At 39.0% G+C, this 62992-nt stretch overlaps 1 protein-coding gene and 2 pseudogenes across 1 annotated transcript; all 3 read right to left on the bottom strand.

Annotated features, from left to right (window-relative positions):
* Positions 1–13891: 13891 nt before the first annotated feature.
* On the bottom strand, positions 13892–15986 carry LOC121459108 (annotated as a pseudogene).
* Positions 15987–35170: 19184 nt separating this feature from the next.
* LOC121458683 lies at positions 35171–37412 on the bottom strand (annotated as a pseudogene).
* Positions 37413–42535: 5123 nt separating this feature from the next.
* Positions 42536–47954, bottom strand: LOC121458708 (zinc finger protein 431-like). The gene is made up of 3 exons (XM_041668018.1): positions 47921–47954; positions 47663–47723; positions 42536–43313 (listed from the first exon to the last, which is right to left on the bottom strand). The coding sequence occupies exons 1-3, from the start codon at positions 47952–47954 to the stop codon at positions 42536–42538; spliced, it is 873 nt and encodes a 290-aa protein (XP_041523952.1).
* Positions 47955–62992: the final 15038 nt, after the last annotated feature.

Genomic DNA, 62992 nt, shown 5'->3' with positions numbered 1-62992 from the left:
TGGTTTGAGTGGTTGATCTAAGTTCTTTACCACAACCTTGATGACCCAGAAGAAATAAAAGAGTGGTAGCATGGAAAACTAACTTAGGCTTTCTTTCTTTCTTTTTTTTTGACATTTTTTATTTTATTTTTCATTTTTTTTTAATTTTTCCATTCCAAAATTTCCACCTACCCCCTCCCCGTACTTCCTGACCTATCCTCCTCCCTCCCCCTCCAGTCCCAGGATACCCCATCTTGTTGGAAGTCCAAGGCCCTCCCCCATCCATCCAGTCCCATGGACGCAAGCATCCAAATAGACCAGAATCCCAAAAAGCCAGTTCATCCAGCAGACACAAGTCCCAGTGACATTATCAATGGCTTCTCCGCCAGCCCTCACCATCACTCATGCCCAGAGATTTCAGCCTGACCATAGCCTCATTCAGTCCCAGTCCAGATGGAATTGGTGAGCTCCCATTAGATCAGGGACATTGTCTCTGTGAGTGGACCAACCCCTCTCTGCCCTGACCTTCTTGCTCATCCTCTGCTTCCCTCAGCCCCTCAACTGGACCCTGGGAGCTCACTCCAGTGCTCCAATGTGGGTCCCTTTCTCCAACCCCAGATGAAGCAACCATGGAAAGATGCGAGATACCTGTCAGTGTGACCATGGGACAAGGCAGGGGAGGATGTGGAGAAAGGGGATCACTTGTCCATTGTTGGTGGGAGTGTGGGCATGTGCAGCCACTTTGGAAATTAGTTGGCAGTTTCTCAGGGGATTGGGGGTCAGTCTGCCTCAATACCACTCTTGGGAATGTACCCAGAAGATGCCCAGTCATATTACAGAGGTATTTGTTCAACAATGATCATAGTGGCATTGTTTGTGATAACCAAAACCTGAAAACAACCTAGATTCCCTTTAATGGAAGGAAGGATAAAGAAGGTGTGGAACATATACACATTAGTGTAGTACTTATCAGTGGTAATAAAAACAATGACATCTTGAATTTTGCATCCAAATGGATGGAAATAGAAAACATTATTCTGAGTGAGATAACCCAGACCCAAAAGATGAATATGGTATGTACTCACATATTAGGAGATTCTTGCCATAAACAAAGGACATTAAGCCTATAGTTTGCAAGCCTAGAGAAGCCTAATAACAAGGTGAACCCAAAGAAAACCATAAATAGATCCTCTTGGAAGTTGGAATGAAACAATATTGTCAGGCAAAATTGGAAGCATGGTGGTGGGGTTCTGGGAAGGGGAAAGAGAAAGAAGGGAGAAAGGAAAGACTGGAAAGATCTTTGAGGGAGTGGGGAAGTAGAGATGGAGGAAGGGCAGATATAGGAGCAGGGAAGAAGATATTTGTAGAACGAGCTTCGGGTTGTGTTCCTGCAGCCTGGCTCCTGGCCACCTGGCTAGCATATGCCCTGAAATAATAACACAGAAGTTGTATTCTTTTAAACATTGCCTGGCCCATTAGCTCTAGCCTCCTACTGGCTAATTCTCATATCCTGTTTTAACCCATATCTAGTAATCTCTGTAGACCATGAGGTTTGGCTAACCAGGAAGATTCTAGCCTAAGTCCATCATGGGCTGGAGCTTCATTGCGTCTGACCTGGACAGGAGAGGCATGGCATCTGCCTCACTTTCCCCCAGCATTCTGTTCAGTCTACTCCACCTACCTAATTTTCTGACCTATCAGGGCCAAGGCCGTTTCTTTATTAACCAATGACAGCAGAAGGCCCACCTACATCATTTCCCCTTTTTCTGTTTAAGCAAAAAAGAAAGACTTTAACATAGCAAAATTACATATAACAAAGCAGTTACAAAGCAAGAATTAAAGTGACAATATTTACATCTACTTTATCTTTTATCACAACTAAGGAAAACTATAACTATCTATATATTATTTAACTCCATCAAAGACTCCAGAAGGATATAATATTACCTAAGCAAACAAGAAATAAGCAACTTCCAAACTCTAGAAATGACAGAGACATCTCACTGCCTGGACAGTCGCCCAAAGTTCTTTTGGACCATTGGGGCATCCATCTTTGGCCTTTAGGCCCATAGTATCCAGAGACATCTCCATGAATCAAAATATTTTAAGAGTTCAGTCACTAACTTCTGTGTCCTGCAGAATGTCTCACAGACTCTTTCATGAATCAGGAACCCCAAAAAACCATCTCACCTTTAGGCAAGTTCAGCTGTCCTCTCTCTGAGGGTTCTGTGTCCAGTTCATGCAACAGTCCAGGCAAGAGCATTTTCTTGCCCAAATGGCTGTCAAACTCCATAAGGAGCCTCTTTGATGCCCATCTTCCTCTTGAAGTAAATTGGTGCTGCCATTTTCATTGTCATGAAAAGCCCTAAGTTATTAAAACATTAAATATCATATTCTGTAGTCTTTAAAAGATATGAAGAATTTCTATCTAAAATATATCTATGTACATCTAGAAAATCTAACATGACTACAAACTTGACTATTATAGATGACTATCCATTAACAACCTATATAGATTACATTTTCACATGAACTACACAATCACAATACCTCAGTCAAAGGTCACAAATACATATACATATAACAAGATTGACCTAAAATTTAAATCACTAAAGTCAAATCCATACCAATGCAAATTATTCATATCTCTATCATATCTCTCTTTAAATGTAAAATGAACATTTATAAGCAATATCTGGGAATATGGGCACTGTTATTTCATTCCAAACTGCTTCATGCTGAATGGGGGCACTCTTAATCAGGTCTTTTAAGGTGTAACCTGTGTGCCAGGTTCATCTCAGTCAGCAGTTGAGTGAAGTAATTTTTTGAGGGTTTTCACAGCAACCTTTCAGGAGGGCATAGTCTATCATACCATATTGGGATAGAAGCAATCTGCAGGGTCTCATCCTCTGTGAAAACAAAAGAAGAATCTTTTTTCCAAAGCATCATATCCTTAGATCCAAATTCTGAAGTCAAGGTATTTTCAAAATATGTATGTTGGATTAGTTCAGCAGGATTCATAAACAAATATCTTTTAGCATCTGTTGCTCCATCCTCAGCATTCAAACAATTCAATGAGAGCATAATAGCATACAGTATTAAGATAATATGTGTATTTTCCATCTTTGTGTGGCTTTATTTTTAACCTCTATTTCATTTATTTTTACTTTTTGAGACAGGTTCTTTGTAAATCTTTGTCCTGGAATAACTCTGTAGACCAGGCTGTCCTTGAACTCTCAGAGATCTGTCTGTCTCTGCCTCCCAGGCATTGGGATTAAAGGTGTGTGTTACCACACCTTGAAGTCATAGAGGTCAATCTACTTCTGCCTCACAAGTGTTGGGATTAAAGGTGTGTACTACCACACCCAAGTACTCTTTTTCTTTTTACTTTAAGAACTTTAACTTTTAGCTGGCATATATTTTTAGCACACTGTAAATCATCTAGAGGTTTTCTTTGTCTTTGAATCTCTCTTTACTGTATATCTGTCTTTTTCTGACTACATGAGTCCTTAAGGAGAGGGTTAAAGCCATGGCTTTGCCGCCTAGATTCAGCCCATTCCTTAGCATTCCAGCATCATTTCAGTGGTACCGGCTGTAGCCGTGTTTACCGCTACAACTCTATGGCGTTTCAATGTCCCTGCCAGCAAGCAAGCTGCAGCATTCTGCTCACAGATCACACTCAGTCAGAATGTCTGTCTTACAGAGTCAGAGTCTGTCCTGGCAGCACGGCTCAGGAAGCTGGCATTTTAAAACAACTCAGCTTTTTTTCATGCTATGGCTGAAAACCGAAAAGCATGTATTCAACTTTTCATCAACACCATTTAAGTGTTTCGTGGCAGAACCTTTAAAAGAAGCTGCAGGGTTTTGCAGCTAAGACTGAGTCAGGAAGCCTCTCTTAGATGAGAGTGCTTGCTTGCTTCTAGGAAGCAGAACGGACCCAAGAAATTGCTGCCAGCAAGAAAACATGCTTTACTCTATTCTTCTCCAAGCTTTCTCAGGCTTTCTGTGGATGCAGTTATCCACGTGGGTGCCATTTGTAGAAAGAGCTTCAGGCTGCATTCCTGGTTCTTTATTAACCAATGAAAGTAGAAGGCCCACCTACATCAGATATCTATATTAAGGGAGCCATTTTAGGGTTGCCAAGAGACTTGGCACTTGAGGGGATCCCTGGTGTCTATGGAGATGTCCCCAGCTAGGTCCTTGGACAGCAGAGGAGAGAGTGTCTGAACTGGCCTTGCCCCACTAACACACGGATGATTATCTCGAATATCACCATAGAATCTTCGCCCGGTGATGGATGGAGATAGAGACAGAGATGCTCATCAGAGCAACGGACTGAGCTCCCAAGGTCCAATTGAAGAGCAGAAGGAGGGAGATGAGCAAGAAAATCTGGACCGTGAGGGTTTTGTCCACCACCAAGACAGTGTGCCTGTTCTAATGGGAACTCACCAAATCCAGCTGGACTGAAACTGAATGAGTCTGCAATAAAACTGGACTCTCTGTGGCTGACAATGGGTGTTGACTACGACCAATTGATAAAGGCACTGGGACTTGTTCCTACTGCATGTACTGGCTATTTAGGACCCTAGTCTATTTGGATGCAAAGCTTCCTAGTCCTTGGACTTCCCACAGATCAGGCTTCCTTGCTCTCTCTTAAGGAAAGAGAGGGAGGGAGGAGGGGGAGTGGGTAAGCGGGAGGGGAATGGGAGGAGGGGAGGAAGTGTAAATCTTTGAATGGAAAAAATTTTAAAAAGGTGTCAAACATGTACACATTGGAGTGCTGCTCGGTGGTAAAAAATGGTGGCTTCTTGAATTTTGTATGCATGGATGGAAATGGAGGACACTGTCCTGAGTGTGATAACCCAGACCCAGAGAGATGAATATGGTATGTACTCACTCATTGGTGGATTCTAGCCATAAACAGAGGACATTGCACCTATAGTTCAGGAGCCTGGAGAGGCTGGATAATGAGGTAAACCCAAAGAAAGACAGATATAGATCCTCCTGGAAATTGGAAGCAGACAAGACTGTCAGGCAGGGGTTGGGAGCATGGGGGTGGGGAGGGGAGAAGAGAGGGAGAGAGGGAGAGGATGGGAGAATTGGGGAGAGCTTGGGAGGGTGGACAAGGAGGAGGGGTGGATATGGGAGCAGGGAAGAAGATATCTTGATTTTGGGATCAGTTTTGGGATTGGCAGGAGACTTGGCTATGGAGAGGATTCCAGGTGTTCATGGGGATGTTCCCAGCTGGGTCCTTCGGCTGTGGAGGAGAGAGAGCCTGGACTGGCTTTCTTCTTAAAGAATTTCAGAGCCCAAGTCTCCCCGAAATGAGGGAAAGTGCAAAAAGTAATCAGAATACACACTAACAGTAAAGTTTTTAAAAGTTGATTAACCATTTAATCAAAGCAATTGGTTACAGTTGGTGCCTAGAAGCTCACACACCAGGTGTTACCGTGCTGGAGTTCATTTCTCTTGAAAAGAGAGAATCATAACTTGCAGGCATGAAGCCTGCCTTGTAGGAATGTTATCATATTCTCTATCCCAGGTGCCTGAAAAACATTCAGTTGGGAGCTCTAAGCAGTGATGACTCAAGATGACATCCAGGTTGTGAGGACTTCCAGAGACATAAAACTGAAGTCAGTATAGGGTTAAGGTGATCAGGCATTGACAAAGTGGTGTGGAATTTGAGTGAACTGATAGGAACGGAGGTTTGTGAAAGTACGAGGATCAAATGCCATAGTGTTGGTGGGTGGGCTATAGAGTTAACCAGACTAGCTTTACTATAAAATATTCAGCTTTAATAAGGGGGAAAAGGGAAGCTTACAAAGCCAGAGTTCCAGCAAAGCACAGGAAACCAGAGGAGGCAGGGAGCACACCTGCAAGTTTTAAAAGTAAATATTAGCCTAAGGGGAACACGTCCTACAAACAAGGTGATTGGTTGGGCTTCCTCTTCATCTCCCCCTTTTTTCTAAATAAGACAGAACCAAACCAAATAAAATTATATACAATAGGAACAAATAATAAATATAAAATTACAAATAACAAACAATATTAAGCAAGAAATATGTAACAAAAGTTTTACTAAACATTCTCTTTCAAGGAGTCTAAATAATGTAGAGAGTAACTCCAATTATCTAATCTTCAACTCCATCAAAGATCTGAGAAGGGAAGTAATATTACTTAAGCAACCAGGAAGTACAAACGAGAAACTTCCAAAATGTGCAATAAATGACAGAGACAACTGACTACCTGGGCAGTCTCTTTTGCAATGTTGAGTCAACCAACTTTGGCTAAGGCCTAACATAACTGACATACCATTATCAAAGGCAAGGGACTTTTTTAGAACTATCCTACCCTGTCTTGGCAAGATAAGACAATCCTGTTTTATCTATGGATAGTCTGTATCTTTCTCATTAGTCAAAGTATGGGCTTTTCTTTACCCAAAGTCCATTTTGCCCAAGAAGACAAGCTTCCAGTAGAGTGTCTGGTGCTCCATGTTCTCTCGGGAATAGAGCGGTGTTGCCAGGAGTGATTGTATCTGGTTGGCATGGAATTCTAGGTTAAATTAAAGGCCATTTTCTACAGCTCTTTGAAGAGGTCGAAGAATATACTATCTATACTAAATATAATCTCTATGTATCTATCTATAAAACCTGATTATCCTAAATATAAAGATGCCAAACATATATGCCTGTTGATTTATAATTCTCAATACCTATCTAACTTGAGGACTAAGAGAATAAACAACTGTGCAATATATGAGGACAATGATCTCCAAATGTAAACAATGTCATTATTCTGTTCTTTATTCTGTTTCTATAAAAACTTCAAAAACCGCATTCTTCCTGGAAGAAGGAATGTAGTGAAACCTGTAACTGGGCCATTGATCATTTCCATTTTGTTTAGAAATGTAAACCATCAGTTGTCCTTTCCATGGTTGGAGTAGTGTTTCTATATTGACTTGATCATCGACTTGACCTACTGAATACCTGATCTCTTTCTGTACTTGAGTTGTTCTCATGGGTACTTTTGTCACATGTACTGGAAACCAATCACCACAGCTGTTTATTTTATATTTACCCATTATCCAGCTATTGAATGTTAACTATTTATTGTATGTTTATCTCAATTTTTTATGTGTTGAAAATTTTTCACACCTACACACAAAAGAAAGAAATGAAAGAGAGGAAGGAATAAAGAAAGAAAGAAAGAAAGACAGACAGACAGACAGACAGACAGACAGACAGAATTGGCAAAACTGAAGGCAAACTAGGCAACTGTTGAACAGTGGATAGGTAAGGAGAACTTCTCATGTTGCCCTTTAATGCAGCCCTTAATTATATGACCAGGAAGAAGACACAGCATGATTCAGTTGAAATCCTGTGAGTACTGTATACTGTCTGTTCTCCAAAACTCAGCAGTCAATGTTAGTATACTTAGCAAACAAAATGTGACCTTATTTACACACTGAAGTTATATCTATTTCTTCTTTCTGCATTTCTGTTATGGTTGCTAAGCAGCTTGAAATGTGACTGTGATTTCTCTTCTACTTGTGCCTGTTTTCTACTGTTGTTATTTCAACCACAATGTCCAGAGCAGCTTGAGGAGGAAAGGGCTTGTTTGTCTTACATTTTCCTGTCACATCCCAATATTGAGGAAATCACAGCAGGAACTAAAGCAGAGGAATGCTGCTTAATGGCATGCTCCTTGTGTCTTGCTTAGCCTAGCCAGGGGTTTCAACATGCTCAGTCTGGGTGCTTCCACTTAAATTATTAATTCATAAAATACCCTTACAGGCCAGATCTGATGGAGCCTTTTCTCTGTTGAGATTCACTTTTTCCAGATGTCAGTAAATTATATCACACAAGTGAAAAATGAAATGACATATTATTGGGCAGAACCACACCTCACACCTAGTATCCCAAGCTGTATTTTGTTCTGGAGAAATCAAAGATAAATCCAACAAAGTCACTGAAGTCAGAAAGCTGAAAATGCAGGAACAAGTCAAGGTGGATAAATACAGTTCATTTCTGCTGCTGTGAATCACATTGACTGCCTTGTTGAGAATAAGGTTTGATGTCTTCGGTCAGGCATAGGGATTTTCTTGGAAAACACTTTTTTTTTTTATTTTTCGAGACAGGGTTTCTCCGTAGCTTTTGGTTCCTGTCCTGGAACTAGCTCTTGTAGACCAGGCTGGCCTTGAACTCACAGAGATCCGCCTGCCTCTGCCTCCCTAGTGCTGGGATTAAAGGCGAGCGCCACCACCGCCTGGCTATGGAAAACACTTTGAAACATAAGTATGTTTGAACTTGCAAGCATGATAGAGTACACACTGTTTAAGAATCAGAGGTCACTAAGTATCTTACAAAGGAGTGACTATCCTCATGAAGGTAGACTGATCCCCTCCAAAGTACCACTGGTGCAGCTACTAAGAAACCTTAAGGTAGAGAAAAGCCAACACTCTCAATTTTGCCTACTGCCTAAGTGATCTGAAGCCTATTCTACACCCTATACTGAGCAACATGATTTTCTTTTCTATTGCTTATGGTAAGGTCAGGGAATTTCTTGGAATCCAAGTCACATATTGTTGGGAGGAACAATGATTGCACTCAGGTGAGAGCTTGGGTCTTAGCAGGATGTCTGTATAATTACAAAGATCATCAAAACAATGACCAATTAGCACAGTCTAATTGACCTTCTTGGATGTTGATCCTGGAACTCAGCATGAAATTCCATAGCAACAGAACTCTTCCAGGGACAGTACTCAGAGAAAATAATATGGCCTTCCTGTTGAACCTTTGGAGCTGGAGCTGTGGGAACTGAGAAGTATGAGCAGAAGACCCTTAAAACTTTGGTTTATGTACTTAGAGATCCCCAAAGGCCTCAGACCACAGGAAGCCTTGGCTAAAGCACAAGTCATGGATTGAAAACTGAGAGGTACAGTATGGATTGCAGATTGCCCAAGGATTCTGAGTCTCTTCCCATAACACATGAATATGAAGCTGGGAACTCACATCATGCTATGTAAGAAAATAGAATTGGGGCTTGGGGGATCTAAAACCTAGTGAATTCATGAGGTATTTTAAATTTCTTGATGGTAAAAGCAAGGAGAAGTCAACTATACTACTTCTGTTCCTGTCTTTACCAGCAGCAAGGAAAAAGATTAGAGACAATCTAATGATAGAATATAGAAAAATAATGATGAAAACCAATAAAGTCATAATATGATTCTTTTGAAAAGAGTAATCATATTGTAAATCTTTAGAAAACAAGACTCATTATTAGAACCAGAAAAGATATGGGAGACAACACTCCCAAATTTATACAATAAAATATGACATGCATAAAGAGACAAATCTCACCTGAATTCACTTGTGTGAAACTACCAGGGTTTCTCTGTGGTTTTGGAGCCTGTTTTGGAACTAGCTCTTATAGACCAGGCTGGTCTCGAACTCACAGAGATCCACCTGCCTCTGCCTCCCAAGTGCTGGGATTAAAGGCATGCACCACCACCGCCTGGCTAACTTCACTTGTATATTGTGTTTAAAGAGTTCCCTTAGAAGTTGGGGGTATCATTATGGTTACTCAAAGCTTGGGAAAGGTGATGAGAAAGGTGGATGGAAGGTGGCTATAAGTAATATATTTTGAAAGAGAAAGATGCCACAATTCATGGGTAAATGTAGGGTTAGAGGAATGGCTCCACAGTTCAGAGCACTGGCTGCTCTAGCAGGTGATCCAGGTTCAATTCCTAGCACACACATGGAAACTCACCACTGTTTGTAATACTGGTCTTGGGGAACTCACTGCTCTCTTTTGGCCAGCAAAGTTACCAGGCTTGTACTTGGTAATTACTTGTAAGCAAAATACCCTTATGCATAAAATAAATTATTTAAAAAAAGAAAAGTGTAAAAATAGTAGTTATAATGATCTATTACCCCAAATATGTGAAGGAATGTGTTTTATAAGTAGTTTAATTTAACATTTTACAACGTATTTGTATAGTGTATATATTATATACATCACATTATATAAGATTAAAACATGCTGCTATGTATTTAAGGTATAGTCTAAAAATTTAGGCAACTCAGACAAATGGAACATTTTCTATAAAAATTATTAAAGCAATAAAAAATTTCTCAAACTTAGGCCTCAGCACAAATCTGCAATATCTGCTAATCTGGGAGGCAGGAGAATTCTAACTTAAACACCTTCCCAGAATACAGAGTGAGTATAAGGCAATCTTGAATGAATCAGAGCCTTTATCCAACCAAAAGTGGAAAATAAGGCTTGACATATAGATCAATAGGAATGTTCTTACCTAGTAACGATGAGAACTCAGCTTCAGTTCTCACTCCAAGAAAGAAAAGGGGAAAAGGTCTGTGGACATGGCTTGATGGGTCAAAGCACTTGTCAAATAAGTATAGTGTCCATAACAGTGAGTTATCAAAACCCAAACAAAAAAACTGACTGTACTTCTCATGTCTATAACCCCAAATTTGTGTCTGCCCAGGGAGTTAGGGAATGGACACGGGAGGATCCTGAGAGGTAGTCAGCCAGGATGTTTGGGATAAGTAACAGAGGAACACAGCTAAGAGGCCACATCTCAAACCAGGAGGAAGCTAAAGATCCACATCTAAGCTTGTCCTTTGACCTCCACACATGTGTCAAGGTGCATGTAGAGTGAAATGACCAGTAAAAAAATCCTATTATGACCCCAAAATAAGAATTAGTGAAAGAAACCAACCTTGGCCCTGGAACCAGAGAAATCCAACCTTGCCCACTAGAACCAGTGAAAGAAGCCCATTCTAGCTTTGAACAGAGTCAATAAAAGGAAGGCACCCCGACTCTAGACACAGTGCCAGTGAAATAAACTCACCGTGACACTGAAACCATAACCAGTGAAAAAACACACCCTATCTCTGAGTCCTGATTCAGTGAAATAAACTAACCCTATTCCTGAAACCAAAACCAGTGAAAAAAAGTATACCCTAACCCTGAAACCAGAACTAAGCAAACACATCCTGAGCCAAAGAATACACTGGAATTAGAACAAAATAAGACTCTGACCAACTGAACATAAAACTAAACACTCCCATAGCAGAGAAACCATCAATAACTGAGCATAAAACCAGCTAATCACTGAGTATAAAGTCTATCCAATCTGAGCTTGTCTAAGATCAAGGAGATTGAAACCTGAACACTTCCCTTCCTGAAAATCTTCCTGGAGAAACTCTACCCTTAAGTATCCCTAGAAAAGTTTCTGTGTCTGCTTAGTTCAGAGTTTCCCTTCCACACTCTTGTAGAGTCACTCAAATTTCTGGCTTCCTCTGCTAATGAATCTTGAAATCATTTAGGTGAAGATTTTCTATTGCTGGCACAGATCAGAATCTCTGCTTGGCAGCTCCTTCAGGGGAACATAGCTGAAGAAATAACTTTTTTTCTATGACCACAGTGGATTGCTACATTTCTTCAGGGAATTCTCTTAGCAGAGGGAAGCAGAAGTAACAACTTGGGCAGTAGCTGAGAGGAAAAGGTGCTTCTGATGTGAGTCTCCATTGGGAGCAAAGTAGTGATCAGCTGTCTCGAAGAGAAGAGCAGGTTTGCCATATTTTTTGGGAGACCATCCTACACTGGATCCCAGCTGCAGTTATAGCCTGACATCCTGACAACAGGACAGCTTTTTCCATACATTTGTAGGTAAACAGGATACTTTCCCTTCACAGTTGTAGGTATAGCCTCACTTCCCAATAAATCAGGATACCTTTCTCCTCACAGCTGTAGGCATACACAGGATATTTCCCTCCACAGCTGTTCATATTTCCTGCCTTTCTTACAAGTCAAGATACCTTTCTTCTTATAGCTGGATGTACCCAGAACACCTTCCCTTACTGCTGTAGGTACAGCATGAGTGGATGAGATGTTAAGATACTTTAGTTCCATGTCTATAACACTTGTAGGCATATCTGGACTTCCCAACAAGTTAGGATAACTTTTTCTCCAGAGTTATAACACTTTCAGGGATAACCTGACGTCCTGACAAGTTAGGACACTTTTCTTCTGGAGCTGTAACACTTGAAGTGCACACACACCAGCGTTCATACACATTTAATCACACCCATGTTTATGCATGTATGCATGCATGTTACACACACCCAAACTCACCCACCCAGAAGAAATAGAAATTCTGAGTAGACTTTGTTCTGATTAATTGTCCATTAGCTTGGCACAAGCTAGAGTTGTCTTGGTAGAGAAACCTAATTGAGAAAGCACCTCCATCAGATAGACTGAAGACAATTCTGTAGGGCATTTTCTTGATTAATGATGCATATGGAAGGGCCCAGGCCATTGTGGGTGGTTTCATTCTGGGTCTGGTGTCCCTGGGTGCTGTAAGAAATCAGATTGAACAAGCCCTGAGAAGCAAGCCAGTAAGCAGCACCCTACCATGGGACCTGCGTCAGTTCCTGCTTCGAGAACATGGAATAAGTTGTTTCTTCCCCATGTGCTTTGTTGGCATGTTGTTTCCTCAAAGCAGTTGGGAGCAAACTATCCTCAATAAACTTATCCTCAATAAAAAGGTTGAATTGGCAATAATAAAAAGCATAAGCCCAGTTACTTTTCTGGTCAATTTACCCAGCATTTAAAGAAACAATACCAATTGCTCATAAACTGCTCAAAATATTAAAAAGAAAGATGCGAAGGAACCTTTAAAGACATCTTTATGAATTTCAAGGAACCAAAAATCTTACACACAGCTACTGAGTTCGAAAATTAGGCAGCTGCTTTGAAATGGAGCCTAGTAGCTCTTCAATACATGAACCAGAGAGAAATATCTAACAGTATTGAAAAGGAGAAGAGTAGTTATCTTTGTGCAGAGTGGAAGCAACTGTGAGCATCTCACCACAATTTTCCAGAATTTTCTACAGACTTTTTGTAGGGGAGACTTAGCCAATCACTTTACTTGGGGGCAGGGTCCCCCAAGGATATTTTTTACTTATAAAGATTGCCTGCATGCTCCCAGCCGCCCCCTCTGCTTTCCTGTTCTCCGCGGGAACCTGTGGTTCTGTAAGTCTATTTCCCCATTAAAGCTGTATATATTTTTACAATCTGTCTGCATTCATTTACACCATTACAACTTTTCATGGGAGAGATAATTTATAAAATAAGATTAGGACAGAAGCTAATGCAATATTTGATGATTTGCCCTTTTGCCCTCCCACTGATTAAGCTATGATAATTTTCTATAATCCAATATTTCTTTTAAAATGTTTTTTCATATCTGTTGAAAACCACCATTGAATGCCACAGAAATTTATTTAAACATTGTTTTCAAATTGCACATCAAATTTTCATTATTTTTTGTAATGTGGATTAACATATATTGTGCTGTAAGTAAAATTTGTACATATTAATCATTGAATTAACGATATCTTTTTTCTATGTCTCTCTGTGTGTGTGTGTGCATATGTGCATGCATGCACGCATGTGGATGTGTGCATGTGTGAATGTATTTCATGTATTCCAGGCTGATCTCAACCTTACTTTGTGCTTGTGGAGTTTCTTTAACTTCTAATCTCTTCATCTCTGTCTCCTAAGTATGAGAATTATAGTTATGCACCACGATGCTATACATGTGCCCTTCATTTTTTCCTAAACTAGATTCCTAGTGATGGCAGAGAAGGATGAAAAGATCTGACATTTAAGGTCGTCTGTTCATTTCGCAATTACTGTTTAAGAAGTTTATATTGATTTATTACCCCTTCCACTTCTTTTTTTTTTTTTTTGCTTCAGCTGCTGTTTATTGACACTCAGGTGGGCACTATAGCAACAGGCCTGGAGATGCTGCACAGTAGAACGGAGGTGGAGAGTGCAGGGTGTGACCGCAGTGACAGCTGAGAAGTGCACAACGAGCAGTGGGGGAGGCCAAAGCTGTTGGGGAAGCAAGTCCGGCCTGGGGGCCAGAGGTTATTATCTACACAGGAACCTGGGCCCCACGCCCTAAGCCCCTACTCTTGCTGTCTCCTGACTCCAGGCCAGGGCTGGGAGTTCTCTGGACAACTTTCTACAGGAGCAAAGTACACAAGAGATGTTGCTGCCCCTTTGTGATAAAGCCAGAGGGTTTCCAATTCTGCATTCCTCTGTCACCCCTGGTTTGGGTAGGGCCATATGATAGACAGACAGCTGGGCTCTATTCCATGTTTCAGCAACAGTAATTTTCCGGGGTGTCCCAGCCCACCAGCGCCACACTCTGGCCCAGAGTGAGCACTACAAGCGTTACTGGCCTAATGGATGGGATGGGGGAGGGGATGGGACAGGGGCTAGAAGAGGGGCTCCAGAGGGCCATCAAGGCACAGGCACTACACGCATGGTGTTGGTGAAGCCAGAGCCAGGGCACCACCCAGTCAGCACAATGACCACATCTCCCTTCTTGAAGAAGCCTCGGGCCTTGCCAACATTCATGGCCAAATTCACACGGAGGTCTACATCCTCAGCCCAGGCGTCCTGCACTGCATCCTTACACAGCACAGGGAAGATGCCTCGGTACAAATGGGCCTGGCGAGCTGTCTGGGGATTGCGCGTCACAGCAATGATGGGCGCACGCGGGCGGTACCTGGCCACCTGGTGAGCACTCCTGCCAGACTTGGTGAGCACGATAATGGCCCCACTGCAGCACTTGAAAGAGGCCTCCACAGCACCCACGGCAGCAGCTTCTGTGGGGTCGCTGGTGATAGGCGCCAGACGGCGGAGTTCCTCGAATAACTGCAGGTGGTAGATGGCAGCCTCTGCCTCACGGGCAATCAGGTGCTGCATGCGAACGGCTTCCAGAGGGTAGTCCCCTTTGGCGGTCTCTCCAGACAGCATGATGCAGTCTGCTCCATCTAGGACTGCATTGGCCACATCACTGCCCTCAGCACGGGTGGGGCGGGGCCTCTTGATCATGCTCTCCAGCATCTGTGTGGCGCAGATGACTGGCTTCCCAGCTCGGTTGCATCATCCAATCATCACCTTCTGAGCCAGGAAGACCTTCTCTGCAGGAATCTCAATGCCCAAATCGCCACGAGCCACCATGATCCCATCACTGGCCTCCAAAATCTCATCAAACCTGCGGACGCCTTCGTGGTTCTCGATTTTGCTGATGATCTTGATGTTCTTGCCCTTCTCTCCCAGGACCTTCCTAACCTCGTGCACATCAGCTGCCTTGCGGATGAAAGACGCAAACACCATGTCTACATCCTGCTCCACCCCAAACTTCAGGTCCTGGATGTCCTTTTCTGACACAGCAGGGAGGTCCACAGCGGCTCCGGGGAGGTTCACCCCCTTCTTGCTGCCCAAGGAACCACCATTCTCCACCTCTGTTATCAGGAAGTCAGCGCCTTTCTCCTTCACCTGCAGTGAAATGAGCCCATCGTCTACGTAGATCTTGCTGCCCACTTCCACCACCTTACAGATGTTCTTATAGTCCAGCCACAGGGTGTTCTCGTCACACTTTTCCATGTAGGCATTGTCCAGGGTGATCTTCAGGGTAGCTCCCTTCTTCAGCTCCACTTCTGCAGTGCCGCTCCCTTTGATGATCTCAGGCCCCTTTGTGTCCAGAGCCACGGCAACAGGCCGGTATAGAATGGGATCAGAGGCGAAGCTTTCTGTGGCTGCACGCACGTTCTTGATAGTTTCCGCATGGTACTCATGAGTTCCATGAGAGAAATTGAGACGAGCCACATTCATTCCCGACTTGATCATCTCCTTCAGCATCTCCACAGACCGGGAAGCAGGACCAATGGTACAAATGATGCCAGTGTTGCGGGCCGTGATGGGTGCGGAGTCAATGTCCAGGCGGCACATATGTTCCAAGAAGGTGTCAGCCATGGCCGCATGCAGCTGCTGGGTTTGAATGAAGGCAGTCCCTGCTTCGCTGTGTGGCTTCGGCATGGTTCCTGAGGTCCTCGGGCGTACTCCGAATCCTGCAACGATACCCAAGACGGACGACGGAAGGGTCGAGACGAGTCTCTGCTGTGCCCCCCTTCCACTTCTTAGTTAACAATAAGCACATGATCAAGAAAAGCCGATTCACTAAGTGTGTAAGGGAAGATGGTATCTTGTAAGAGACTGAATAAAAAGTAGCATAGCCACACTGCTGCCCCTAATCGTGCATGCTCAGAAGATATCTATGAGCAGTGGTATCTTCCCCTTGGGACTCTGTGTGTATCAACTACAGTGGGGGAGATTCAGTCCAGCATTGCTACCAATCCCTTGGGGAGATCTCTACTTAGGAACCACCACTTGGGTAAAATCAAATCCTTGGCTATACAAGAGAAAACCATTTTCACCAAAATTCAAAAAGACATAGAGGGAAAAAGTATGTATAACTAAGATAGATACAACATAGAGAGAGATACTGTGCTTAGGTGTCCTTACAATAGATGCTTAAATATTTGTCAGATAGCTCAATGGATGTAATTCATAGTTGGGTATAGTGGTATATGCCTTTAATCCCCGAAGTTTGAGGCATCTGTCTCTGGTGGCAGCTACATGGTTTCTCCTCTGACTCTGTCTACTCTTTCTATATATCAATTCATTAACTAATAAAAGCAACTGTATATTGAGGGACTTCCCATACCACAAAGGCAGGCTGACACTTGTCTACATAGTGAGTTCCAGACAAGCAATGGGCTACAAAAGTCCTTGTCTTAAAAAATAAAAAAATAATGTAATGTAATTTATAAAACTTAAAGATTTAGTACAAATTGAAAGCAGAAGTATACAAATTTAAAAATTACTTATTTATGCCTACACACACACACACACACACACACATATATATATATATATGTGTGTGTGTGTGTGTGTGTATATATGCACATCATATTTCTGCAGAGTCTGTGGAGGCCAAAGAGGGCAGTGGGTCACCTGGATCTATGTTGTGATCTGCTATGTGGGTGTGAATCCTCTGCAGAACAGTAAGTGCTCTTAACTGCTGAGTCATCCTTCCAGGTTTTATTCCTCATCGTCAGGTATTTCCTTTTTAAATGAAATTGTAAGGTGTATTAATTAGATTTAGAGATGATTATGGTATGCTAACACAGTAAAATGCAAGACATAGACATTCTGGCCCTAATTAAAGAGAGTTGTTGATTGTTTTGTAGTTAGGTTTTTATACATTTATTTTTATTCTGGCAACAAGGTTTCTCTGTGTAACCACTCTGGCTGTCCTGAATCTTTCTTTGTAGACCAGTCTGGTCTCAATCTCATTGAGATCTTTGTGCCTCTCCCTCCTGAATACAGGGATTGGAGGCATACAACCCCATTGCCCATCTTGAGTTCTTGATCATTTTGAACATTCTCTTTGAGATATCTTTAGAATGATACATACTGCCTCTGCAGAAAATCCGTGTTTTATCACTTGTGTCAAATTTTCTTGACTCTTAGTGAGGAAAATATACCAACTAGACCCCAAGGAGAGCAGCTTCTATCCCTTGCCCTGCTCCTTTATTTCCTTGCTATTTCTAGCCTGCCTCACTGAGTCCCAGTGGACAGAGGCCAACACAAAAGGGCAGACAGAGTGCTTTTGAGGGGCTGTGGTGGCCTGGAGTCAGCTAGCAGGAGGGCCACACAGATGTTTTGCATTCAATACACTGACTGTACCTCAAGCAGCTTCTGTCCCAAACAGCAATTGCAACTCCACACTTATCAGCAGCAGTTTATGCTATGGGATACAGTGAGGAAGGAATTTTGTTCCCTCAGACACTGGCCTCAGACTCACAGAGATATGAGATAGGGGATCCCAACAAGACACTAAGTAAATCTATATCTAAATCTCTTATCCTTCTATTGAACTCAGGATTTAAATGTTGAGGGAAATTCCTGCTGGCTCAGAAAGGTTGAATAAGAAGTTCCTAATGTGTCCTTGTTGTTGGCATTTATGAAAAATGGAGTGTCTTTCTACACGGTCCCCACTTAAAAACTCTCACTAGACTTAGTTTCTCCCTACAGCTTCCTGTCAGATGGTTGCTGATGTTGCCTGTTAACCACAGGTTAATTTTATTTAATCATAAAATGTAAAACATGCTTGCATCATTAAAAAGGCAGCAAAAAGTGTAGTGCACCTTTACACAGTGAAAATAATTTTCTACAACAGTAGACCACTATTGGACATGGGACCACTATTGCTGGTGGGAATGCAATCTTGTGCAACCACTGTGGAAGTCAGTGTTTCGGTTTCTCAGGAAATTCGGGATCAACCTACCCCTGGACCCAGCAATACCACTCTTGGGAATATACCCAAGAGATGCCCTATCATATGACAAAAACATTTGTTCAACTATGGTCATATCAGTATTATATGTAATAGCCAGAACCTGGAAACAACCTAGATGCCCTTCAATGGAAGAATGGATGAAGAAAGTACGGAATATATACACATTAGAGTACTACGCTGCGGTAAACAACAATGACTTCTCGAATTTTGCATGCAAATGGATGGAAATAGAAAGCACTATCCTGAGTGAGGTATCCCAGACCCAAAAAGATGAACATGGGATGTACTCACTCATAATTGGTTTCTAGCCATAAATAAGGGTCACAGAGACTACAATTGTTGAACCTAAAGAAGCTAAATAAGAAGGTGAACCCAAAGAAAAACATATAGTTATCCTCTTGGCTATGGGAAGTAGACAAAATTGCCGGGGAGAAAATTGGGTTCTTGGGGGTGGGGTGAGATGGGGGTAAGGGGAGATGGGGAGAGAAAAGTGAGAAGGGAAGGAGGGGGGGGAACTTGGGGAAACAGGAGGATTGGGAAAAAGGAAGGTTGGACAAGGGAGCACGGAACCACAATTCTTAGTTAAGGGAGACACCTTAGGGTTGGCAAGAGACTTGACCCTAGAGTGGATCCCAGGAGCCCATGGTGATGTCCCCAGTTAGTCCCTTGGGCAGCTGAGGATAGGGAACCTGAAATGACCCTATCCTATAGCAATACTGACGAATATCATGCATACCACCATAGAACCTTCATCTGGTGATGGATGGAGATAGAGACAGAGACCCACACTGGAGCACTGGACTGACCTCCCAAGGTCCCAATGAGGAGTGGAAGGAGGGAGAACATGAGCAAGGAGGTCAGGACCACGAGGGGTGTACCCATCCACTGAGACAATGGGGCTAATCTATTGTGAGCTCACCAAGGCCAGCTCAACTGTGACTGAAAAAACATGGGATAAAACTGGACTCTCTGAACATGGCGAACAATGAGGGATGATGAGAAGCCAAGGACAATGGCACCAGGTTTTGACCCTACTTCATGTTCTTGCTTTGTGGGAGCCTAGCCAGTTTGGTTGTTCACCTTCCTGGACATGGACGGAGGGGGGCGGACCTTGGACTTTCCACAGGACAGGGAACCCTGACTGCTCTATGGACTGGAGAGGAAGGGGGGAGGAGTTTGGGGGAGGGGGAGAAGGTTGGGAGGAGTGGGAGGGAAATGGGAGGCTGGGAGGAGATGGATAGTTTTTTTCCTTTTCTCAATAAAAAAAGAAAAAAATGTAAAACATGTTTGCATAATTAAAAAGGCAGCAAAAATGTAGTGCACCTTTACACAGTGAAAATAATTTTCCACAACAGCAGACCACTGTTGGAGGTCAGACCTCACTCCATATGGTGTGGATGATGTGTAAATAGAGACTGTACTTTTGTTTCCTGACCTCCCAGGCTTGAATAATCACACAAAACTATATTAGTTACAACACTACTTTGTCAACAGCACAGGCATATTGCTATATAGTTCTTAATCTTAAATTAACCCATTTCTGTTATTTTATATTTTACTATGAGGGTCATGGTTTCTTACTTCACATCATGACTCTTGGGTGGCTACATAGCATCTGCATGACTCTGCCTTCTTTCTGCCCCCATTCAATTTAGCTTTCCAAACTAGCTATAGTCTGTCCTGCCATAAGCCAAAAAAGATTCTTTATTAAACAGTGGTAATAAAGCATGTTCTTACCATACAGAAGGGAATCCCAAATCAATGATGCCTACCATTGAGGCTTGTGTGCATGGGGAGTGCAGACCCTCAGTGTCTCTGAAGCTCCAACTGCTCATAAGGTCTCAGAAAGGGACCCTAGGGAGGTTGGGCAGCTACCTAGGATAGAGCACAATGATAACATGATGGCAGGTAGAACAAGCCCCCTCAGATGAATCAGGAATACTGAAAGATGCAGTTGTTGGGTGGGGTTGAAGAGGAACCCCAGCTTAATGTTGTTCAGGGTGTTTGGTGTCCTCTGACCAGACAGGTCTGGATTCTTGTGATTTTTGACAGACCTAACTTCAACCTCTGGCGACATCTCCCGGAGGTCTAAGTCTTGCCTAAACTGTAAGAAATTCATCCAGCTCTGTTCATACTCGGGGAGAACACCATGCTGCCATGAATGTGTCTACATAATCATGTTCATATATGTACTACATAAAGGTATAAAAGGACTGGAATTGAGCCGGACTAGATATTAGAAAAGTAGGATTATTGTTCCCTGATCTTGGTATAATATTACAAACCAATGGGTAGAACAGAGACAGCAAACTCCATTGGAACAGGTACAGGGGAGTAACTGAAGAGTGAGTGAACCAGGGCCAGAGCCCACTGAGGGTCCGGACATAAATCTGGGACCTTCAAGGGAGTAGACCTAAGCCAGACCAGGCCCCCTGTTTGTCTTGGTGTGAGTCTAGGACCTCCAAGGAAATGGTTCTGAGCCAGGACCTCTGCCACTCTGAGACTGAATCTGGGACCTCTGAGGGATTAAGCAGAACCAGAGATCTCTGCAGAGCCAAGTGTCAGTCATGGACCTTAGAGGGAAAAATGCTGATCCAGGACCTCTGTTGCTCAGGGCCTTGGTCAGGGACATCAAAGGGAATAGACAGGAAACTGAAACCTCTGCAGGTCCAAGTGTGAATCTGAGAACTCTGAGGGAGTAAGACTGAGCCAGGTCTTCTACTGTTCTGGGCGCACTTGAGCCTGGGAATTCTGAAGCAATAGACCAAAGGCAAAGATATTTGCAAGACCAACTCCAAGCCAGGGACTTCTGCAGGAGGAAATCCAGACCAAAATTTACAGAAACAGGTCAAAGCTGGTAACCTAGGCCAAAGTAGTCCTGAGACAGCAAACTCCAAGTGAGCAGAGCAAAGCCCAGGAATGTTGAGCTATCTCTAGGAACACAGGATAACCAATGGGGTAACTAGAACTATAGTACTGATAGTACCACAAAACAATCATCTGAGCTTTGGATTCATGGACACCTAGAATATTAATCAATAGAATCTCAGACAGCTGCAACATGCACCTAAGAGTGGAATAAAAGTACAAAAGGTAAAACCATATGCAACACCACAAAGAGCAATAAAACACCAGGAAAACCTAAAGAACCTTCAACAGCAAGACTTGAACAACAAAATATAGATGAAGCAGAAGAAAGTGACCTAAAAAATAAATTCAAGAGTTTGTAACTCATAAAGAGGAAATGAGAAATTCCCCCAAAGAATTGGAGGGAAAGGCAAAAAAAAAATTGGAAGACATCATCAAATCCCTTAAAGGAATCCAAGAAAAAGCAATCAACCATATGAAAGAAACTATTCAAGACTTGAAAACTAAAATAGAGACAATAAAAAAAAACACAGACTGAGGGGATTATAGAAAAAGAAATAATGAGAAAATGATCAGGAACCACAAACACAATCATGAATAACAGTATATAAGACATGGAAGAGAGAAGCTCAAGCACTGAAGATATAATACAGGAAAAAAACTCATCAGTTAAATAAAATATTAAATGTATCAAAAGCTTAACCCAAAATATCCAGGAAATATGAGACACCATGAAAAGGCCAAATCAAAGAATAATAAAAATAGAAAAAGAAGCTCAACTCAAAAACACACAAAATATATTTAACAAAAATCATTGAAGAAAACTTTCTCAACTTAAAGAAATATATACCTATGAAGATAAAAGAAGTTTACAGAACACCAAATAGACTGGATCCATAAAAAGTCCCTTCAACACATAATAATCAAAACATTAACATATAGAGTCAAGAAGGAATATTAAGAGCTGCAACGGAAAATGGCCAAGTACCATATAATGGTAGACCTATCAGAATTATACCTGACTCCTCATTGGAGACAGTGAAAGCCAGAAGGTCATGATCAAACATTATACAGACATTAAGAGACCACAAATGCAAGCCCAGACTACTATACCTAATAAAACTTTCAATTACCATAGAAGGAAAAAAACAAGACATTCCATGAAAAAACTAGATTTAACCAGTACCTAGCTACAAACTCAGCCCTACAAAAAATACTAAAAGGAAAACTCCAACTGAAGAAAATTGGCTTAACCAACAAAAACATAGACAATTGATGGTCACATAGTAGCAAATTCCAAAGAAGGGGAAAATGCACAAGTTAACATCACCAACAATGAATACTAAAGTTAACAGGAGATAGCAATCACTGGTCATTAATATCCCTTAATGTAAATGGACTCAACTCACCTATAAAAAGACACAGGCTAACAGATTGCATGTGAATACACAATCCATTTTTCTTCTGCATACAAAAAACAACCACATCTCAACCTCAAAGACAGACACTGTCTCAGAGTAAAGGTTAGGAAAAAGGATTCCAATCAAATGGAAATAAGAAACATCAGGTGTAGCTATCCTAATATCTAACAAAATAGAATTCAAGCTAAAATCAATCAAAAGAGACAAAGAAGGTCATTTCATACTAGTCACAGGAAAAATCCATCAAGAGAAATCTCATTACTGAACATCTATGCCCCAAATGCAAGGGCACCCTGATATGTAAAAGAAACACTTCTAAAGCTTAAAACATACATTAAACTCCACACACTAATAGTGGAAAACTTCAATATTCCCCTCTCATCACTGGCCTGGTCAATCAGACAAAAAATGAACAGAGACATAAGAGAACTAACAGATATTATGACCCAAATGGACTTAACATACATCTACATAATATTCCATTCAAAACAAAAGAAAATACTTTCTTCTCAGCACCTGATGGAACTTATAGAAAAACTGACCACATACTCAAACCGAACCTCAACAAATACAAAAAAAAAATTGGAATACTACAATGTACTTTCTCATACTATCATGGTTTAAACTAGAAGTAAACAGCAATACTAATTTCAGATAACCTACAAACACAGGGAAATTAAGCAATGTTAACCTGAATCATCAATGAGTCAGGGAAATTAAAACTTCCTAAAATTCAATGAAAATGACCACACAACATACCCAAATTTATGGGACACAATGAAAGCAGTGTTAACAGGAAAGTTCATAGAATTAAATGCCTACATAAAGAAGCTGGAAAAATCCCACACTAGTGAATTAACAGAAAATTTAAAGTTTTGGAACAAAAAGAAGCAAACTCACCTAAGAGATCTAGATGGCAGGACATAATCAAATTAAGAGCTGAAATCAACAAAATTGAAACAAAGAAAAAATAACAAAGAATCAATGAAATAAAGAGTAGGTTCTTCAAGAAAACAACAAAATAGACAAACCTTTATCCAAATTAACAAAAGGCAGAGAGAGAATATCTAATTAACAAAAACAGAAATGAAAGGGGGACATAGCTGCAGACACAGAGGAAATACAGAGAATCACCAGGTCATATTTTGAAAACTTGTACTCCACAAAATTGGAAAACTTAAAGAAAATGGGCAACTTTCTGGATACATATCACTTACCAAAATTAAATCAAGACCAGATAAGCAAATTAAACACACCTATAATTGCTGAATAAATAAATATAGTCAAATAAAGTCTCCCAACAAAAAAAAAACCCAGGACCAGAGGGTTTCAGCTTAGAATTCTACAAGTCTTTCAAAGAACCAATACCAATATTCCTCACATTATTCCACACAATAGAAAAGTAAGGAAAATTGCCAAACTCTTTTTATGAGGCTACAATTACACTGATACTCCAACTACAGAAAGACATTATAAAGAAAGAGAATTACAGACCAATCTCACTAGTGAACATTGATGCAAAAACACCAAATAAAATACTGGCAAACCAAATCCAAGAACACATGAGAACCATTAGGCAGCATTATCATGTTGGCTTCATAACAGAGATGCAAGGATGGTTCAACATATAAAAATCTGTCAAAATAATCCACCATATAAAAAAACTGAAAAATAAAAACCACATGATCATCTCATTAGATGTCAAAAAAAGGTTTAGACAAAATACAACATCTCTTAATGATAACAATCTTGGAGAGAACAGGGACACAAGGAATATGCTAAACATAATAAAGGCAATATACAGCAAGACAACATCCAACAACACACTATAATGGAGAGAAACTCTCAGTGATTCCACAGAAATCAAGAATGAGAAAAGATTGTCCACTCTCTCCATATCTATTCATCGTATTTCTTAAGGTCCTAGCCAGAACAATAAGATACAAATGGGAAATCAAGGGAATACAATTTAGAAAAGAAGAAGTCAAACTCTCACTGTTTGTTGATGACACGATAGTTTACATAAGCAATCCCAAAAATTATGCCAAGGAACTTCTACAACTCATAAAGACTTTCATTCAGTAATGTAGCAGGAAACAAGATCAACTAAAAAAAATAATCAGTATCCCTCCTATACACAGACAATAAAATGTCTGGGGAAGAAATCAGAGGAATAACACCCTTCAAAATAACCACAAGTAGCATAAAATATCTCAGAATAACTCTAACCAAACAAGTGGAAGACTTGTATGACAGGAACTTTGAATCCTTGATGAAAGCAATTGAAGAAGACACCAGAAAGTGGAAAGATCTCCTATACTCTTGGGTAAGCAGAATTAACATAGTAGAAATGGCAACTTTACTAAGAGCAATCTACAGATTCAATGAGATGCTCATCAAAGTCTCAGCAAAATTCTTCACAGACCTCAAAAGAATGGTACTAAACATCATATAGAAAAGCAAAAATCCCAGGACAGCCAAAATAATCCTGTACAATAAAAGAACTTCTGGAGGAATCACAATCCCTGACTTCAAACTTTACTAAGGAGCTACAGTACTGAAAACTGTCTGGCACTGGCATAAGAACAGACAGGAAGACCAATGGAACTGAATTGAAGACCCAGATATTAATCCACACATATTCAAACACCTGATTTTTGACAAAGAAACAAAAAATATCAAATGGAAAAAAGAAAGCATATTTAAGAAATGGTGCTAACATAACTGGATATCAACATGTAGAAGAAGGAAAATAGACCATATCTATCACCATGCACAAAACTCGAGTCCAAAATGGATCCAAGACCTCAACATAAAGCTAGCCATACTGAACCTCATAGAAAAGAGAGTGGGAAGTACACTTGAAAGCAATGGCACAGGAGACCAGTTTTTAAATATAACCCCAGCAGCACAGACAATGAGAGAAACAATTAATAAATTGGACCTCTTGAAACTGAAAATCTTCTGTAAATCAAAGAACATGGTTAATAAGACAAAATGACAGCCTGCAGAATGGGAAAATATCTTCACTAATCCCACATCATACAGTCTCCAGAATATACAAAGAACTCAAGAAATTGCTCATCAAAAGAACAAATGATCCAATAAAAAACTGAGCACAGAACTAAACAGAGAACTCTCAGTAGAGGAATGTAAAATGACTGAAAGACACTTAAGGAAATGGTCAACATCCTTAGTTGTCAGAGAAATGCAAATCAAAACAACTCTGAGATTCCATCTTACACCAGTAAGAATGGCCAAGATCAAAAACACTGATGACAACTTATGCTGGAGAAGTTGTGGGGTAAAGGCAACACTCCTGCATTGCTGGTGGGAATGCAAGATAGTACAGCCCCTTTGGATGTCAGTACGGTGGTTTCTCAAAAAATTAGGAAACAACCTTCCTCAAGACCCAGTAATACCACTTTTGGCTATATAACCAAGGGATCCTCAAACATGCACAAGGACAAGTGCTCAACTATGTTCATAGCAGCATTTTTGGTCATAGCCAGAACATGGAAAGAACCTACATGCCCCTTGACCAATGAATAGATAAGGAAAATGTGGTACATTTACATAATGGAGTACTACACAGCAGAAAAATAATAATGACAGCTTAAATTTTGGAGGAAAATGGATAGAGCTGGAAAACATTATTTCGTGTGAGGTAACCCAGACACAGAAAGACAATTATCACAGGGATTCACTCACAGGTGTTGCGGGAGGTCCTCCCACTCCTCCAGCCTATCACCGCTGAGGTACCAGCCCACTGGGGCGTGGTTTCTCTCCCTTTAAAAAAGCGGCCACTTCCCTCTTCTCTCTCTCTTCACTTCCTGCTCCGCCTGCGACTAGACTCCTTTCCTGGTTGCGAAGAGGGCTGTTGCCTGGGACAGTGATCTGTAAGTTTTTTCCCCTTTAAATAAATACCACCCTAATAATCATAACCCCGAATTGGTGTGGCATTGTTTGTGACTTAAGCCTTCATTTTGGCACCCAACGTTTGGTTATAGAACCTCTCCTTTCCCCACTCGCAGCCGCGAGTTCGGCTTGGCGGCCCCAAGTTCGGCTTGGCGGCTGCAGGCTTGGCGGGCGCAAGTTCAGCTTGGCGGCCGCGGGCTTGGCGGGCTCTAGTTCGGCTTGGCGGGAGCCCTCCCCTTCCTCAGCCGCCAGCGGCCTTGGACTCCCCACGTGGATTTAAACTCCACAGGCCCGCGTAGTCTCTGGCCGCGTGGTTTGCTCTTTTCTGAGTCATTTTTAAATCTCCCTTGCAAGTACAGCTCTTAAGTGGCACGAACCAGAGCACGTGGTTGCTGAAAGCTGCAACCCCTCAGGGTGACTCTGTCACGTGGAGGCATAAGCGGCTTCCAGATTGCTCTTCTCTACCCCTGGATTCTGGGTTTCTGGTTCCGTCTCAGGAATTGATTTAATTACATTTACTTTGTTGAGAAACTTGCATTTTCCAGTTTTTAACATCTACTAAGGCACTGAAACAGGACCATGTTTTCACCGCGACTCTGCAACAGCGCCACCTGCTGGATAATAGGTAATATTGCAGTTTTTGTTTCTAACGCAAATTTTACTGCTTTGTTTTCACTAATACAATGGATTAGTAAATTTATATTTACTAATACAATGAATTACATCATACAAGGTTTATATGATTATGGGGATACCTTAATTTGCTTGTTACTAGCCTTCAGTTTTCTTTTCCATATTCTATCATTAAGGAAGAATATGGCACTACTAAGAACGATTGAATCTTTACGTACTAATAATGAACAGAAGAATATGGCACTCCTAAGAATGATAGAATCTTTACGAACTAATAATGAACAACTAATTGACAGGATTAAAATTATTGAAAATCAGAGGTTATCTGAACAAGTGGATACTATGACAGACAAAATTGATTCCATATCCAAGGGTATTAGAAAGTTACCTGAAAGGGTTCAGGCTGTTGAATTTGACGTTCAGACTTTATCACAAAGTTTTGATAAGGTAACAGACAGAATGTACCTCCAAGATGGGAATCTACATGATATACAAGAAAAGTTTAAGGAGGACATGTTATCTTTGAAGGAAAAAATTAAAGCTTTGGAATCACAGGTGCAGAATGGGGACCAAAAAATTGATACCTCAGTGAAATCACTGGAAATATATACAGGTCAGGAGATTCAGGATTTAAGAGAGACAATGATAAAAAGATTTGAAAAGATTGGGGAAATTATTGCAGCTGGTGAACAGAGTAAGGAGGCACAAGGACAGGATACAAGGCCTCCACCAGCTATTAGAACTGGCTTACCCAGGGTTCTAGCGACATACCCTATACTTAATTCTGAAAAAGCATCAACTTCTAAAGGCTCAAAGGGAGTCAGAGAAGCTAGATGGACGCCAATAGCAATGAATGATCTGAAAGAAATTAAGCAAGCTGTTGTTAATTTTGGCTTGCACAATGCATATGTAAAGGAAATGATAAGGACTTGGGCTTCTAATGCTAGAGCTACTCCCCATGATTTCCATCAGTTAGTGTCTGCAGTTTTAGATAATGGACCTTCCTTGATGTTCGGAATTTATTTCAGAGAAGAATCCAAACATATGGAACAGCAAGGAAGAGCAAAAGGTATTGAGGTTTCCCAAGATCAAATTCTTGGTGCAGGAGAATATGCTGATCCACAGGTCCAAGCTCTTTATGACAATGAAGTACTGTGTCTATGTCACCAAGCAGCTTTAAATGCTTGGAATAGGATACAAGATCCAGCAAAAAGAGTTGAATCATATACCAGAATTAGGCAGGGACAGAGAGAACCCTTTATTGACTTTTTGCAAAGATTAATTAAGGCTCTGGACATAGGGGTAACAGACCCAGAAGCTAGACGAATACTTCTTGAATCTCTAGCTTTTGAGAATGCAAACATAGAATGCAAAAAGATAATTGGGCCTTTAAAGTCTAGATCAGCACCTATGGATGAATGGATTCAGCATACGATGAATGTTGAGACGTTTAGCTATAATGATGAATCTTGGGTAGGAGAAGCGATTTCCAAAGCAATGAGGAGACATCAAACTGCCAGGTGTTTTAATTGTGGTAAATTAGGACATTTGCAAAGGAATTGCAGGCAAAGAATTTCTAGGAATAATATCTCTTCTGGGAATGACAAAAATAGGAGACCTCGGCCTTCAGGTATATGTAGGAGATGCGGTAAAGGCAGGCATTGGTCCAACGAATGTAGGTCAACAACAGACAGACGGGGCAATCCGATATCATCGGGAAACTCCTTGGGGGGCCTCTCGCAGGCCCCCAAGCCAACAGTGGCCCAGTCATTCCCAGTCACAGTGGAGAACGTGCCTCACCAAGAAAATTAAAAGCTCCAATTTCTGCTGTAAAAAGTAATACTGGTCTAAATGAAGAATTACGTGTGGAGGATGAGTCAAAAAACCCAATAGGACAGAGTAAACGTATATTTTGGCAGACTTCTATTAATGATCAAAGACCAAAGCTAAGAGTCTGTATAAATGGCACTTTTATTGAAGGCTTATTAGACACAGGTGCGGATGTAAGTATCATTACCCCAGAATCTTGGCATCCGAATTGGCCTCTTCAAGAGGTAGATGTTCAGTTCCTGGGAATTGGAACCCTATCTCGTGTAAAACAAAGCACAAGATGGGTTGAATGCATAGGGCCCGAAGGGCAAATAGGAAGACTAAGGCCATATATAGCCAATATTGCCATAAATTTATGGGGCCGTGACCTGCTACAGCAATGGAATACCCAGATTAACATTCCTGTATTTCCAGGAACTCATAATTCTGGGAAGGATATGATGAGGTATTATGGAAAAAGGTCACCAGCCATTCAGGCTGTACAAGAACATACAGCAAATACCAAACCTTTAGAGGTACCAACGGCCCTACCTTTAAAATGGCTAACTGAGAAGCCAATATGGACCAAACAATGGCCTCTAGCTGAAGATAAACTACAGGCATTGGAACAGCTGGTGCAAGAGCAACTAGATGCTCACCATATTGAAGAATCAACCAGCCCTTGGAATTCTCCTGTGTTTGTTGTAAAAAAGAAATCTGGTAAATGGAGAATGGTGACAGATCTAAGAGTTGTCAACAAAGTAATTCAACCTATGGGCCCACTACAATCTGGAATTCCTTTGCCTTCTCTGTTACCAAAAGGATGGCCTCTTATAGTTATTGATTTGAAAGATTGTTTTTTCACTATACTGTTACAAGAAAAGGATAGAGAAAAATTTGCCTTCACAGTGCCTACTTATAATAATTCTCAGCCTAATAGGAGATATCAGTGGACTGTCCTCCCACAGGGTATGCTCAATAGTCCTACACTGTGCCAATATTTTGTAAGTAAGCCATTGGAAATAATTCGTAAACAATTCCCCAAGTCCATCATTTATCATTACATGGATGACATCTTATTATCTGATTCAAATAAAGATACTTTAGAAAGGATGTTTGAAGAAGTAAAGAAAGTCTTGCCTAGGTGGGGATTACAAATTGCCCCTGAAAAGATTCAAAGAGGAAATTCTATTAATTACCTAGGTTACAGAATAGGGTTAGAGAAAATTAAAACGCAAAAGGCACAAATTAGGAGAGACCGGTTAAAGACTCTTAATGACTTCCAAAGATTGTTAGGAGACATTTCCAGTCTACGACCAGCTGTTGGGATAACACCTGATCTAATAGTTCATTTAAACAAAACCTTAGATGGTGATAAAGATTTGAATAGTCCAAGAGAACTGACAGCTGAAGCAGAAAAGGAACTGACAATGATTGAGGAAAAATTACAGGAGGCACATGTGGATAGGGTGAACCCAAATCTTAGCTGCATCCTAGTCATATTGCCTTCCAGAATTTCTCCTACAGGGATTCTAATGCAGAGGGAAGATATTATTTTAGAGTGGATATTTATACCTAATAAACCAAGTAAAAAATTAAAAACTTATGTGGAAAAGGTCTCTGAATTAATTATAAAAGGTAAGCTGAGACTTCGTCAACTAGCAGGTATAGACCCAGCAGAAATTATAGTGCCTTTTACTACTGAAGAAATAAAAAAGTTATGGGAAGACAATGAACCGTGGCAAAGAGCTTGTGCTAAATTTTTGGGAGAAATTAATAGCAACTATCCCAAAAGTGATAGACTTAATCTCATAAAAAGAACTTCTTGGATTCTTCCTAGAATTGTACGTGATGCTCCAATAACTGGAGCCCGTATGTTCTATACTGATGCAAATAAATCAGGGAAAGCAGGTTACAAGTCAGATGAATTGAGTAAGGTGGAACAAAGCCCTTATAATTCTGTCCAGAAGGCAGAATTATATGCCATTCTTATGGTGCTAAGGGATTTTAAAGAACCTCTTAATATAGTTACAGATTCACAATATGCAGAAAGAGTTATCTTGCATATTGAAACCGCTGAATTTATACCAGATGACACAGAGTTGACTTCATTGTTTATCCAGGTACAAGACATAATCAGGAACAGGCTTTGTCCGATGTACATAACACACATCCGGTCCCATACAGGTCTGCCTGGTCCTCTAGCCCAAGGCAATGCTGAGATTGATCAATTATTGATTGGAAGTGTGTTGCAGGCCTCGGAATTTCATAAGAAGCATCATGTCAATAGTAAAGGCCTAAAGAAAGAATTTTCCATTACTTGGCAACAAGCTAAGGACATTATAAAGAGATGCCCTACTTGTTCTTTCTATAATCAAACACCGTTGCCTGCAGGGAGTAACCCAAAGGGTACTAAGAGAAATGAAATCTGGCAGATGGATGTGTTCCACTTTATGGAATTTGGTAAATTAAAATATGTACACCACACCATAGACACGTATTCAGGTTTTCAATGGGCTACAGCCCTGAGCTCAGAAAAGGCTGATTCAGTAATCACACATTTATTGGAAGTTATGGCCATCATGGGTATACCTGCGCAAATAAAGACAGATAATGGTCCAGCATATGTATCTAAGAAAATGAAACGCTTTTTTGATTATTATAATATAAAACACATTACAGGTATACCAAATAATCCTACAGGTCAGGCAGTTATAGAAAGATCAAATCGTACTATAAAGGATATGCTGAACAAACAGAAAGGGACTGAAAATACCCCCAGAAATAGATTACATAATGCTTTATTAACCTTGAATTTTCTTAACGCTAATGAGAAAGGAATGACAGCAGCAGAAAGACATTGGATAATGGAAAAGTCTGCTGAACTAAATCAACCGATTTATTTCAAAGATGTGCTGACCTCTCAGTGGAAGCCAGGAGATGTGCTACGTTGGGGAAGGGGTTTTGCTCTTGTTTCCACAGGAGAAGAAAAATTGTGGATACCATCAAAATTAATAAAGTTTCGATTTGAAGAGGAGAAACCTCTTGGAAAGGAGAAATGACAACTCATCCACAATGATGATATTCATACAGGTGGTAAAAAAAACATAGAATGGGGGCAGGGTTCTGTTCTTATCTCCACAGGAAAACACTCATCTTTGAGAAATTCAAGGGACCCTGGATGTTTGGATACTGACAGATGGAAAAATACCTGCCCAATAGGAAATATCAAGACAACTGAATGGATTGTGTAAGTAATATTAAACCATATTTCTAAATTTATAAAGCTGGTTTTGAAGTTGGACTCTGGCTCAGTCCCTCTCCAATTCCAAGCCTGTTAGTAAGAGAAAAACCCAGAGTTTCTGGAGTTTCTGTCTCATGTCAATAGCCATGATATGGGACAGAAAGAAATATGAGTTTAGAAAACATCTTTGCTTTTCTTCATATCTATCATACTTTTCATTGAATATATCTATCATGTCTTTCATTGAATATATATATATATGTCTATATATGTCTATATGATTAATGTTTAAGTTTTTCATAATGAACAATGAGTTTTTCCTGAAGTGACATTTGAAGTTTCCAGGAAGAAGATGGGGCCCCATAACAACAACTCCACCTGGTTGATATGACGTCATGATACTGATAGCGCTACTACAAGACCTGCTTGGGTATCAGCTGCACAAGACAGTTCCAACTTGGTTAGCTGAAATGGTGCACATCTTATACAACATTTTGTCCAGACCTGCACAAAATACTCAGAGACTATTGGCAATTTTAAAAGACATTGATCTTGAAATTTAACCATCATTTCACTTTCACAGGATCCCCCAGAAAGAACGTCGCCCCCATGACAGCTGGAAGTAATTCTAGAGGACGACGTCCCCTTTCCCAATAAAACTTGCCCTTGGGTTTAGGGACATCATTTAGGGGTTGATTATAATTAGTATATGATTGAGGGTTGGGGGAGGAATTTTATACGCTCAGGGATCATTTTGAAAGAAAAAAAAGAGGGATGATGGGATAATAGGTTTGTAATTGTGAGTTACTGTTTTTAGACAAATACATTGCTATAGATTCTTGTATATTGATACAAAGTTAAATTATATTGACTATTGTACGCATGCATGTTTCTACCTCTGTTTAAAACATTTTTTTATGTATTGACATATATTGTATTGATATATATATATATGTATTGTATATATTTACCATATTGCAGTGTACATTTCTACCTCTGATTAAGATACTTATATAATGATTGTGTATTGATATATATTTACCTACTGCAATGTTTATTTGTACATTGTTTATATTTGGAGGTCATTGTCCTCATTTGTTTCACAGTCGTTTATTGTCTTAGTCTTTAAGTTAGATAGATATTGAGAATTATATAGACTAATAGTCATCTAAGTTTGTCATTTATAATAGACTAATCAGGTTCTTTAGATATATAGAGATTATACTCAGTATAGATAGATAATCTTCAACTTCTTCAAAGAGCTGTAGAAAATGGCCTTTAATCTAACTCAGAGTTTTGTGGTAGTGAGACACAATTGCTCCTGGCAACACCACTCTATTCCCGAGAGAATGTTGAGCACCAAAGACACTCCACCTGGAGCCTTTCTTTTTGGCAGAACTGGCGTTTGGGCAAAGAAATGCCCATACCTCAACAACTGACAAAGATACAGAGCATGCATCAATGGATAAAACAGGACTGTCATATCCTGCCAAGACAGGGTAAGATAGTTTTGAAAAGTTGCTTCCCTTAGAAAATGGTATGTCAGTTATGTTAGGCCTTAGCCAAAGTTGGTTGCTTTAACGCTGCTAATGTGACTTTGGGTGATTGCCCAGGTAGCTAGTTGTCTCTGTAATTTGTTGCATGTTTTGGAAGTTGTTTTACTGAACTTCCTAATTACCCAGGTAACATTATTTCCCTTCTCAGATCTTCGATGGGGTTGAAGACTATATAAATGTAGTTACTTTCTCTCATGACTTGGCCAAGTTATTTAGTATACAAGACCTAAGCTAGTTAGAATAGGATATTTGTACTTATTGTATATAATTTCATAGTAGGTTTAGAACTCTCTTATTTAAACAAAAGGGGGAGGTGTTGCGGGAGGTCCTCCCACTCCTCCAGCCTATCACCGCTGAGGTACCAGCCCACTGGGGCGTGGTTTCTCTCCCTTTAAAAAAGCGGCCACTTCCCTCTTCTCTCTCTCTTCACTTCCTGCTCCGCCTGCGACTAGACTCCTTTCCTGGTTGCGAAGAGGGCTGTTGCCTGGGACAGTGATCTGTAAGTTTTTTCCCCTTTAAATAAATACCACCCTAATAATCATAACCCCGAATTGGTGTGGCATTGTTTGTGACTTACGCCTTCACACAGGTAGTTTTTAAACATAAACCCAAGAAAACTAGCCTACAAACCACAATCCCAAAGAAATTACCCAAAAATGAGGACACTAAAAGAGACTTACACAGATCTAATCTACAGGAGAAGTAGAGAAAGACAGAATCTCCTGACCAAATTTAGATCAAGGTCCCATTGTGGACCTTGTGGGAAGGCTAAAGGGGGTAGGGAAGAGGCAGGGAGGAGAATAGAGAGAAATGTTGAATTCAATAAAAATCAATAAAAAATACATTCCTAAAAATGCCATCTGGCCATAAACAATATTAGAAACCAAAGATACAGGAGAAAGATAATGAGAGGAGAAAACAGTTTTGAGCCTAAAGGGAAAGAAAGTTCAAGTGTTCTTGAATGAGTGCTGATAATAACTGCCTCACAAGAAGAACACAATAGTTTGTGGGGTAGGGAGTTTAGGGAAGATCGAAACTCACATTTGTCAATTGTGACTGAAAGTCTGGGAGAAGGCTAGGAACTAGGCAGGCAGGCAGGCAGGCAGCTGTGAGGTCCTGCTGATGAACATCTTTTTGAGAGCAGTGAGAAGCCATTTGTGACTGTCAGTCAGGAAATGATGCACTCTTAAGTAGTACTTAAAATGGTACTCCCAGTGCCCACTGAGGACACATTAAGAAGGAAATACTAATGTCTAGTATCTATTTATTTTCTTGGTACTGGTCACACTATGTAGCACAGGATGACATTAATTTAACCATCAATCTGCTTTAGCCCCACACATGCTGGTATTATAGTTGTGAATGAAGGAACCTAGCGAAGGCTGAAGTCTTGAGATTAGATCACATTAAAATGCTGGACACTAGCTCAGACAAGTTCAGGACAGGAGAAAACTGGGGAGTCAGACTGACAGACTTAGTGAGACAGACTGTGTCTCTACAGTGGAGGTCCCCATAGTTCTATAATCTGCTCTGCATTGGTATTGGCATTTGATGACACAAACAGAAAGTCAAGATCCCTATCTTTGCAGATCACTTCCTGCTTGATGGGTGTGAAGTCCACAATGAAGAGGACTGTAAAGACCATGTTAGAGATATAACCATTTGTGTTCATAGGTTTCATGTACATGAAACATGATGATACTGTAGAAAAATAGGACCACAACAAGGTGCTCCAAGCAGGTGGAAAAGCATTTGCAGGGCCTGCTGGCTGAGAGCACCTTTAGGAAGGTGACCAGGATTGGCATGTCAGAAAGGCTAATGAGGTACTTGAGTAGAGGTAACAGAAGGATGGCATCCACAAGGACAAAGTCATTTTTAACTGATATGTCACCACAGGCCAGCTTCAGCACACCCAGGACCTTGCAGGTGAACTTTCTAAATACTTGGTGGCCATACAATGACAGTCTCATGGCAATGACTGTTTCTGTCAACTACCTGATGACATAGAATACCCAGATGGCTCTTGGAGGCATTGAGAAAAAGCTGTGGATCATGTGCACAGGTACCTGAGTTGCTGACAAATAGCAAGGTAGTAATCACAGGCTGTGATGACAAGCAGCAGGCATTCTGTGGAGCCTGTGGAAAGTCTCAGATGCATCTGGATGTCACAGCCATCAGAGAGATGGTCTTCTGGGATGACAGTAGGTGGAACAGCATCAGAGGCACAAAAGTAGATGTGTAGCAGATTGTCTAAATGGAAATATTACTCAGAAATTGTATATGGTGTGTGTAGGCAGGGATCAAACATACACACAGTCATGAAGGCAGTGTTCGGAGCAGGGTCACCAGGTTCATAACTGAGCACAGAGGAAAGAATAGATCTTCCAGGGATGAGTAGTCAGAAAATTCCTTCAAGATAAATGCAGAGACTTTTGTCCTGCTTCTGGTCTACATAATGCAGAGTTATGCCTGGATACACAGTAGAGTGGAAGGAGAGAGCATGCAGTGTATTGAGAACACAAAAAATTTTAAGGTCTTTTCCAACATGGATACACATTCTGTGACTTGAAGACAGTCTCCTCATCTTCTGTAGGTTACATCGCATCCATGTGACTAGTGAGGATAACATCCCTAAGAGGGTATTTATGGAAGTATCAATAGGCAGAATCACAGAGACCCAAAGCTGAATGAGAAATAAAGGTCTTTACTGTAGGATTCTTAAAACGTTTCAATGGCTAATGTTTATTGGAAGCTCTCCAAAAGCAATGTAGACTATGCACTTCCAAACTTACCTGAAGTTACATCCACTTCACCTCTTATCCTATCACAGAGAAGTGACCTGAAAACAGCATTTGAGAGCTGGTAGCCTGGATAAGAGGTCCTAAAACTTACACACATACTGGAATTATTTGGAGGACTGTCAAAACACAGTGTGTGTTCCTTCCAGAGTTTCTGGCTTAGATGTGTGCTGTTGCTGCTTTGATGGCATAGGAATGAATGTCTCTAAAGGTCCTGCTGACTTTGCTGCAGCCTCTAAGCCATGGCTTACACTGTTCTCACTATCTGGAATATTTTCATTTTTTCCTCACCTGTAGTAGCTGATCTGTCTCTTCTGGTTCTGTTTGTCACACTGTATGCTTTATATCTCAGGAAGGGGGCAGATACTGACCTGTAAACCTGTGAGGAGGCACACCCCCAGAGAGATAATCTGTTAGGTGCTTTGTATGGGCTACAGCTTTATAAGATGTCCTTTTGTGTTTCCATCTCTACTTAAGAATCAGAAATGGTTTTAGAATTAGACAATGTCTATCCTTCTCTAAATCCAAGCATGATGTTAAAAGAAAAATTCAAAACTCTGTCTCATGTCAACAGTCTTCTGGTATGGAACAGAAAGAAGATCAATTTTGAAGGAATATTTTACTTTCCTTCATGCCCATTTTGACTTTATCTTATCTTTCAATGAATATATGTCTACATGAATAATGCTTACATTTTCATCAAAGAACAGCTTCCAAGAAGAAGACATTGGGGCCCCACAATGTCTCTACCTGGTTGATATGACGGCATGATGCTGATAGCACTACGAGACCAATTTATGGGTACAAGCTGCAGATATGGTGCACCTTCTTACAATGTTCTGGCCAGAATTCCAAATAAGAAATTCAGAAAAACCCTATCAAATACTCAGAAACCATTTGCAATTATCCAAAACAGCCATCTTGAAATTTAACCATCATTTTGCGTTTATAATATCCCATAGAAATAACATCGTCCCTGGAAGCAATTCTAGAAGATGCCATTCTCTCTCCCAACAAAGTTTGTCGTCACAGTCAGGAACAACATTTACGAGTTGATTATTACTAATATAGGATTGTCAGGAGCCATTTCAGGCTTCTCCTTTCTCACAGGGCATTGAAGTAAAAATCTTGAGACAGAAAACTTAAAGTTAGCCAAATCATTATGTGCTGATCGTGGAGACTCAAGCTCTGGAAAGTACCACAAAGTGTCTTCAGGGCTTGCTGCTATCACTAACAGCAGGTGTTCTAGCCACTGACCTTGCAACTGCCCTGCTTAGCTCTCAAACTGCCCCACTTAGTTGCCTAGCTACCAAGCCCCTCCTTCCCTTCCCTCTTTCCTGAGTTCCCCCTGCCCGAGTACCTTTCTGAGGAGTATTTAAGGCATGAAACTTGCTTCAATAAACGGATGCCTTGACAAAATACTGCTTGGCATCCGTTTCTCTTTCCTCCCAAGTCTTTCAGATAGTGCCTCTTCAAGACCCTGGAGTAACTTAGGACCTGCTGGGTGGGTCATAGGATTGGGTGAAATGATGTACACCCAGAGATCTCAAAATGAGCGAAAATGGAATTGGATAATAGGTAGATTACTTACTCCTACTAATAAGTTTGTAATAGAAGGAATACTTGTGAAATATTTTTTATGGATTTACATTGGTATACTTTTGTATATTGACACAAATTCGAATTATATTTATTATATAGACTGTTTTGATTTTTGTTTAGAATATTTGTAACAACTATATAAGGTTATTATGTCAGATTGTATAAATGTATGATTCTACCTGTTTAAAACATATTTTTATTGATGCAATTTTATGATATATTTATCATATTGCATTATATTACTCTACCTCTGATCAAGATTTTTATACATTGTTTACATTTTGAAGTCATTGTCCTGCTTTACTGCATAGTTCTTTAAAGATTGTTTTATATTCTGATATGAAGTCTTATTCTTCAACACTGTGATGAGACTTTGGTTGATTGGTCAGTCAGTTGTCTGTCAACTACTACACTTTTTGGAAGCTGCTAGACTGCACTACCTGCCTACTCAAGTAATATTATTGCTCTTCTCAGGTCTTTGATGGGGTTGAAGATGAGATAATCATACTTACCATCCTCTTATGATCTAGTTAAGCCATTTCTACTACAACATGGACTCCTTAGGATAAAATGCTTATCAAACCATTAGGATGTATTCCTTCCTTAATATTGATTATGCTTATTGTAATTCTAACTTTAATTTTGACATCTTGTGTACAGAGTTTTGTATAGGGTTTGGAATTTCGTATTAAGTTAAATGGGTAGGTGCTGTGAGAGCTCCTTCAGTCAACAGCTTTAAAATATCAATGCACTTGGGCATGGTCTCTTACAGTATGAATGAATCTATAAAGGGTATAGTTGCTCTCTTGAATCCAGTTCTTGATTCTGGATGCTAGCTATATTGTATATGAGATCCATTGCTCTGTAGGTGCTCATCTGACCTATAAAAGCCCAAGGTATTCTTACACTCTAACTTGGTGTTTTCAGAAGTCAAAGATTCAATTAGTACTCACATAGTTCAGGGTCTGTCACTCTGACTTGTACAGCCTTCAAAATTCATCATTAAAACATGAACTCAGTGTTACATGATGAACTTAGAATGAATGCAGCTACATTAGGTAAAATCAAGCACTTCCGTCTCAAATGATTCATGTGTGATTATTGGTTTGGGAAGATTGGGAGATATGGTATAAATCTTTAATTTTCTTTTGGAAAATGTGTGGATTGTTTTTAATTAAATATCATAAATCAGTCTGCCTTAGCAAGAGGAAGTATTTCATTCAGCTACAAAACTAAGAAAAGTTCCATATTTCAGCTATTCATTTTATACTATCACTTTGTTTAATTCACCCACAAACGGCTGTGAATCAAGGATTTTTTAATTGTTTTTTATTCAACTATATTTATCCACTATTCACCCTTCCTCCCCCATCCCATTGTCCCATGATTCACATGTTCCAAATTTACTAAGATCTTGTCTTTCTCTATGTCCTATATAGAATAGATTTATGTATGTCTCTGTTTGTTTCCTCTTTGTTGTATATGTTCTGGGCATTGTGAATTGTAGGCTGACTGTCCCCTGTTTTATATTGAAAAGCCACTTAGGAGTGAGTACATATATTTTTTCTTTCTGGTTCTGGGTTAACTCACTCTTTTATGTTTTCTAGGTCCATAAATTTGCACATAAATTTCAAGATGTAATTGTTTTTATCCACTCTGTAGTACTCTACTGTGTAAGTATACCACAATTTCTTTTTCCATTCTTCTGAGGAGGGGTTGTTTTCAGGTTCTGGCTCTGACAATATTGCTGTGAACACAGTTGAGCATTTGTCCTTGTGGTATGATTAAGCATCCATTGAGTACATATCCAAAGGGCATGACTGGGTTTTATGATAAGTTGTTTCCTAATTTTCTTTCATTTTTTTTTTTTAATTTTTGGTTTTCTAAGACACGGTTTCTCTTGAGCTTTGGAGCCTGTCCTGGAACTAGCTCTTGTAGACCTGGTTGGCCTTGAAGTCACAGAGATCTATCTCTGGCTCCCAATGTGCAGGGATTAAAGCCATGCCTCACAACCCGGCAGGTGACTTTCTAATTTACGGAATAACCATACTGATATCCAAAGTAGCTGACTCAGTTTGTAACCCCATCAAAAATGCAGGAGTGTTCCCTTAACTCCACATCCTCTCCAGCTTAAGTTGTCATCAGTGTTTTGATCATGCCTATTGTTACAGATGTAAGAGGGAATCTCAAATTTGTTTAGATTTTCATTTCTCTAATGACTAAGGAGTTTGGAAATTTCCTTAAGTGTCTCTCAGTCATTTTAGATTCATATGTTAAAAGATTTTTTTTTAGGTCTGTACTCCATTTTTATTGGAGTACTCCATTTTTTATTTGATGATCAATTATTTAAGTTCTTTGTATGTTCTAAAGATCAGTCTTCTATCCAATGTGGTTTAGGTGAATATCTTTTCCCATACTACAGGCTGCCTTTTTTTGTATTGTTGATCATGTCCTTTGTTTTACAGAAACTTTTGCTTCAGGAAAACTCATTTATAATTTTTCTCAGTGTCTGTGATGCCTGGGGTTATAATTTGAAAGTGGTCCTTTTTACCAATGTGTTCAAGTAAACTTCCAACATTCTGTTTTTTTTTTTTTTTTTTTTTTTTTTTTGTTTTTCGAGACAGGGTTTCTCTGTAGCTTTGGAGCCTGTCCTGGCACTAGCTCTTGTAGACCAGGCTGGCCTTGAACTCACAGAGATCCGCCTGCCTCTGCCTCCCGAGTGCTGGGATTAACCAACATTCTGTTTTATGTAGTTCAGTGTGTTTGTCTTTATGTTGTAGTCTTTGATCCATTGGGACTTGAGTTTTGTTCATGATGATAGATGTGGATCTACTTTCATTCTTCCCCACATTGATATTCAGTGATGCCATCACCATTTGTTAAATGTTTTCTCCATTTTATATTTTTTGGTGTTTTGTCAAAAATCAGGTGTAGTAGGTGAGTGGAGTGATGTCTGGGTCTTAAAATCAGTTCCATTAGTCCTCCTATCTGTTTTTGTGCCAACACCAGGCTCTCTTCAGTACTGCAGCTCTGCAGTCATCTAAAGAAGTCAGGGAATGTGATGCCTGCAGAAATTATTTTTTATGTAGGATTGTTTTGGTTATCCCGCATTTTTTTGGCTTTTATATATGAAGTTGGGTGTTTTTATTTTGAGATCTGTGAAGAATTTTTCTGATATTTACATGGGAATGGTAGTGAGCCTGTAGATTGCTATGGTGATTTCTACCTAACAAGGGCAAAGGACATCTTCCCATTTTCTGGTGTCTTCTTCAAAGATTTAATGTTCTTTTCCAACAGTCCTTTCACTTCTTTAGTTGGTAATTCCATAATATTTTATATTATTTGTGGCTACTGTTAAGAGTGATGTTTCCATCATTTATTACTTCAAACCATCTTTCCTTTTCAGAAAATATTCCTTGTAACCACCTTCTATCTACCTTCCTGATGACCACTCCCAATCTTCTGATAACTATAATTATATTCCCAACTTCTAAGGATACTTTTATACAAAACCTACAAGTAAGCGTATGAGTGATTTGACTCTTGATGCCTCTCATATTTCAGTTAATGATATCCTTTGAGCTTAAAAACATTGTTGAAACTTTTAGGATTTTATGGTTCTGGTTTGAGAGCCAAGTTGTGTTTCTTTCACTGGGCCTTTTAATGTTTTGGCTGTTTTCAGGGAGATGTTGTTTCATTATCTATTTCTGGATTCAGAGACAAAGTTCTTTCCTTTGGCTGTGGTTTGAAGACCAAAGTTGGAATACCCTTCCTGTAACTGAAAAGGATTTATCCATTACTTTGCTGGTTCAAACTAAAATAAAGAGAGTTATAATGATGCATGAACAAATTGTTGACATTTTCAAACTTTTTTCTACACAATAACTGATTTTTGTTAACTGACTGTAAGTGGCTTGACATCTAAAAGAACAATTTAAAAGAAGCACCCAGCATTTTCATCAGGTCCAAAAGATTATGATAATATGCACAAGCTTTCTCAGATGACTACACACTAAGTCTTACTCTTATATAAAACACAAAACATTATGACACTGAATTCATTTATAGTTTCACTACAGTATGATTTTTTTCTCATATTTTTGAAAAGTATCCAAATTATCTTCAGGGTTTCTCTACAGAAGGGCTCATATTATGTATTTGGAGATAATTGTGAAAAAGAATTTACCACATTCCATTCACAGGTATCTCTAGAGTATGTTACATTTTAAGCTTTTGAAGAGTACAGGGGTCTGCAAAGGCCTTATCACACTGATATCATTCATAGGGTTTCTCTCCAGTATATGTCCTTCTATACATTTGAGAGCACAATGTTGAGCAAAGGCCTTAACACACTGATTACATTCATAGAGTTTCTATCCAGTATGTGCTCTTTTATGCCTTTGAAGATGACTGAGAAGGGCAAAGCCCTTACCACACTGGGTATATTCATAGGGTTCCTCTCAAGTATGTGTTCTTTTATGGCTTTGAAAATTACTGTGGTGTGCAAAGGCCTTACCACACTGATTACATTCATGAGGTTTCTCTCCAGTATGTGTTCTTTTATGCCTTTTAAGATCACTGTGACATGCAAAGGCCTTATCACAGTGATTACATTCATAGGGTTTCTCTCCAGTATGTGTTCTTTTATGCCTTTGAAGATGACTGAGACGTGCAAAGGCCTTACCACACTGATTACAATCATAGGGTTTCTCTCCAGTATGTGTTCTTTTATGCATTTGAAGATGATTATGTCGTGTAAAGGCCTTACCACACTGATTACATTCATAGGGTTTCTCTCCAGTATGTGTTCTTTTATGTGTTTGAAGAACACTGTTTTGAGAAAAGGCCTTACCACACTGATTACATTCATAGGGTTTCTCTCCAGTATGTGTTCTTTTATGCACTTGAAGATTACTGTGTCGTGCAAAGGCCTTACCACACTGATTACATTCATAGGGTTTCTCTCCAGTATGTGTTCTTTTATGCCTTTGAAGATGACTGAGACGTGCAAAGGCCTTACCACACTGATTACAATCATAGGGTTTCTCTCCAGTATGTGTTCTTTTATGCATTTGAAGATGATTATGTCGTGTAAAGGCCTTACCACACTGATTACAATCATAAGGTTTCTCTCCATTATGTGTTCTTTTATGTCTTTGAAGACCACTGTGCCATGCAAAGGCCTTACCACACTGATTACATTCATAGCGTTTCTCTCCAGTATGTGTTCTTTTATGGCTTTGAAGATTACTGTAGTGTGCAAAGGCCTTACCACACCGATTATATTCAAATGTTTTCTCTCCAGTTCGTGTTCTTCTACGCAATTGAAGATGAATATGACGTGCAAAGGCCTTACCACACTGATTATATTCATATGGTTTTTCTCCAGTTTGTATTCTTTTATGTGTTTGAAAAACAGTACATTGAGTAATGTCTTTACCACACTGATTATATTCATAGGGTGTCTCTCTAGTATATATTCTTTTAATCTTTTGAAGATGGCTCTGATCAGCAAAGACCTTACCATGCAGATTACATTCATATGTTTTCTCTCCAGTATGTTTTCGTTTATGACTTTGATGAGTTACATACAGAAAGTCTTTATTATCTTGAACATATTCATAGGGTTTCTCTCCACTGTGTGTTCTCTTATGCATTTCACGATGATTGTGACAAGAAAAGACTTCATCACATTGCTTAATTTCACAGCATTTTTCTCCGCTATGTGTTTTTTCATTCCTTAGAAGATGAGTGTTATAAGACAAGACTTTACCACAGTGAGAATATACTGAAAACTTTTCTCCAGTTTGATTTCTTTCAATCCTGCAAGCAAAATTTACACATGTAAAAGCTTTACCACATTCAATGCAGTTGAACCTTATACCTATATGAATTAACTTCATATTTTTTCAAATTGTAAAAAGGAATCTAATATCAAGGTTTTATAGCTTTGTTTAAAATCATGTTTTGTTCTCTCATTGGGGGTCATTTTACATCTAGAAAAAATTTTTGTGATGATAAATTCCATTGTGTCATGGTTTATCTTTTCATCTATAACACTACCTATATTTTTTAGGGTATTTTTTACATTTTTGAAGAGAACTGCATATACTGAGTGCTTTACCTGTTGTAATAAGAGCGTCGGGCTATGTTCCTGGCACCCATGCACTCATATTATGACGGAGTGGCTCTCTAACGTGATGGACTACATCCACTTAAAAACCTGAGAGGTCTTTAGAAAAGGGAGAGAGTTTAATACAGCTTTGGCTTTTTGTGGGTGGCTTGCCACAAAGAAGTTTTCCTGACTCAGCAGCAGGAAAAAACTGGCTGTTTTAAAATGCCGGCTTTCTGGGCTGTGCCGCCATCACCATCTCTGTCTGGCTCCTGCTGGAGACAGAGCTTTTGAATGGAGCATTTGGAGTAAAGTGGTACACCTCGCTTGATGGCGATGTGGACTGCCATGTGCCTGGAACTGTGAGTGGCTCAGGGGCACCAAATGGCTCTGAGGCAGGAGAGGCTCAGCTCAACCATGCTGAACTATGCTGGTCTCAGCAGGAACTACCGTAATTACCATAATAATAGCATGGTTAAGGTTTAGACTAGGCAGGACTCAGGTGGTACCATATTACCTGTACATGGTGCAACTTAAGTTTTTAAGAACTGCTTAACATTTTAAGAAATGCTCCTGGATAGTAAAAAAAATTACAGATTCACAATAAAACAGATTCAGACATAAAAGACCACTAAATGAGTCACAGTGTTGGATGAATGTACGTAGGCTTGGGAGAGAGAAGAAAAAGAATATAAAGAATAAAGTTAATGTCTTTAAAAAAAGGGTAAAGTCTTTAAAGAGACAGAATAAAGTAAACTGATAGAGTAAAAATAAGACACATAAAAATGGAAAATTCACAGTGAGTCTGGATTCTTTGTATTATTGTGCTTTCTTTAAAATTTTTGACTGTACAGGAGCTAAGTACAGAGAGACATTTTATTACATGGGCTACCAAGCTGAACCAGAATGGATTTCATAAGGGTATTATGACTTCAGAATTTTGGTTTAAGGATATGATGCTTTGGAAAGGAGTTTCTTCTTTTGTTTTCACAGAGGATGAGACCCTGTGGATTGTGTCTATCCCAATATGGTATGATCATGCCCTCCTGAGAGGTTGCTGTGAACACCTTCAGAAAATTACTTCACTCAACTGCCGACTGAGATGAACCTAGCAGACAGGTTATCCCATAAAAGACCTGAATAACAGCACCCCCATTCAGCAGGAAGCAGTTTGGAGAGAAAAAAACTGTGCCCATGTTCCCAAATATTGTTTATAAATGTTCTTTTACATTTAAAGGGGGATATGATATAGGTATGAATAATTTGCATTGGTGTGGATTTTAAGGTCAATTTTGTTATACGTATATGTATTTCAGTATCTTGATTAAGGTATTGTGATTGTGTAGTTCATTTTTAAAATGTAATGTATAATTAGGAAATACAGGTTGTTGATGGATAATCATAAATATTAGTCAAGCTTGTAGTCATGTTAGTTAGATATTCAGGTTATATATAGAGATATATTTCAGTTAGATAGGTATTCTTTATATCTTTTAAAGACTGCAGAATAAGAATATGGCATTTAAATGTTTTAATCCCTTAGGGCTTTTCATGACAATGAGACACATCTGCTCCTGGCAGCATCAAGCTACTTCAAGAGGAAGATGGGCATCGAAGAGGCTCCTTATGGAGTTTGATAGCCATTTGGGCAAGAAACTGCTCTTGCCTGGACTGTTGCATAAACTGGACACAAAGAACCCGCAGAGAAAGGACAGCTGAACTTGCCTAAAGGCAAGATGTTCTTTCAGGGTTCCTGATTCATGAAAGAGTCTGCAAGACATTCTGCAGGACACAGCAGAAAGTGACTGAACTGTCTTTGAAATTTCCTGCTTCATGGAAATGTCTGCTGAACACTATGGGTCTGAAGGCCGAAGACGGATGCCCCAACGAAACAAAAGAACTTTGGGTGACTGTACAGGGAGCAAGATGTCTCTGTCATTTCTAGAGTTTTGGATTTCTTGTTTACTTAGGTAATATTATATCACTCTGGAGTCTTGATGGAGTTGAAGAATAAATAAATAGTTATAGTTTTCCTTAGTTATGATAAAAGATAAAATAGATATAAATATTGTAACTGTAATTCTTGCTTGATAACTGTTTTGCTATATGTAATTGTACTATGTTAAAGTTAAAGCCTTTCTTTTTTGTTTAAACAGAAAAAGGGGAAATGATGGAGGTGGGTCTTGTATCTTATCTGTTGCTTTCATTGGTTAATTAATAAAGAAACTGCCTAGGCCCATTTGATAGGCCAACCCTTAGGTGGGTGGAGTAAAGAAAACAGAATGCTGAGAGAAAGAAGCCGAGTCAGTGAGTCGCCATGATTCTCCCATCAGACACAAACACAGGTTAAGATCCTCCCTGGTAAGCCACCAGCCCAAGGTGCTACACAGAATATTAGAAATGGGTTAGATCAATATGTATGAGTTAGCAAATAAGAGGCTGGAACTAATGGGTCAGACAGTGTTTAAAAGAAAACAATTTCCGTGTAATTATTTCGGATAATGCTAGCCATGCGGGTGGCCGGGTGCCAGGAACGTAGCCCGCCACTCTTATTACAACATTTACAAACATTACTCCATTCATAATTTTACTATATTGTGAATCATTATACATTTGGTAAGTGAACTAAGACACCCAGAAGTATTTGCATAGACCTAGAACTCATGTTTGTTTGTTTGTTTTTGTTGTAATGTGAGTTTGTATTTATGTATTAACCATGATGATAGAAAATAAATTAACTTTGTATTTGTGGATCAAATTAAACATGTATACTCTACATAGGAACTACAGTTTATCTTCTTAATTGTTCTTAAGGAGAGGTATGCTAAATATTTCCATATTCCTATTCCATATTCCTATGCTCATACACTTGTGTCAAGAGTGACATATCATATATATATATGAAAAAATCATATATATATATATATATATATATGAAAAAAAGAATAGTGTATAAAAGATTTCCAAAATGAATCCACAAGGTTCAACTTTCAGAGACTTGAGGTATAGATATTAAGGTTTTTCCACATCACTGCCCCTTGACCCTTGACTAATCTGATTTCACTAAACTTAGCACAGTCACAAAAAGTATATGAGTGATACAAGGCTTACCATGGGCTATTGAATTAGTAGAAAGTTTTGCAGCTATACTCATCATCATTGAAATATGTATACATTTTCTGTCATGAATAGCAAGAAGCAAATGAAGCAGCAGTTCTACAACATAGCTCTCATGATGCTATGAATCAAATGGTGATATCTGTTTAGGCATTGCTACCTAGACTTTTTCTTAAATGAAGGCTTTGCAGATGCAATTCATATACAAGAAATTGAGGTATATGGATTTGTGAGAACTTAATAACCATCAATATATTTAAAGCTGTGCTTATTTACACTTTTGCTTTTGTTTTAAAGTTCCAGAACACATTACAAACTATTTAAGGGAAATTGTTATGAACTTGCCCAAGAAAATTACCTTGCATGTCTTCTAGAACATTTACAATGCTCTTTGGTGTTAAGGTCTTCCCAAAAGTATCCTAAAATACAGTACCAGAATAGAAGTTATATTATTTAAGAATGTGCAACAATTAGCTTATTATCTTAAGTGCACCTAAAAACTGTGACTGTGTTATTCACCCCATTATTCTTTCTCTAAAACAAATTACAGAACAAAATTATAAACCAAGGAAAAGTTGTCTCCATATTTTGAAACATGAAAGAAATTCATTTTCACCTATAGTAGTTAGGTTCCTGTAGGTCTCCAGCATCACATCTTTGTAGAGATTCTTCTGGGAAGGATTCAGTAAATCCCACTCTTCCTTAGTGAAGTTGATGTGCACATCATCATAGGTCACTTCCTTCAAAAATATACCATATATGAGTACAGTGTAAGTATGAGAGTGAAATGCATACTTCTTTGACAGTATAGTTTTACGATTCTCGTGTTCCCCATTCTTGTTCCATGACATAGACAGTCACTTTAGAAGGAAATTGAAAAGGAGAATCAATTCTGTTATTTCTGTGTCATTTGTATAGGATACCTCCTTATATGAGCAGTATCTATTCATGGGGAAAGAAAAAGAGAAAAGATCAACAGTATGTTGTATGCATGAGAAAATTAATGCCTACAGAAAGGAAAAAAAAGATGGGCAAACTGGGCTTATTGGTGTATTTTGCCTTTACCACAATGCTCAGCAAACAGAGGTAGGTATATTTGTTTCTGAGATGAATGCCAGTCAAGATTTAACAGAACTGCTTATCCATTTTTGGATACCATGTATTTTGTCAGAGGTTGAGGCATGAGCATGTCTTTGCCCAAAGGCTAGTTTTGACAACAAGAAAACAAGCTTTGAGTGTCTCCGGTGCTCAACATTCTCTGGAAAATAGACAATGCTACCAGTAGTAATTGTGTCTCACTTCAACAGTACCCTAGGTTATGTAAAATCCATATTTTACAGCTGTTTGAAGTGGCTGATTTACCTATCTATTCAACATTTATTCTTCATGTGTGTGAAAAACCTGACAAACTTATAGTTTGTCTAACTATAAGTAAGACAAACATTGATGACTATTGATCTATAATTCTAATACCTATATAACTTAAAGACTAAGACTTCATATTAGAATATTGTACAATAAACAATTGTACAACAAATGAGGACAATGGGCTCAAAATGTAACCAATGAATAGGTATCTTGATCAGTGGAAGAAATGTACATTGCAATTTGATAAATATATTTATTAATATATAAAATGTTTTAAGCATTGGTAGAAGCATGAATGCATATAATATTCAATATTTAACATTATATCAACATACAAAAATCTATATCAAAGCAATTGCCTATAAATTATAAATTCACTCTATTACTTACTTATTATTAATGTATGTAAATTCACACTATCTTATTCCATCCAATTTTCCCTTTTATTTCAAAGAAATCCCTGAGCCCATAAAATTTCCCTTCCAACCCACAACCCTATACCAATTATAATCAACCCCTAAATGATGTCCCTAACCCTAGGACAAACTTTGTTGGGAGAGGGGATGTAGTCTTTTAGAATTACTTCCAGCTGTCATGGGGGCGATGTTCTTTCTATGGGATCCTGCGAAACTAAAATGATGGTTAAGTTCCAAGATTACTGTCTGGTATAACTGCAAATAGTCTCTGAGTATTATGTAAAGTTTTTCTGATCTTCTTCTTATAAGGTCTGTCCAGAACATTGTAAAAAGTGGACCATTTCAGCTAACCAAGTTGGAACCATCTTGAGCAGCTGGTATGCGAAACACGTCTGGTAGTAGCACTATCATCATCATGCCATTGTATCAACCAGGTTGAGTTGTTGTTGTGGGGCCCCAACTTCTTCCTGAAACTTCAGAAATTACTGCAGGAAAATTCATTGTTCATTGTGGAAAACTGAAACATTATTTATAGTCATATACAGACATATATATTCAATGACATGTACAATAGACTTGAAAGTAGAAATGTAGAAAAGTGAAAATTTTTCTAAATTCTTCTTTCTGTCCCATGATCCTGACATTGAGAGAGAAACTCTGAATTTTTATTTTAATGACATGCTTGGATTTATAGAGGGACAGAGCCAGTGTCTTTCTCCAAAACCAGCTCTATATATTCATAAATATACATCCACTTACAAAAGGCACCCAATGAAATGATAGGATAAAAGTGTACATTACTGAATCTAAAAAAAAAAAAATAAAGGGGCATATATGTGTATGATGTAAAAGTATAGATCATTAAAATTAATTTAAAAAGGCAACTACTTATTTATATATTTTATATTGATATAGATATGGATGCTCCCTTTTGATATAAAATTGACATTTTTATCAAAACATACTGTCTATGATTTTTATATTCTTACTCAAACCATTTTATCTAATTTAACTCACTTAAACATGAAATGAAAATTTCTAGTCCTTGAAAGTTATTATTATAAACCAATTAGGATATAAAGTACTGGATGTTAGTACTTTGTTATTTATTACAATGGAAATTATACTCAAGTTAGGTATGTTTTCAACATTATATGGAATGTCATTAGCTGATTCAAATGTAAATACTTTAGAGAAAATGGTTGGTGAAGTAAAGCAAACTTTGTCTCCTTGGGAATTACTTCTGAAAATATACAAAAAGGTGATTGTATTAATTATTCAGCATATAAAATAGTGTTATAAAAATTTGAGCCCAAAAGTTAAAAATTAGGAGAGGTTATATGTGGAATCTTAATAAATTTCAGAAATTGTTGCAAGACATTGACCATCTATATCCCATTATTGGAGTAAAAAATTGAAAATAGTAATTAGAACCAAACCATAAAAGGTGACAAGTCAAAGAGAATTATCATCTAAAGCAGAAAAAAATGGTTTAGTAGAAATAAAATTATAAAAGGTACTTATGGATTGTTTGGATCTGGAGTTTGGATACATTCAAGACTTTTTTTTTTTGATACAGGTTTCTATGTAGCTTTGGAATGTGTCCTGGAACTACCTCTTCTAGTCCAGACTGGCCTTGACCTCCACCAGCCTCTGCCTCCCAAGTGCTGGGATTAAAGGCTTGAGCCACCACCTCCTGGCCGTCATTCTAGACATTTTATGCTCTGTGCATTCCCTATAGGTATTTTACTGCAGAGGAAAGATATTATCTTATAATCGATATTTTAAACATATAAACATACTGAAAGACTAAAAAGTTATGTGGAAAAAGAAACTGAGTTGTTTTTAAAAAGAAAACTGAAACTTCGTCTATTAGCAAGAATTTACCAAGGTTAAATTTTAGCATGTTTAGTCCAGTGCTCCAGTGTGGGTCTCTGTCTCTATCTCCATCCATCACCAGATGAAGATTCTATGATGATATGCAAGATATTCGTCATTATTGCACTGGAGCACTGGACTGAGCTCCCAAGGTCCCAATGAGGAGCAGAAGGAGGGAGAACATGAGCAAAGAAGTTGGGACCACAAGGGGTGCACCCACCCACTGAGACAGTGGAGCTGATCTATTGGGAGCTCACCAAGGCCAGCTGGACTGTGACTGAAAAAGCATGGGATAAAACTGGACTCTCTGAACATGGCGAACAATGAGGGCTGATGAGACGCAAAGGACAATGGCACGGGGTTTTGTTCCTGCTAAATGTGCTGGCTTTGTGGGAGCATAGCCAGTTTGGATGTTCACCTTCCTGGATATGGACGGAGGGGGGAGGACCTAGGACTTACCACAGGGCAGAAAACCCTGACTGCTCTTTGGACTGGCGAGGTAGGGGGAAAGGAGTGGGGGGAGGGGGAAAAGGGTGGGAGGAGGGGGAGGGAAATGGGAGGCTGGGAGGAGGTGGAAACTTGTTTTTTTTCCTCCTTTTCTCAATAAAAAAAATTTAGCATGTTTTACTAATGTTGAAATTGAATCATTATGGACAGGAAGTGAACATTGGCAAAGAGCTTACAGTAATTTCTTGGGAGAAATTAACAACAAATATCTCTTTAGCCATAATATTAGTGATCATATAGGGAAATAACTATTTCTAGGGAAAGGTTTCATCTAGCTTCCTGTATTTAATTTTGGGTTTGAGTCTCTCTCTGATATCTACGCATACATAACAAATACTCATCTTTAACCTCTTACAGATCTGCTGCATATGACAATTAAAATGATTAAGTTTTTTTTGCAATGAAATATGAGCATGCATTACAGTGACTCTGAAGGGGATAAAGACATTAATATAAATCTAATCACACTGAAACTGAAAAGAGAGAAAGTGAGGGCTGGAGAGAAGGCTCAGCCGTTAAAGGCTAGGCTCACAACGATAAATATGAAGAGAAAGTGAAAAGTAGCTTAACAAGCATGGAACAGAAGACCACTTCCTAAATATAACACCTGAAACGCAGAGTCTGAGAGGAAAAATAAATAAATTGGACCTTCTGAAACTGAGAAACTTCTGCAAAGCAAAGGACACAGTCAATAACACAATAAGGCTGCTTATTGGATGGGAAAATAAATTTCCAATCCCATATAAGATAGAAGACTGATCTCCAAAATATATAAAGAACTCAAGAAATTAAACATCAAAATTTCAAATAATTCAATTAAAAATGGGGTACAGAACTAAACAGAGAATTTTCTATAGAATAATCTCAAATGGCCAAAAGACACTTAAGGAAATGTTCAACATCCTTAGCCATCAGGGAAATGCAAATCAAAATGACTCTGCAATACCACCTTACACCTGTCAGAATGGCTAAGATCAAAAACACCAATAACTGCTTATGCTGGAGAGGATGTGGGAGTAAGGGGAAGACTCTTCCATTGCTGGTGGAAATGCAAATTGTACAACCACTCTGGAAAACAGTATGTCAGTTTCTCTGAAAATTAGGATTCAACGTAACTCAAGACCCAACAATACAAATGACAATAGTGTAAACTCCTTTATACATTAATATTGGTTTTAAAGTAGAGGATATTCATGCTATAATCCACAGACACAGAGTTAGTTAACAACAAAGGATCAAGGGAGGGATACATCAATCTCCCTGAAAGGGGCACTAGAATAGGTCTTCTGAATTGAATGGCGGTAGTTGGGTATGGAAACAGGAGAAATCAGGATCAGGGTGGTTGGATGTAGGGAGAATAAGGAAAGACTACAGGAATTGGGGAACATTTAGGAGTTGGTATGGTACCTAGTAGAGTAAATACTCATTAGGTTGTATAAAAATGCCACTAGCAAGGACTTTTAGGAAAGAGGGATAAAAAGCCTGTGGAGTCTTTTCTAACCAGGCAAAGTATTCAATGTTGGGACTGAAACACCAACCCAGCAACAGTCACATCTACATCTAGTCCTGATTGTAACATGTGTTGAGTTATTTGTTCCCCATAACTTGTAGGAGTAAACAACAAATAACTCGTGAAACTTCAGGCCCATTCCATTAGAAGGAGACAATGCCCATCCTAATTGGATGTCCAAGACCTGAAGCTCACTTCACTACAGGTCTGTGATAGAACCAAACAAGATAGGAAAAAAGTCCAAGAAATGATTTCTCATAATATTCTGTTATTCTTATAGAATGGTGCCTCAGACAATTGTTACCAAACTGGCCTAATCCAGGAACTCAAAGCAGCAGGAGCAGACACAGGCAGTCAAACAATAAGAGGAGATAAGAAGACCCTGCTGGCAATGGGGAGGAAGTACCATAGCAACTGCCTCCCACCTTGGTTGAGGACACTAGGTTAACACAACCCACAGAATCAACTAAGCAGGAGTTATTGGTGCTCACAGAGACTCTAAAGGTAAACAATGAAGAGAGATTTGGGGGAAATATGAGACTGAGATGAATGGTGGAAGGAAGCACTGCAGTCAAGGTAAAAAAGAAGAAACAAAAGACTAATGAAAGAGAGGAATGAGGACAAATGAGGGAAGATTGTGTCAAGGAAAGATGAAAATTCAGCAGAGTAAATGCCAAACCCCGTGGTTCTCTCTCAGGTACATGGGGCTACATATTTTGTTTGGCTGGTTTTGTGTTTTTGTTTTGTGTTTCTTGAGACAGGGTTTCTCTGTAGCTTTGGAGCCTTTCTTGGAACTAGCTCTTGTAGACCAGACTGGCCTTGAACTCACAGAAATGCACCACCAGTGACTGGTGAGGCTTCACTTTCCAAGGGCTTACTTAATTAGTTCTATCCCTACTGAAGCAGTAATCTAATTGATATTTAAAATTAAAACTGCCTTGACCAGGCAGTTGTGGCACATACCTTTAATTCCAGCACTCAAGAGGCAGATGCAGGCAGATCTCTGTGTGTACAAGACCAGCCTGGTCTACAAAATGAGTTCTAGGACAGGCTCCAAAGCTACAGATAAACTCTGTCTCAGAAAAACTAAACCAAACTAAACCAAACTAAAATGAAATAAAACTCAGGAGTCAGATAGCAGGGTAAGAACTTGAAAGATCAGAAAATCAATTGATCAGCCACTGGTGACTACTACCTCTTCAATTTATCCATGCAAGAAAAGAGCCCATATCTTCTCTCAAGCCTGCCTTAATAATCCTGATTCCTACCTGGTCAACAACATCCAAACTTCTAGGGTAATTTACAGTGAGGTTGTTGTTAGCTCTGTCCTGACTCCAAGCAAACTGTATTATGAGAACATCATCAAAATTCATAATTTCCCCTTTCTTACTAAATAAAAAGTGAAGGATTCAACCAACACAGTAAAGCTATATACAAAATATACAACAACTATGTACAAATATATGTAGGAAACAGTGACCAATTCATTTGTATTTGGTAAATTTAGATGTAGAGAGCTGTGTGGAGCCGCACCTGATGGTGCTGGCTTCTGCCCTCCGTGATCCCGAAAGTGAGTGCTCTCTGTGATAATCAACTTCTAATATGGCTAAGGCCTGACTCATGCTACTATCACACAATTATTGTCAGCTGCTTGCATATGTGTGGACCTATGGGCAGTGCCCATGTGGCAATCCAGGGTTGGCAGCTTGTGCCTTTTTAAGGGCTAGGAGAGGTTTGCCCGGGGTGAGAGAGAGAGAGAAAGAGAGAGAGATCACGATTCTGTAAGAAAGTCCTGAATAAAACTGCCTGCAAGAAGAGTTCCGGTGTTGTGTCTTCCTTGATGGTCAAGGTGGGCGTGACATTTAGAGAAAATACTATATTATCTATCCTATCTAGGTAAGTCCAAAGTGTTGTACCTAAATCATTATTTATCCCACCCTAAAATAAACTTTTTATATCTCTTAACCTTACATATTTCATTCTAGTTTCTGAGTTGTTTCAATTTGGTAACAGAGAAAACTACAATTATCTAGTATTTAAGTCCTTTAGAGACCTGTGAAGGTTATAGTACTCCCTGAGTAAACAGAAAATATAGTGTTTATTTATCTCCATGCAGAAATCTCAAGTCCAAATAGATCAAAACAGAAAACCAACCACATTGAACTTCATAGAAGTGAAAGTGGGAAATACACTTGAACACATTGGTACAGGAGACCACTTTTTAAATATAACCCCAGCAGCACGAACACTAATAGCAATATTTAATAGATGGGACCACCTAAAACTGAGAACTTTCTGAAAAGCAGAGGAAATGTTCAATAAAACGGCAGCCTACAGGATGGAAAAGGTCTTCTTCAACCCCACATCAAACAGAGGGATGATATCCAAAATATATAAAGAGCTCAAGTAACTGGTCATCAGAAGAACAAATAAGCCAATAGAAAAATAATTGTACAGAATTAAACAGAGAACTCTCAACAGATGACTATAAAATGACTGAAAGACACTTAAGGAAATGCTCAACATCCTTAGCCATTAAGAAATGTAAAAACAACTCTGAGATCCCACCTTACACCTGTAAGAATAGCCAAGATCAAAAACACTGAAGATAGTTTATGCTGGAGAGGATGTAGGGTGATGGGAAAACTTCTCCATTGCTGGTGGGCATGCAAACTGGCACAATCACTTTAGAAATCAGGAAGGGAGGAGAGCAGAGAAAAATATATACCTCAATGAAAACAATTTTAAAAATCCAAGAAATGACATAAACTACTGACTGCCTGGACAGTCACCCAAGATTCCACTGTACTGTTGGAATTTTAACTTTAGCCTATACACCTAGAAAATCTGACCAAGTTTCTGTGAAGCAGGAATTTTGAAGGATTGTCCTTCTTTGCCATGGCAATGCTCAGCTGTCACTTTCTTTCATGTCCTGCCTATCTAATTTAGACAGTATACTGTCAGTAGTCAACTCAAAGGGCAGTTTCTTGCCAGTGCCTAAGTCTTGACAGCAAGAAAGTTAACTACATTTAGTCATTTCTATGATATCCATAATTTCTCTGAAGTAGATTGGTGTTGTCAGGAACAGAAATGCCTTATATAATCATAACATCTTAAGTGCCATATTTTGAATAGGAAATATTTGATGACTTATTGAAAATGTATTTTTGGCCAGAGAGTGATGGGGCATGTCTTTAATCCCAGTACTTGTGTGGCAAAAGCAGGTTGATCTCAGTGTGCTCAAGGCCAGTATGTTCTACAAAGTGATTTCCAGAACAACCAGAGTAATTCAAAGGAATCCTATCATGAAAAAAATGAAAATGAAATATCTTTTGGCTTCACCTTGAAAGCCTACCTAACAGGACTATAAGTATGATTATAACATGTAACATTAACTTGTAATTTTATTAATTTAAATAGCTTGTAATAGTAATTTTCAGGACTAGAGATTTATTTTATATCATAAAGTTCGGCAGAAAACCTTACATAAGAGTAGATATGTATGTACAGTATCTTTTATCAAAAATAACCTTAAATTTCCATGAATATACAAAAATATGTTAAATAAGATTAGAAACATCTACAATATAACAAAAATAATCTCAAATATGTATTAATATAAAAAATCCATACTAATATAAAATATTTAATAAAAATAGTTTTTTATTTAAGGTCAAATTAGTAATCTATCATTTATCCTATGACTTCTATATCTTCCCTGTTTCTTTTCAGAACAAGATAACTAAATATTTTCTCCTTTGTTTATATATTTTACCATTACCCATAGTAACTTGTTACCTCCTCCACCTCAATGATGGCATAATTCATGACCTAATGAATGACCAAACCCCAACTCTTAGGAATATGGGAACCATGCTTTTGAAATTATATTTTGATGTCTGTGAGCAACGGCATCTATAAGGGTCCCTGAAATAAACCTAAGAAAATTTCAATTTATGGGAGAATTACCTGTATTATTTCTTGTCCAGTCTTTGTGTAATGGGAAAGTATAGGAATTATCTCAAGTTCTGTCTAGTGTAGTGCATGAGGACCATATTAGATAGTAATCTTGGAATCATCCTGAATAATTTATAGCTCAAAGCTGACCTTTGGAGGAGGGTAGTCAGTTTAGTGGCATTACCACACTCTAGGAGGAATCAATGTAAAATCATTAAGATTTTAATGGTCACTGCTAAGAATGATCGTGGTTTACTGTAGAAAACCTTTTAAGTGCTATATGTAGTAAAGCTCAAAGAGGTTAAAGGAGCATAGTTTTTTATTTATATACAGAATCGAAAAACTTACTTTTAAGTTACTTGATAGAGATTTAGACCCAAAATCATGAACAGGAATTAAAAAGAAGCCTTTTATTTAAATTAGATTTTAGATGTAGTGCAAACTGATGTTGTTCATAAATCCTGTAATCAGTTAGTAGGGCGGGAAGCTGAAAGATCAATGAAGCACAGCATCCATCCACTAGATCTTAGCTCTATAAAGTTCCCAGTCCAATGTGGGAGCCCACATGTGACTCAGTTTCCATCTGGAGTCATTTCAGACTTAAAGATTCTATTTGAGTCCAAGCATACCTGCTGTTCTAGTAACCTTGAGGGCTGTGAATAACATCTGCGTTAGCCAACAGAAAAAGCATTTTGCCCAGCTATAAGAGTCCATTTTTTTTCTATTAATATTTGGGCTAGTGGAGGCCAGCCAGGGGCACCCCTAGTTAATGATTAGAAGCTGCTTAGCTGAATCAGATAATGCACAGGTTTGAGCTGCCTCCAAGCACAGTGCAGGAAGGTGGGGAGCTGACTGTACTGCTTTTTGATCTGCATTTTGACTGTGTTTAGTACATATGCTGGCTGAGAAATAAACTCAGGCTGTTTTCTATTGACCTTTCATCCTTTCAGTCTAACCTATGTTTCTGTCTTCATTTCTCTTAATCTAACTTTTCCTTAGCCTCAGCATTCCCTCCAAGGGAAGCCCTAGATAAATGTTGTTAAGACTCACCAAATGGGGTATCCCGTCTCTATAAATCCTCAAAGTGAATGCTGTTTCTACAAAACACTCAATCCTCAGCTCTTCTCTCATACCACCTTATATTCCTCTCTCTTCCCAAGCATGCCACTTCCTATCTGCAACTCCTTAGTGATAGGATTAAAGATATGAGACACCAGCATTGACTCTACAACAAACTAGTGTGACTACTGGGATTAAAGGTGTGTGTCAGTATTGCCTGGGGTGTAAGGCGGGCCATGGCATCTGTTTTACTTTATGATCTTCAGGCAAGCTTTATTATTAAAATATAAATGAAAAAATAAAATAAAATACTTAGAAGCAAGCATCTGAGATCAAGAAGAGAAAAGTAAAACTGTTTATCACCAAAAAATATAAAAAATATTCTGAGTACAAACTGGGGAAGGTCCATCGTTTTCACAAACAATGAATGATATAATTAAATTATGGTTCACAAAATCAACAATATGGATGACACCATTGACAAAACAAGGCACAAACACAAATCTACATACACACACATGCACAAACACACACACACACACACACACATACACACACACACACATATATATATATATAATTGTTTCTTAAAGAAGAACAACAAGGTTCTAATCTAATTCACTGAATCACTGGCCATCACACATGCTGTACACTCCTGTTCTCTCCTTAACCAATAATAGAAAATGGGTTCGGTGAGAAGGGCTCTTTCACCAAAATTTACAATATTCACTTGAAGTCTTCTGATGTTTTTCCTTTACAGAAAATATATTTGATTACTGAAAGCATCTCATTCTCTTGTGATAAAGAAAATTATGTCTGTTAGGATCACTTACCATGTTTCCTACAATTGGTGATGGAATCCAAGTCTGCATCACACTGAGGAAATGAAATCTTTTTAAATGGAATTTCAAGAGAACAGATTTTTAAAGAATCAGTTTACATGTAAATCAACTTGATTTACTCTAACTACTTGGAGTTCCAACCACTTCTGAAATTAAGGTTACTGCTATTTTTTGTGTATGTTTGTATATATTTTTGTGTATGATACTCTCTATATGATTGCTAGAAGTGATCAAAGCTTCACCCAACGCTCACCACGATATAGCTTGTGATCTTCCTGCCTACACCTACTGCAGAGGCAGAATAGAATCATGGAAAGAACCCACAAACTGTCTGCTACTTGTATTCCCAATTGCTAACTCTTCCCGTAATTCCACATTGGCTAGGGCTCACAATATTAGCAGTTCCTCTATAGGAGGATCAGAGATTAAATGACTCAGACTGCACAGTCCTTCCAGTTCTGCCCTCCCAGCCCAGCAGACAGGGCCCCTGTTTAAAAAGATTGTATTTAGTATACATTATTCCACTACCCTAGAGCACATCCTGTTCCACATCCAAAGTACAGGGTCCTCTGTGTGCACATTGCATTGCACACTCACTTTCCAGTGCAGCCATCCCATTGCCTCAGAGAAGGAAAATCCTGAAGACAAACACAGGTCACATTCATAAAGGAATCACTGTTCCTGTGTAACTGTGGTTACTTTGTAACTGTTGTTAAACAAAAACAGACCATGAATTAGAAAACAATCAGGATCATGTTATGGCTCGGAGGGAGCAAAGACAATGAGAATATGATGCAGTTTTAAGCTCAAAAATTATTTTGAAAACTTGAAATAGACTTTATGGCCATGTGCTCGAGAGACTAAGGATTTTTATTAGAGCACAATAAATATTTCTCATGTATTTTCCCTAAAGATGAACACCTTATTCCAGAAAAGTAACAGTCCTGTTAAGCAGGGCCACAACATTTTACCCAGATTATCTGTTTTTGATGAACTATTGTAAATATCACAACTAGATTTCAAGATAAGGTAAGTGCCATACCTAGATTACCATTGTCTGTGGACTGCAAACAATGGTCAATCAGGATAATCATACAGCATCACAATTGACCTCCTGATTCCACATAAGTAATCTCAGTTGAAGGAGGAAAGCTCTTACCCTCAGGCCAACCTCTCAATTCCTGCACTGTGTCTCCACCAGCTTCAAAGTTGGTCAATAAGTTCAATTCTTATACCAATCCCTCTTCATTTCTAAGTCCCCAATAAAAGCCAGAATGATTAGCAGACACTCATTAACTGCTCTATTTTTCTTTCTCACTGACTAGAGAAGGACAAACCTGGAAGGAGTTGCAGGACTGTCTTCCCAGAACTGGCAACAGAGGCAGGATTAGGTGTGTAAAATAATTCTCAATTATGTAGCATGAGGCAAGCCTAAAGTATAGGAGACATTGCTCTACATAGAAATCAACATAACTTGAAAGAAATGAAATGAAACTATCAATGACTTAGAAACCTTGGAAAACAGAAACAAATAGAGATAACAGCAGCAATTCACTTAAAGAAAGTATTTGAAACTGAAACCAAAAAGTGATTTTTAAAGTGATGATAATAATGCACTTTTAACTGTGCAGTAGTGGCTCAGGCCTTTATTCCCAGCACTCAGGAGGCAGAAGAAAGTGGATCTTTGTGAGTTTGAGGCCAGCCTGGTCTACAAGAGCTTGTTCCAGGGCAGGCTCCAAAGCTACAGAGAAGCCTTGTCTCAACACACCAAAAAAAATGCACTTTTAAGATTAAATAAAATTTTCTATATTGATTTTAAAAAGGAGTAGGCCATTCCCTAGGAGAAAGAATGTCATTAACAAGAGGTAGATTGATGGTACAAATATACATATGTTCACGCTGAGATTTGTAACCGAATACATAGAGTTAGTCCATGGACTGTTTTTCAAATCTCTGAGCCGACATAACTCTGTCAAGCAAGATCGATCATATTTCTTACCAAAAGCAATCTACAGATTGAATACAATGCCCATCAAAATCCCAGCAAAATTCTTCAAAGATTTCAAAAGAACAGCACTCAAATTCATTTGAAAAACAAAAAACTCAGGATAGCCAAACAATCCTATACAATAAAAGAACTTCTGGAAGCATCACAATCCCTGTCTTCAATCTTTACTACAGAGATACATTACTGAAAACAGCCTGGTATTGTCATTAGAACAGACAGGAGGACCAATTGAGCTAAATAGAAGACCCAGATATCAACTCACATATCTTTAAACACCTGATATTTGAGAAGGAACGAAAAAATATCAAATGGAAAAAAGAAAACACATTTAACTAGTGGCGCTGGCATAACTGGATATCAACATGTAGAAAAATTAAAATAGACCCATATCTATCAGCATGCACAAAACTCAAGTCCAAATGGATCAAAGACCTCAACATAAAGCCAGCCACACTGAAAATTACAGAAGAAAAATTGGGAAGTACACTTGAATGCATTGGCACAGGGAACCAATTCCTAAACATAACCGCAGTAGCACAGACACTAAAAGAAAAATTAAATGGGACATCCTGAAACTAAAAAGCTTCTGTAAAGCAAAGGACAGGTTAACACGGCAAAATGACAGCCTACAGAATGGGAAAAGATCAAAATCCCACATCAGACAGAGGTCCGATCTTCAAAATATACAAAGAACTTAAGATATTGGACACCAGAAGAACTCATAATCCAATAAAAAATAGAGTACAGACCTAAACAGAGAACTCTCAACAGAGCAATCTAAAATAGCTGAAAGACAATTAAGGAAATGTTCAATATCATTAATCAGAGAAATGCAAATCAAAACATCTCTGACATTCCATCTAACACCTGAAAGAATGTCCAGGATTAAAAACACTGATGACAACTTATGCTGGAGAGCTTTTGGGGAAATAGAAACACTTCTGCATTGCTTGTGGGAATGCAAGCTGATACAGTCCCTTTGGATGTCAGTGTGGCAATTTCTCAGAAAATTAGGAAATGACCTTTCTCAAGACCCAGTAATACCACTTTTGGGTATATAATCAAAAGATGCTTAATCGTGCCTCAAGGACATGTGCTCAACTATGTTCATAGCAACTTTGTTTGTCATAGCCAGAATGTGGAAACAACCTAAATGCTCCTCCATAGAAGAATGAATAAGAAAAGTGTGGTACATTTACACTATGGAGTTCTACACAGCAGAAAAAAAATAACAACATCTTGAATTTTGCAGGAAAATTGATGGATCTAGAAAACATTATTTTGAGTGAGGTAACCCAGACACAGAAAGACAATTATCACATGTACTAACTTATAGGTGGTTTTTAAGCATAAAGCAAAGAAAGCCAGCCTACAAACCACAATCCCAGATCTTAGACAAAAATGAGGATGCTAAGAGAGACTGACAAACATCTAATCTACATGGGAAGAATAAAGGATAAAGAGACAAGATTTCCTGAGTAAATTGGGTGCATGGGGACCTTGGGAGAGTGTTGAAGCGGGAGTGGAGAGGCGGGGAATGAAGCAAAGAAATTGTAGAGCTCAGTAAATATCAATAAACAAAGATCGATCATATCTGCAGAGGATAGTTGCCTAATTGCAAATTAAATGTTACTTGACTCAAGATAACCTTCCTAATCTGGACACCCACACAATCACACAACATTAATTTACACATGCTGGGCAATTACAAACCTCTCCTGCTACCACAATCAGGCCCTTTCTCATAGTGGTGGCTGCAACAGCTGATTGCCTATGCTGTGCCCCCTGCAGTGCACACAATAATCTATTCTTCCTCTTGTGGTCTGAGGACAGAAGAAATGCTCCATGTGCAAATAATTTTCCTGTGACTGTGTTGGACAGTCAACTACATGGCTCAAATGCATTTTTATTTTATTTTATTGGTTTTGTTTGAGACATGGTATCTCTGAGCTTTGGTGCCTGTCCAGGAACTAGTTCTTGTAGACTACACTGGATTCAAACTCACAGAGACCTGCATGCTTCTGCCTCCCGAGTGCACCATCACTGCCAGGCAAATACATAATTTTAAAACTGTGAATGGGTACAGTCACTTAAGAACTTTGAGGGTGTAATATAGAGGACACTCAAGATTGTCCAGGAAAGC

The sequence above is a fragment of the Microtus oregoni genome, unplaced genomic scaffold (genome assembly GCF_018167655.1).
Source record: "Microtus oregoni isolate MIOR12 unplaced genomic scaffold, Mior012 000018F_ref0000195, whole genome shotgun sequence".
NCBI classification, from domain to species: domain Eukaryota; kingdom Metazoa; phylum Chordata; class Mammalia; order Rodentia; family Cricetidae; genus Microtus; species Microtus oregoni.
Note: the sequence above shows the minus strand (reverse complement) of the source record. Positions and strands in the feature narration are given on the sequence as shown.

Bases quoted from the DNA above. Each gene is read 5' to 3' on its own strand.
- LOC121458708 (XM_041668018.1), bottom strand. From the start codon at position 47,954: ATGCTGGAGACCTACAGGAACCTAACTACTATAG. The intron at 47,724-47,920 runs GTGAAAATGAAT...ACTGTATTTTAG, and splicing joins CAGGAACCTAACTACTATAG to GATACTTTTGGGAAGACCTT. The intron at 43,314-47,662 runs GTAATTTTCTTG...TAATCTTCAAAG, and splicing joins TGTTCTAGAAGACATGCAAG to CCATAAAAGAACACATACTG.